Here is a 60,000-nt window from a genome sequence, read left to right on the forward strand (position 1 = left end):
CTTTTACTATGTTTTTATTATGTTAACGACCCTCAGACAAACGAAGCCCCGGGAAAGACCCGAGGCTGCAATATGCGTTCGAAAATCAAGTGCTCGGCGTGTCCTGCATTTCACACCGCTTATCGCAGCTAGCTGCGTTCTTCATCGACCAGCGAACCGAGTGATCCACCGTTTGCAGTTGTACTGCACATTGTGTTTTTATCAATTGTTATCAAAGGCACAAGTTTTTCAACTTAAAGCGCACACACAAGTCAAGTCTTTACGGCATTGCTTACGATCATAGACCGCTCACAATAATTAAGCCTAGCGACAGTCTTTGGGCGCACCCTATGACTATCACTCTGTAGCCCGACTTTGACGCCGATAGCGACAAAGTGCTCACACTTTGACGGTGTGTAGGCATTGCTCAGATTAGACACCTCATGACTTGTCTTGTGTTTTTTGCAGACAAACACCGGTACTAAAGTGTTCATATTCAGTGGTGATCGGTCGCTCTCATACACAACACCTAACAGTTACACTGTTGTTGTTGTTGTTGTGTACCTTGTGATCACCTATGAACGGTTATGTACCGTTTGGGATATGTTTGCCGCTTATCTATCGATTGAGCGACTTTTGCGTTCAACAAATTGCCGTTTGTGTATGAGTTAAACTCTACAACATACGGTAATGATCCTTCCGCAGGTTCACCTACGGAAACCTTGTTACGACTTTTACTTCCTCTAAATGTTCAAGTTTGGGCATCTTTCCGAGCACAGCGCTGCCACTACAAGAGCAGCTGCACCGGCCAGTCCGAAGACCTCACTAAAACATTCAATCGGTAGTAGCGACGGGCGGTGTGTACAAAGGGCAGGGACGTAATCAACGCGAGCTAATGACTCGCGCTTACTGGGAATTCCTCGTTCAAGGGGAATAATTACAATCCCCTATCCCAATCACGAAGAAGGTTCATTGGGTTCCCCACTCTTGACAGAGTAGGTTTTTGAATGCACGCTGATCACTTCAGTGTAGCGCGCGTGCGGCCCCGGACATCTAAGGGCATCACAGACCTGTTATTGCTCTGTTTCGTGCGGTTGAAACACCGCCTGTCCCTCTAAGAAGTGTTGTCGACGTTATAAGTCGGCAATCTATTTAGTAGGCTAGAGTCTCGTTCGTTATCGGAATTAACCAGACAAATCACTCCACCAACTAAGAACGGCCATGCACCACCACCCACTGAATCAAGAAAGAGCTCTCAATCTGTCAATCCTTCCAGTGTCCGGGCCGGGTGAGTTTTCCCGTGTTGAGTCAAATTAAGCCGCAGGCTACCTACTAAAACTAAACTGGTTTTATTTGGTGTTATTTACTGTATTTAAGACAACAAAAAAAATTACAAAACCAATTGTTTAAACAAAACTAATTAGCAATTAATTTGTATATAAATTAATTTTTGTTAATAGTTTAAAATCAAAATTTAATTTTACTTATAGAGTAATCAAATAAAAATTTGTTTATTTCTATTAAATTACATTATATACACACTTTTATATTATAATGTAAATTATTTTTAGTTTTAAATTTAATTATTTCTTTTATATATATATATAATTAAAACATTAGTAAATTATAATAATTGTCAATAATATTTTATTAAAAATTATTTTTGTGTCAAATTTAATATTTATTTTTTTAATTTGTGAAAAAAACAGTTTTAAAGTACATAATGTATAGTAGTTTTTAAAATTATAAAATCTAATATATATATGTGATGTTAAAGTTGCATAATAATATTATTTTTTTTAATATTTTCAAAATTTAATATATTTTTATTTATCATACATTTAATATGAAATATTATATCATTTTTTATCAAAATAAACAACAAATAAATTGTTTGATTATATTATACACACACACATAATGTATTATTACCGTATAATACAGTACTATACAATAATAATTAAATATCATATATTTATAAATTTACTGTAATATTATTTTTTTTTATTAATATAATTATTTAAAAAAATGTAATCTTTATAATTTTGGTACAATAATAATTATAATTAAACATAAATCATCAAATTTTAATACAAATAATTATCAATGATTATCTTATAATATTAATCATCCCTGTTAATAATTAATCACTAAATTATTATACATAAGTATTTAAAAAATATATAATATATATATATATATATATATATATATATATATATATATTTCATATGTGGAGAAAATTGGTTAATTGTATTGTAAATTAGTGTTAATAATTAAAAATATCTAATTTTATCATTTTTTATTAATTAAGTATTATAAATATAAATTATATTCAACATTATAAGCATTATAAACATTATAATTTACATCAATTTTATTTTGTAAACTTTTTTTTTTAACTGCTATGCAATGTTTAGTTAAATATGTTAATTAATTAATTAATAATAAGCACTACATTAGTGACTACTGTTAAAAGATTAAATATTTTCGCATTATTTCCCATAACATTCAACATATATGGGTTAAATAGATAATTATATAAAAAAACACACAATTTAAAGTGTCAATCACTAATCAATAAGCTATAATCACTACCAAAATAAAACATTACTACTATTATTATTTACCGGTTACTACCTATTTGTTTCAATTATATTTACCGTATTTAAACACTTGATGGCTACCATCTACTGAACTCCTGTAACCAATAAGCAAATGTTTGACAAGTTTTGTACGGATCAGTAAATGTTGTCTAATATAATCATCAGTTGTATGAGTAGATCCATTGGGCGATAGACAGACATCGGTCAGATGTGCCAACTGTCCCATAGCTTGGATCGATAACTCAGTGATGGACAGACTGTAACATTTGATATGCTGTAGTCGCGGAAGATTGAGATGAATATTACGAAAAAACTGGTCACTGATTACCCGATATTTGTATAGCCGAAGTGTCAAATGTGTCAAACGGAACAATTGTTTTAGCGAATCGCTGGTCAGTATTAAATGCTGATTGAATCGGTTATAACAATCCAGCGATAATCGTCTCAATTCGGGCGACAATTGTTCATTGATGGACAAAATTATCTGATTTAAGTCAGTCGGCGATCGTTTACATGTATAGCTAAACTCTGTCAGCTGACGACACCGGCGGCCAATTGTTTTGAACAATTCAACGATCTCATTGGTACCGAAATCACCCGGCAATCTAATGGCCAATCGTTTCAATTGTTGCATTTGCGATAAACCCGATATCATTGTCTTGAAGTTGTAGTCATTTTCAAGTTTATTCGCCAACAGATTCATTGATCGCATTTGTTGGCCATAATTGGCCATAAATTTTGTAAATAATTTCATTGAATTGTTATCCAGTTTTAAGGTAAATGATTGGACAGTTTTCGGCAATGAATTGGACTTATTGTCGCCAATTATAACATTCAAATCAAGATTTTCTTCCCGTATATTGATGTCCAATGTCTTTAAATTTGTAAAACTAGCCAAACATTTATGAAACAATTGATGGCTACCATTGATACGTTTGCCGTTAATCGTCAATGACTGTAATTGTTGACCAAATCGTCGCCGAAATAAATCAAATGCTTGACCATAACTATTATCTAAGATATCATTTCTATGATTCAGACTAATTGATGTCAATCGGTAACAGTATTTCCGATTATTTAGTAGATTAAAGTAATCGCCAGTAAATTCATAACCATTTATACTGATTGTTATAATAGTTGGACATAATTTCAAAATCAATTCAAACAAATTCAATGTTTGTTTTCGATTATCAATGGACTTATAGTTATCGCCAAACAATTTCATCAATAGTTTCCTATCAAATATGAGATCAGTTTCCGTATTGAATATCAATGCCGACCACTGTTTGGATACCGATCGCAGTCTTAAGCGGTCATCGATTGGCAGATAAGTTAGCAATAGTTGACACAAATCATCGCCGAAACGATCGAACGAATCCTTCGGTCTTATTATTGCTGTTGTTGTGGTCATTGTCTTCAGTTATCTAACTTTTTATGTCTTTAAATAGTTTTTTTTTTTTTGATTTTTTATTTCGATATTTATTTAATAATTTATTTTTCAATGAATTAAAAACTATCAGAAATAAATTGTTTATTATTATTATTATTATTATATAAAAATTTAAATCAAATTTTAATTACAATCAATACTTACATTAATTTATTTATAATTATTTTTTTGAAAACTGAAAATTATATTTAAGTTTACAATCACTGATCTATCAATACATTAATACAAATATTTATTTAAAACATTATAATAAACAATCAATTAATTAATTTCAAACTATATTTAAAAGTTATACAAAGTTATTGATTGATTTTAACTTTAATTAACTAATAATTAACTAAATAATAATTAATTAATAAATATATCAATACAACCAACAAAAACAACAATAAAAATCAAACAAACATTTCAATTATATTTACAGTTTAAAAGTTTTTATATACAGTATTAATATGTTTTTATATGTTTAATACCTAATAGATGTGTGGCTTATAATTTAACATAACTACAGTATTATAGATAGAGATACCCATTAACTATAGTTTATTTGTATAATATATATATATATATTAATATATATATATTAATATATATATATTAATATATATATATTTAAATATATTTAAATATCTATAATTCATCTATAATTTTATAATTCCTATATTATCGGTGACAACAAAATTAATTAAAATTTCAGGTAATTATTATTTAAGACTATTTTTTTAGATATTACACTAATATAATAACTGTATATATTAATTATTGATAATTTAGTTAATTATCATATTATTATTTTTTATTTTAGTTAATTAGTCAATTAGTAAGTTTTATTAATTAATATTATTAAAAAAAAATAATTCATTTGTAATATATTTTTTGTGTTTTGAATATAAAAAATAAATAATAGATATATTTTTTTTGTTATAAAATTTAATTTGAAATAATAGTAATAATATTAATTAATTAAATTTATTATTAAAGGTTTATAAGGGTTTAATTATTTTGTATTTAAAGTTAAAATATTAATTAATCAATAATTTTATTGACGTATTAATGTATGTAATGTAAATATATCTAATTATTTATATTATATATATAATATTAACTATTATTTGATTATACAGATGATATAGAAATCATATTATTGTTTTTTTATTAATTAATTAATTTTTAATTTATATTTGAAAAATATTTGTATAAGGCGTTGTTCACATATTACGTTCGCAGTTTTTAAAAAATCTAGACCCCCTCCCCCCCTATGTTCGCAATTGTTCGCATGTAATGATATTTAAAAATTACGTTCGCATGTCCTTAACCCCCCCACCATTTAAATAAATATTTTATAAAATTATTTTAACTTTTAAAATAATCAAATAATAAAATAAATTAATATTATTCAAAAGTCATATATTTATTCAAAATTAGTTATTAAACCGTTTATCAAAGGATTAAGTTTACTCAAAATTAATCCCTTAAATTCATTCATTATTTAAATGCGAACGTTCTTATAGACTTTACCCCCCTCCCCCCTCGTTCGCAAATGTTCGCTTTATAATCAGGGTTTTAAGGAAATAAATTAGTGTCATAGCAATGCCCAAAATAGATGCCATAAATGCCTGGCATTTTTGGAGATTTATTTTATTTGTCTGCCATTAATAATTGCTAATAAGTAATTATATTTCATAAAAAGAATTTAATATTTTTAGTGTGTTAATTAAATTTACAATTTATATACTTATTTCCAATGATATTATCATTTAATTAAAGGTAGATAAAAAACAAAAATACAAACATTTATATTGATAAAACAATTTATTATAAATTAATTAATAATTTTTTTTTCAAAAAAAACCCTGATTATAATACAGTATATAATTACTTAAAATATAGTATAATTACTTGAAATTGATTATTACTGGGTAATTGATATTTCAGATAACACTTATAAAGTTCATATAAAAATCATAAATGTCAAACAAAAAAAAAGTGCCTGATATATTAGACAACCGTAATAACTCATAAAAAAGCCAATAATTTTAACTTTCAATCGCCATGGTTACTAAACCCACTACCTAGTTTGCCATGGGCAAATGCGCCCGGTCGGTTACGGTAAGTTTAATAATGTTTAGTCATTAATAATAATTAAAAACAAAGAAAAAATGTTTTTTAAACATTATTAGTTATATTAATTTACTATATTTTCTAATAACATATTCAGTATAATTAATATATGAATAAATATAATTTTATATAATCTATAATCAAAAAAAAAAATTCCTTATAGAAAATGGTCGACTTGTTGGCCAATAAAACATAGGGTTCGGCAAACTTAGCTACCCGTCCAWCGATTAACACTASCACCCGATCCGAGTCTCTCACACTGTTTCTCTCACTGTCTCTCTCTCTCTCTCTCTCTCTCTCTCTYTCTCTCTCTTKTCTCTCTCTTTCTCTCTCTTTCTCTCTCTCTCTCTCTCTCTCTCTCTCTTCTCTCTCTCTTTCTCTCTCTCTTCTCTCTCTCTTTCTCTCTCTTTCTCTCTCTTTCTCTCTCTCTCTCTCTCTCTCTCTCTCTCTCTCTCTCTCTCTCTCTCTCTCTCTCTCTCTCTCTCTCTCTCTCTCTCTCTCTCTCTCTCTCTCTCTTTCTCTCCTTCTCTTTCTCTCCTTCTCTTTCTCTCCTTCTCTCTCTCCTCTCTCTCTCCTTCTCTCTCTCTTTCTCTCTCTCTCTTCTCTCTCTCTCTCTTTCTCTCTCTTTCTCTCCTTCTCTTTCTCTCCTTCTCTCTCTCCTCTCTCTCTCTCCTTCTCTCTCTCTTCTCTCTCTCTTTCTCTCTCTCTCTCTCTCTCTTTCTCTCTCTTTCTCTCCTTCTCTTTCTCTCTCTCTCTCTCTCTCCTCTCTCTCTCTCTCTCTCTCTCTCTCTCTCTGTCTCTCTCTCTCACTCTCTCTCTCTCTCTCTCTCTCTTTCTCTCCTTCTCTTCTCTCTCTCTCTCTCTCTCTCTCTCTCTCTCTCTCTCTCTCTCTCTCTCTCTCTCTCTCCTCTCTCTCTCTTTCTCTCTCTCTCTCTCTCTCTCTCTCTCTCTCTCTCTCTCTCTCTCTCTCTCTCTCTCTCTCTCTCTCTCTCTCTCTCTCTCTTCTTTTTCTCTCTCTCTCTCTCTCTYTCTCTCTSTCTCTCTCTCTCTCTCTCTCTCTCTCTCTCTATGTCTCTCATATTTCTTTACATTTATTGCTGACTAATAATATTTATTTTGCACTTAATATTATCAAAAAAAACAATTTACATTCTTTAAACATTAGTTATTATAAATACAAACTCATTATTAAGTTATAAATTTTTTCAGAATAACTTTAAATATTAATTCAAAAAATAAAAATAGTTAACATTAAAAAAATTTTTATACTAACACTTATATTGTTTTGAGAATCAGTTAAAGTATAAACAATAAAATATTTAATTTTTAGACATTTTTTTTAGTTAGTTATTATCAATATTTTCAATTAAGAATAATAGTTATAATACTATAAAGTTTTTTACTAATTGATTAGTTTTTATATATAAATAAATATTTATTTAAAATATAAAAAATTAATTTGAATATTTGATTTTTAAAAAAATGTTTTATTTTTGGTCATTAATTTTGCCATTTTTAACAGCAGTAATCATTTATCTATATTTGTAAGTATTTGTATTAATTTTTTTTATTATTTTAAATAAAAATATTAACTCTTAAACTTTTTTTTTAAACATTTATATTGATATTATAATTATCAAAATTATACATAACTACAATAATTATTATATATTTAACAACATATACATACATATATACTATATAATATATATATATCTATAATTTAGGTCATGGAAGCGTACGTACAGCTACTGGAGCTCTCGTGGCATACCTGGCCCGACACCCCTGCCTATTGTCGGCAATCTGATGGCAACATTTATTAAGCCCTATGTCTATGAAAGTAGCAAATGGTATACAAAATATGGACCATTAATCGGGTAATTAGTTTTTTTTTGTTGACTAAACATACATATATATAAAACTATACTTTTATATCCATACAATCCATACAATAAACTTTATTATATATATTAATCTATATATATATATATATATATATATATATATATATATATATATATATATGTTTTAGTGTCTATCGTTTCGATAAACCGGAACTACTGATATCCGATCCGGAACTCATCAAACAGGTTATGGTTAAAGATTTCCAATCGTTTCGCAATCGGCGGCCAATTAAACGGCGAATCAACTCACGATTCGGTAAAATGTTGCCCAACTTGCGTGACGACGAGTGGCGCCGTATGCGAAACATACTGAACCCGGTGTTTACTACACGCAAACTGAAACTGATGGTCGGCCTACTGGACGAATGTTGTACAAGATTTATGGATAACCTGGAGAAGACAATCGCCGAAACGGGACCCAAAATCAACATCAAGATAACAATGAAAGACCTGTCGCTGGATATGATATCCAGTGCCGCATTGGGCACTCGTATCGATATCTATAGCAATCCTAACCATCAGTTCCTGCGCAACGTTCACCGTATTATAGCTTTTCCTACTTATCAGATGTGTTTGCTAACACTGTTTCCCACACTATCGGGACTGGTATTCAAAACGATCAAATGGTTTGTCAAAGAGCCGCTACCCGACCAATACTTCTATGATTTTTTGCTAAAGATTATACAAAACAGACAGTCGTCGGGTGTGAGGCGTAACGATTTATTGCAGATACTTTGCGACATCAAAACGGGTAACAATAGTAGTAGTAGTAGTAGTAGTAGTAGTAGTAGTAGTGATACGGCTACTACCGGTGCAGCCGCTGTTTCGGCTAAAGAGCCGAAAGAGTTGGACAGTATTGAAGAATCTGAACGACAACAACATCCAGGGATTTATGGCGACGAATCCTATCTGAAATCCGATACAAATAAGACATTTATAGCTCAGCTAACGGATGAAGAAATTTTTAGCCAATGTTTTGTCTTTTTCTTTGCCGATTTCGATACGTTGGCCTCGACTGTGGCCAACATGTTCTACGAGCTGGCACTACAGCCGGATATTCAGCGCCGACTTCGGGAAGAGTGCCGACAGGCTATACAAGCCGACGGGTCGATTGATTACGAAACACTGATGGCATTGCCCTATTTGGATGCCTGTCTATCGGAAACCATACGCATGTATCCGACCAGCGGTGTCATACCCAGGGAGGCCATGGAAGACGTAGTACTGGGCGACACAGGTATCACTATAACGAAAGGCATGATAGTGGACACACCGGTCTATCCTCTACATCACGATCCGAAATATTTCCCGAATCCATATCGCTATACGCCCGACCGATTTATCGGCGAAAATCGTGACCAAATCAAACCGTACGCCTATCTGCCGTTCGGTGCCGGCCCCCGGCACTGTATCGGTATGCGGTTTGCACTGTTGGAGGCCAAACTCGGTATGACTCGTATACTGCAGCGTTTCGAGTTTTATAGGGTATCCGAGACTACAGTTCCCGTCAAGTTTCGGTCGCATCCCGAGGTCCTAATGACCGAACCGGTGATTATCGGTGTCAAGAAAATTAATTAGACAACAACAAAAAAATTTCAATTATTATTTTATTTTGTTTGATTTTTTAGACTAAATGCACTAAATGTCTGTATATTTATTAATTATACATAATTTAGTTAATTATATAAAAAATATTTTTTAGTTAATTAGTAAAATTAGTAAATTTTTATTAACTAATATAATTCAAAATTATATATTTGTTTTTTAATCTGTTTCAAAATTATATGTTTTTTTTGTGTGTTTTGAAAAATAAAAATTTTAATTCAAATAAATAATATATATTATATATTAATTTAAATTTAAACAATTGCATTTGAAATAATAATAGTAGTAATAATATTAACTAATAAAAAAAAATATTTTATGAAATATTTCAAGGGTTTAATCACTCTAATTGAATATTCAATAAATTTAATTGACGTATTAAATATATAATATGATAATATTAATCAATTTTTTAGGTATTTGAAAAATTTATAAAAATCATTGTAAAACATCATTATATTAAATAAAATAAAAAACTGATGACTTTTATTACTATAAGTTATTTATTTATTTTTTTTGATAAGAATTTCAAAAATTATTGTATTTTTTTTATTTGTTAATATAATATATTAATATTTTAATTATATAAAAGTTTCATAGATTTGATATTACATTAGATTGATATGATTTTTTTATTGTTGCATTTCATATGACTTATTAATTATTGTTTTATGTAAATTATATATATATATATATAAATAATTTGTTTGTTAACATTTTTTTTTTTGATAAAAGTATTTGACTTGTAATTTAATATATTATAAAGTTTTATTAATTGCAATAAAAAAATTGTTAGATTATGCTAATTTGGACATTGATACTTAGTAGTTTATTGAAAAAAATACAATTTTATACTATAAGTATACTATAAAAAAAAAATTATAGAAATTTAATAACAATTTTTTTTATACAAAATATTATATCATTTATACTTTTTTTTATATATCTTAGTTGAAAAAATATTTTATTTTTTAAAATCAAAAACTATCAACTATTTGTTTAGCTATAGAATATATATTTTATTTATTTATTTTTTAAAATTTAACATTTAATTAAATATATATATATATACAGAAAACATGGATATAATTACATTATCCGTAGTGGTTATCATCTTAATTATAATTTATAAGTAAGTTATTATATATATATATTAATAAATATTGTAATTAACTATTTTATGATTAAATAATTTTATTATTATTTAAAAAAACTAATTTAATTTTTATAAATATTAATGCAAAAAAATAATTAATAAATTATATATATATATATATATTGTTGTTTAGATATCTAAATCGCAATTTTAACTATTGGACTAAATATGGTATACGTGGACCCAAACCGTATCCGATTGTCGGAAATATCTATCAATTGCTTCGTATACCACATAATATTCATCAACAGGTTTGGCATAAAAAATATGGCAAAATCTATGGGTTTGTTATGAATTTAATTAATTACTTTATTTAACTATATCTATCACCAAATTTTTTTTTAAAATTTAGAAAATTAATTATAGAATTTTTAATTCATTATTTTATGTTTTTAACTTTAGTCTAGACTCTAGACTCTAGAGTCTAGAGGGTCTCTAACCCTGGAGGTTATTTTTTTGACCCTGATTATTTTTCAGATACTAAAATTTTAAATTATTATTATAATACTATACTAAACTGTATTAGCTTTTTAAATTTTAGCTATTTTAGTATATAAATAGATTTTTTTTTTTAAATATTTTTAGGTATTTACTGTTTTAAATATTTAAAAAATTTATACACAAATTATTTAAATAAAAAAAATCTATTTATTTTTTTAGTATAATTATATGTAAAATATTTGTTTGACCCTGATTATTTTTCAGATACTAAAATTTTAAATTATTATTATAATACTATACTAAACTGTATTAGCTTTTTAGATTTTAGCTATTTTAGTATATAAATAGATTTTTTTTAAAAATATTTTTAGGTATTTACTGTTTTAAATATTAAAAAATTTATACACAAATTATTCAAATAAAAAAAATCTATTTTTTTAATACTTGTAATTATATGTAAAATATTTATTATTTTTTTAAAATCAAATGTTAAAATTATTATTATTTCTTAATTAATTAATTATTTTTAATAAAATATTTTTTTCATTATCTAACAGTATATATATGTCCGATGAACCTATTTTACGTATAAGTGATCCCCAACTGATTAAGACATTGTTTGTCAAAGATTTCGGCCAATTTGTTGACCGCAAACTCTACGGTCCAAACAATCCGATTATATCGAAAAGTCTGGCCGAAGCTTCCGGCGACCAATGGCGCCGTATTCGGTCAATAGTTTCGCCAACGTTTTCGTCGGCCAAAATGAAACTAATGTATCCGATTATCGGCGACTGTGTCCACGATTTTATCGGCCATTTAGATTCAATCATAACCGATACAAACGCCAATACCATTGATGCCCGCGTTATCAATGCCAAGAAAGAGTTCGGTTCGCTGGCCATGGATGTCATCGCGCGGACAGCTTTCGGTATTAAGTGCTATCCGTACGGCAATAGTGGTCCCGAGAATCCGTTTGTTAGCAATGCTCGGGTAATACTGGAGTATACTTTGGCCCGGTTTTTGATTAACGTATTTATGCCCGACTGGGCCTATAAACTGATGTTGGGATCGATTGAGACCCGAATCAAAGGATTTTTCTTTTCGTTTATACGGAATGTTTTGGCCGAAAGGCGGCAATCGATGGTCAGACACAACGATTTTGTACAGTTGCTTATGGATGCCGACAGCGGTTATGGCGATGCCATGGATTATATGGACACTAATCAGTTACAAGGTTTATATATATTAATATATCATATAATCTCAATATATATATATATAACTTATTATTTCATATTTTTTTGAGAAAAACTCAAATTAATACTAAAATTTTCTATAATATTCTATAATTTTTTTTTTCTAGTCTAGACTAGTCTAGTATTTTTTTAATAAATTTTTTAAATATATATATATACAGTATATATATTTTTAAAAATTTTAGTCAAGTATTTTTCCACTATAAATATCATAAAATAGCAAATTTAATTAGAGATGCAAAATTTTTTTATATAGAGGCGGTCAAATGATTTTGCGTTTTGAGTTTTTCATAGATCATATTATATAAAAAATGTAAATAAAAAGACGTTATTTATGACTATTATATATTTATTAGATGAATATTTCAATTATATAAATAATTCTAAAATGAAAATTTTAATATATCGACTAGTAATCGAAATAATCAATTTTCAATATAAACTTACAATACAAACTATAAACAAATTATAAACAATATAAATCATATTACAATAGTGTGATATTATAATTTATATTAAAATTCTATTATTTCGAAAACTAGTCGATATATTAAAATTTTCATTTTAGAATTATTTATATAATTGAAATATTCATCTAATAAATATATAATAGTCATAAATAACGTCTTTTTTATTTAGACTGTTTTATATAATATGATCTATGAAAAACTCAAAACGCAAAATCATTTGACCGCCTCTATATAAAACTTATTATTTCATATTTTTGAGAAATACTCAATTTAATTAAAATTAAATGTCTTGTACTTTTTATAAATTTTTTAAATATATATATATATATTAATGTTAGTCAAGTATTTTTCACTAAAATATCATAAAATAGCAAATTTAATTATAGATTCAAAATATTTTATAAGAGGCGATTCACATATCAAGTTCGCACATTTTAAGAAATCTAGACCCCATCACTCCCCTATGTTTGCAATTGTTTGCATGTAGTTATTTTTTAAAAAATTACGTTCGCATGTCCCTAAACGGTAACCCCCACCCCCCGCCCGCCACTTTAAAAAATAAAATATTTAAATCTAAAGCTCTACCCTCCCATAAAACTCGCTCACAAAAGTTCGTTTTGGCCAACCCCCCCCCCCCCCCACTCCCCTCTAGTGCGAACATAACATGTGAACTACCCCTAATGTATAAATATAATCCTAAACCTAATAATTATTAATTAAATATTAATTTTTATAGTAAATTACTTTTAGATTTTTATAGAGTTTTAATAATAATAATAATAATACTTTTATGCTAATACATAGTAAACAAATTATCAATTTTTTTTATAAAAAAAATATAATAAAATATAGGTTCCGATGAACAGGAAGCTAATCGGCGGACACTGGACTTCAAAGTGGCCAACAAAAAGCTCAGTGAGGACGAGATTGTGGCCCAGGCTATGGTGTTTATGGTGGCCGCCTATGAAACAACATCGACTGCACTGACGTTCACTATCTACGAGTTGGCACTGAATCCGCGGGCCCAACAAAAACTGTACGCTGAGGTCACTGAAGCGTTTAACACCGCCGGCACTGATAGTACGGAAAGGCCGGCCACTGGCCAACAACAACTAGACTACGAGACATGTCTGCAACTGCCCTATTTGGACGCCTGTATATCCGAGTCGTTGAGACTGCACTCACCTAATCAGGGTCTGCAACGAGTGGCCGCTACCGACTATACCATACCCGGTACCGATATTCATCTGCCGCGTGGCCAACACATCGAGATACCCGTGTCGGCCATACACCTGAACGAAGAATACTATACGCACGCCAATAGCTACATACCCGAGCGTTTTATGCCCGACAAGCGTCATCTGATTAAGCCGTATACCTATATGCCCTTTGGTGTCGGTCCCCGTAATTGTATAGCCATGCGATTTGCACTGTTAGAAGTGAAAACATGTCTGGCTTATTTGGTTGATAAATATAAATTTCTACCCGTCCCCGAAACGGATGTTCCCCTGAAATACGATAAAACCTTGACACTGGTACAGCCTAAACGTGTAATTGTTAAATTAGAAAAACGATCAAAAAATTAAATTAATTAATTGTTTTTTGATTATACTAGACTGACCAACCATTTTATTTTTTAGTAAACCTGTATAAAATATATTGAATTTTATTGTATATAAAATATTATAGTCAACTATGTTAACCTGTATTTAAATAACTATATATATACTATAAAATAAGAAAAATTAAGTTTATATATATATTATAATTATATAAAAAGTTGAAATTTAGTTTTTTTTTTATTTTATTTTAGATATGGACAATTTTTAAAAATTATTTATTTTATATAATATTTAAACTGTTTAATAAAAAATACAAGCAATTTAATTTACTAACAAAATTTAATTCATAGTTATTTTATACTTTTATTAATTAGTTTCACATATTTTTTAAAACTGTATATTACATTATACAGGTGGCACCTGTATGGGTGGTCAGTCTAGATTAAACAATGTTTTTATTTTTTTTGGGGGGGGGGGAGAAAAATATTTTTTATTATTATTATTTTATTATCCAATAATTTTTGTTGTTGTTGTTTAGTTTAAAAAAATCTCAATTTAAAAAAAAAAAAAAAATAATTTATWTATTTATATTTAAACTCAAAAAAATAAATAATAATTTTTACGCCACATATTTGATGCCCAATTTAATTGGCGAAACTGTAACGGCTTCGGGATTATTATGATAGACGGGCGGAACAGTTGTGTCGATAAGTCTATAAAACTCATACTTCCGTATCAATCGACACAATACTAGTTTTAGTTGCATTTGTGAGAACCGTTTGGCTATACACTGTCGCGGTCCGATACCGTAGGCCAGATAGGTATAGGGGTTAATATTTGATGATAGGTTTTCTGGCATAAACCTGTCCGGGTCGAACAGTTCAGGTTCCGGGTAATGGCTAGAGTTATGGTGCAATGCATGGACAGGTATGTTGACTATCTGGTTTTTTGGCATCATAATACCGGTGGTGGTGGTGCTACCGGTGCTGCCCAGTACCGTATCTTTGCTGACACTACGGGATAGGCGATAGAATACCGGGTATTTGCGATGAACTTCCAGTAGGAACGCCTCAAGATATACCAGTTTGTCTAAACTGTTGACATCGATGGTATCACTGGCATTGTCATCATCACCACAACCATCGCCACCACCACCAATGGTAGTGTTGATCTCATTGCGTAGCCGGTCCTGGATATCGGGATTCACTGCCAGCTCATACAAACCAAATCCTAGTGCAGTAAACATCGACCGGAAGTTCCAGAACGGGAACGTAAATAACTGCCAAACGTTTTCCTGTTCGGTAAGTCGGTCCTCGTCGGGAATCACGTTGTCGTCGACCACCGACTGTACCAGTGGTTCACCAAAACTGTTATGTTTACGCAAATCCATGAATAGCTGTAGAAAATCGTTACCTCGACTACCGTTACGATCCCGTTGTGTAATCTCGCGGTTCAGGTAATCCAGAAAATATTTGTCGTGTGTGTGGACACACAGTTTGATAGCTCGGGATATTTTTTCGGTTAGTTTCGGGAATAGTGTTACTATCAGATACATGGGTAGCAGACATTGGGTTAGCCGACGGGTACCTTCGGTAAACTCGGGCGATACTCGGGTACCGAACACAGTCCAGGCCATAGTGTCCAGAATCAGGACACGTAGGGACTGTTCGATATCAATCTCGTTGTCTTTATCGGTGATTCGCTTATTCCATGTTTCAATCAGTTTATCGCAACAGTCGTTGATTTTCGGGACAATTTTCAGTTCATTTTTCAGTGTAAATACCCGTTTGTAGTTGCGATGCATACGTTCCCAATCCCGTCCCGTTAGTGCCGGCAGTATGTATGAGAAACTACTTCTAACGTCTATGGCTGGCGGACGTCGGTCGGCAAATGAGCCGAATCGGGTGTCAAGTATTTGTTTGATTAGTTCCGGATCGCTGACCATCAGCTCCGGGTCGCTGTTTCGGTAGATTCTGATAAATAACAATATTATTATTATTATTAAGTTTTTTTGTTTGTTTGATGTTATGCTTAATTTGATTATATAAATAAAAAAATTATTTATTTATTTTCAAATAAGTATATTTAGTGACTATAATGTAAATATATAACTAAAATATATGTATATATAAATTATCAAAAGTTAAATCTATAGTGAGTTAGTGAGTCAAGAGAGAGACAGAGAGAGAGACAGAGAGAGACAGAGAGAGACAGAGAGAGAGACAGAGAGAGAGAGACAGAGAGAGAGAGASAGAGAGAKAGAGAGAGAGAGAGACAGAGAGAGACAGAGAGAGACAGAGAGAGACAGAGAGAGACAGAGAGAGACAGAGAGAGACAGAGAGAGACAGAGAGAGAGAGAGAGAGAGACAGAGAGAGACAGAGAGAGAGAGAGAGAGAGAGAGACAGAGAGAGACAGAGAGAGACAGAGAGAGACAGAGAGAGACAGAGAGAGAGAGAGACAGAGAGAGACAGAGAGAGACAGAGAGAGACAGAGAGAGACAGAGAGAGACAGAGAGAGACAGAGAGAGACAGAGAGAGACAGAGAGAGACAGAGAGAGACAGAGAGAGACAGAGAGAGACAGAGAGAGACAGAGAGAGACAGAGAGAGAGACAGAGAGAGACAGAGAGAGAGAGAGAGACAGAGAGAGAGAGAGAGAGAGAGAGAGACAGAGAGAGAGAGAGAGAGAGTTTTAGACAGAGAGAKAGACAGAGAGAGAGAGAGAAATATAAATGTATATTAATATTTCAATTATATACTATACCTGTATATATATTGTTATATATAAATATTAATAATAATAAAATATAATAATGTATTATATATTGTATAATATTTAATAATATAATACACACCCGAATACCGTTCCATACTTTCGGCACCAATCACTGTCCAATTTAGTCAATGGCTTCAAATATGTGGCCAAAATATTGCCAAATATAGGTATGGGCTCAGGACCATCAATGCCACGATTTTTCCAATAGGATAGCGAACCGGATAGTAAACATTTTCTACAATAAACAAACAAACAAAAAATTAATTCAAATTAATAAACATGGTCAATTTAAAAAAAATCATTAAAACTATAATAAATAGTATAAACTTATTTATAAACTAAAATATCTAAAAAATATTTATATTTACTTTAATATAAATAGAGAAACAAATGTAATTATTATATAAACAATTAAAATTAACATGTTAGTTTTTTTTAATATTGAATTTCAATTCAATTTTAAAATTTAAAAAAATGTAATAAACTTATAATAATAAAAAACTTATTTTTCAAAATTTTTAGGATAGCTTATTAAAATATATATAACATTAAAATAAACAAACAAACAAAAAATTAAATTATTTTGTATATATATCATACATATCAATGTATATTAAAATACACTTATTATCCTATAAGACAAATAAAACTTAAAATATTTAAAGTATTATTATTATTATTATTAAACATGACAATTAATTTTTTGTTGTTGTTGCTATACTAAAAAAATTAAATGTAATGTAATATAATTTTTAGGATAGCTTATTAAAATATATATATAACATTAAAATATTATTAAATATGTCAATAAAAATATCATTTTATTATTTAATGTGTTATTTATTTTTTTAAATACAGTTAGATTTAGCCATTTTAAAAAACTAGATTTATGTCAATCAATAATTTTAAAAATTAAAAATCTTAATAATTATAATTATATATAACTTATTAATCTATTAACAAAATAACAATTTCATTAAAAAAATATAAAAAAAACTTCAAAATACTAATATTAAATGTAAAAAAATAATAATTTTTTTTTTGAAGGAATTAGATAATTAAAATTCTTAACAAAAAAAATATGTATTTTTTATAAAACTATTTTTTTAGTCATTATATATTATGATTAGGCAAAAAAATTTTTTTTTTTATTATACACTATTGTATTTATTGAATTTTAGCATTTTATTTTGATTATTATTTAAAAATTAACAACTAATACATGTATTTAATTTAGAATTTAGAAATATTTTTAAAGTATTGATTTAATAAAAACTTTTTTAATAAGACTATCCAAAAAAAAAAAATAAAAATAAAATAACAAAAATGTTTATATATTTATTTTTCGTAACTATATTACTATCAATTGTTAGTTGGATTTATTGGTATTTATATTTTAATTTTATTTATTTTTTTGTATTATATTTAAAAAAAGACTAATAAAAAATATTTTAATTAATTAATTTTGTTGTCGGTATGTATGTATGTATAGGTCATGGCTCAAAACCTACAGCTACTGGTGCTCACTTGGCGTAACCGGACCGACACCGTTACCATTCTATGGCAATCTATTGAACTATTTTCCCAAACCATTACATATTAAGACACTGGAGTGGTCAGAAAAATATGGACCAATTTTCGGGTACATAACTAAACTTAATTAACTAGTTTTAACATAATAACTATAATAATAATAATAATAATTTTCAATAGAGTTTACCGATACGATCGGCCGGAACTGATGCTAAGCGATGCCGAACTGGTCAAAGAGGTAATGATAGCCAAGTTTAACGCCTTCCGCAATAGACGGCCACTCGGCGGCCAATACAAGAAAGTGCTGACCGAAGGTCTGCTTAATCTACGGGACGACGAGTGGCGCCAAATGCGAGCCATACTGTCGCCGGCATTCACTACAAACCGTTTGCGTCAATGGCTACCAGTGCTCAACCAGTGTTGCGACGATTTTCTGGATCGATCGCTGAAGCCGATGGCCGACCAGTCTATGGACGTACCGTTGAACGATGTGGCCAGAGATGTGGCACTGGATATGATTATGCGTACGGCGTTCAGTAAGCGTGTGGACGGTCTGTACGATACGCCGAAAGCCCGGTTCGCCACAACAGCCTATCGGGTACCGCAGGTCAACATTGTCCGGCAGYTGCTTACGGCAGTGGCGCCCAGTTTGGCGCCCAAATTGTTTGTCGTTAAACAATATTTGCTGGTAATAGACATACTAGTATACTGTATATAATTGATTCAATACAAAAAAAAATTAAATTGTTTTATAATCTAATTTTTTTTTAAGGCACTGGTAGGCAAAGTACCCGACTTTTATTTTGCACACGTATTTACCGAAATCATACAGGAGCGTATGGCCAGCCAGAAACAGTGTACCGATTTGCTACAAGTGCTGATTGATTGGCGAGAAAATACAAACACCGATAATAAACTTAGCGACGATAGTATGTCATCATCGGCGACGACGTCCAGGGTTTCGGCGCCAACCGGTGTTGTTGGCCGTCGGCTAACCTTCGAGGAGATCTATAGCCAGTGTTTTGTCTTTTTTTTCGGCAATATTGTCTCCCAGACATCAAACATTGCGTTCATACTGTACGAGTTGGCCGTAAATACCAAAGTACAGGATAGGCTCAGACGGGAAACACGCAAATTGATTGCTAATAATCATAAGGACGTGGACTACGAAGCACTGGTCAAACACCGATATCTGGACGCCTGTATAGCCGAAGCATTGCGCAAATACTGTGTRTCGGCCATATCGCGTGTGGCCACCGAAGACACCCAATTAGGCGATCGGGCCATCGAAAAGGGTACCGTAATTGATATACAACTCTACGCTATGCATCACAACGAACACTATTTCCCGGATCCCGACCGTTACAATCCCGACCGGTTTCTCGTCGATGATCTGGTCAAACCCTATACATACCTGGCCTTTGGTGCCGGTCCGCGCAATTGTATTGCCCAACGGGTGGCACTGTTGCAGATCAAAGTACTGATCGTACGAGTGGTACAAACCTATCGATTGGTTCGGGTTTCCAGGACTACGGTTCCCGTTGTTATGAAGTCTAATCTCGAAGAACTTCATACGGAAGAGTTGTTTATAGGTTTAGAAAAAATATAAATAACTTTTTTTTTATTTTAATTATTATTATTTAATTTCATTGCATAATAAAGTTATGTTTATTTTTAAAAAAAAAAATAAGTTTATCAATTGAATTAAATAATTATTTTATCTATTGATAATTTATTAGTTATTTAGCTAGGTTAAATATTAATGCAATGTAAATATAAATTGTTTTATTTGTAAAAAAAAAATTTAAAAAAAATTAAATATCTGTTTAATGTAATCTTTTTTTTTTTTGAATTTATTAACTAAAAAAAAATTTGAAGTTTATTTTACACATTATAGTATTTTATAAATAACTGTTTTTAAGTATCTGAATTCTATATGTCCTACCGTCCGTCAGTCCGTCATTTGATTGAATTTTGTTGAAAGTTTGACTTTTCATATTTGAATTTAGCATCAAAAATAAGGTATAGGGGATTAGCATTAAAATTTTGATATCTTTTCGGGAACATAGAGAAAATGGCGGCCAAAGTACAAAAAATTGAAAATAATATTTATAGTATAAATTTGAATAAAACATCAAAAATAAGATATAGGGGATTAATATAAAAAATATCTTTAAGAACATATATAAAATGGCGGGCAAAGTAAAAAAAATTTTAATTTAATGTTTAATTGTTAGATTTGAATTAAGCATCGAAAATAAGTTAGCATAGAATTGAATTAGCATACAAATTTTTATATCTTAAAGAAGATAGAAAAAATGAAGGTTGAATTAATACTTTTTAAATTCAAGTTAAATTTAGAGTAAATATAATAATTTATTTGAATTATTTTATACCCTGCTTGACTAAAGTTAAGTTTAATTTGTCATACTAAATCATTTGATATCCCATATTACTAAAGTTGAGCTTATTTTGTCATACTGTATCATTTGTTACCCAACATGACTAAATTTGAGTTTATTTTGTCATACTGTATCATTTGATACCTCACATGACTACTAATTTTTATAAGTTACGATATAACTGTTATTACTACAAACTAATGGTTATCAAAATATTTATGATATTCAAGTTTATTTTATGGAAATGATTTCGAGCATTTTCAACTGGTTAACTCTGATTAGGAGTTCGTATGGAAATGCTTTCTAGCATTCTCAACTGGTTATATATAAATATATATTTAAAATTACGTTATTTATTTTTCAATAAATTTTTTGTAAAAAATAAATAATTAAAACTTAGTTATAAACAATTTGGTAAAAATTTTTAATTTTTTCTTATAATTATAAATATACATATAGTATCCTAATTATAGTTTTTATTAAAAAAATACAGTACATTAAAAATTATTTTTTTTTTAAATTTATTAATACTAAAAATATATATAGTTTTAACTATAGTATAGTTACATACATATACACACAGTTTGTACATAAAATTATTAAAAATATTATTAAAAAAATTTTTAAATAATTAAAAAAACATTATATGAGAGAAAATTATTTATTAAATTTTTTTTTATTTTAAAAAAATAATTATAAATTAAATTTATTTTTTCAAGTTTGCCTGATATGACAGTACAAAATAGGCCAGAATTCTGGCCACTATTGTATAGACAATCATAACTATTAGATCAATATAAAAGTCATCTTCGGTGACACCGAAACCTTGTAAGACAAGCGACGGATTACTTTTGTAATAACTGTCCGACAAGTGTTCAAACTTTGCGGTAATGTTGTCCATAACACCCGAATCGTGTATACAACCCATAACCGAGACTATATCGTTGCCGAAAGTTTGTTTCAGATCTGTTAATGTAATTTCTTTCACTGGTTCGCACCTATCGAAACCATATATGGTTAGTATCAGGGTTTCGAAACCCAGTCTAAAATAGGACAGGTATGTAAACGGACGTATAATTTCCGGTAGACTATTAATCCTGACCAACAGGCCGGTAAACAGGACTAACGGTATCTGAAATATGGCTCCGGTTATGGCCGCAGCGTTTACATTGTTGACAAACGATGCGCCGACAATGAAGCCGATACTGTCGGCCAGCAATGCAATTATCAATACTATAGCCACAAAATACAGGTATCGCCAGAGCACCAGTAGCTGAGCAGTTATCAGATAGGATAGGATACCGAATATCAGTGGGAAAACAATATTGGGCAACAAATTGACAATCATTTTGGCCACAAAATACGACCCGACACTATACCAGCCGTTGAAATATTCTTTAACAAATACGCCCACTTCCAGGGGTAGGGTCAATATGGTTGGCATTATGGTACTGAACGATACAAATACCAGTGCAAAAAATAGGAAACCAAAGTTAAGCATCGATGATTTTTTCGGATCAGCTAACAATAGTTGATCAAAATTCTGGACCATTTCCAGTATTTGGGATGTATTTTGTTTGGAACAGCCGTCGGACGTACCGATACTGGCATTATAGTACAGTAACGATATCAAGGCCAGTATGGCTACACTCGAGATAGTCCTGAGCCAGTAGTCGGTCGGATCTCTGAACGATATCAGTAGCGATCGCTTGAATAGTATCCATGTTTTCGACAGTTCCCGACTTTTTTTCTGTTTCCTGGATTTTCGGCCAATTTTCGTAATCTTGACACTCGTATCGATCAGATAGTCGTTGAGTTTTTGTTTTTTCTGTTCGTCGGCCAGTTTGTTGATAATATCGACGCCGTGATCACCGCTGGCTATTTCGGTTATATAATCGGCCGGATTGTGATATTGGGGACACTGTAGATCGAAACTATTGAGATAATCCAGTAGTTTACTGGACGGCCCGTTGTATATACATTTGCCTTCCAGTGATAGTATGTATAAGTGATCGAAACACGAGAGGATACGGGCGGTCGGCTGATGTATGGACGCAGCGATGGCTATCGGTTCTTCATTGCGCGACAATTTGCGTAATAGGGTTACACATTGTAGACATGAGACCGAATCCAGACCACTGGTCGGCTCGTCTAACATGAGTATCGACGGCGAAGATATCAGTTCAAGTGCTATTGACAATCGTTTTTGTTGTCCGCCACTAAAAAAATCGGTAAAAATTCGGTTTTTTAGTTTATATAACAAATTAGATCTAAAAATGTCATCAAAAAAACCATACCTGCATTGGCCGACCCTAACGTTTGAGCAGTTTTCAAGACCCAGATTATAGATCAAAGTACGGACCAAATTATGATGATATGTACTGTCGGGTAGTCTTATTAGTAGATCTTCATCGGGAAATGTCGTAGCATTATATACGTTGTCGTTGTCGTCGATGAGACGAACTTTTACTAAACTATTCATCTGATAGTTCTTCAGTTTTGATGCAAACAATAGGGTTTCTTCGACAGTCAAATGTGGTACCAGTGCTTCGTTCTGTGAATTGTAGGCTAGTTTGACATTTTTGGTCGAACCGTTGACAATGATATCGCCGGTTACGCCGATACGCCGCCGACCGGCCAGACATTCGATGAACGTTGTCTTACCGGCACCGCTCGGACCGATGATAGCCGTCAGTTGACCCGAACAGATACGGCCGCTTAAGTCGCGTAATAATTTTGTCTGAGTTTTTTCCCAGAATTTTAATCTATGGGAATAACTGGCGATAGTATAGGACAGTTGACTCCATATCAGTTCAAAACCTTTATTAGGCTTTCCGTTTGCGGACACTTTTATCGATCGGGTGATCACTTTAACTTCGGTTAGTAGACTACCGTTTGTTTCATTTGATTTCAATAGTTTAGTGGACTGTTGTTGTTGATGGCTGTCCAACACAGACATGTTAGACATAGTTGTCTTTTTAACCAAACAAACAAAAAAATAAGTTTAAAATAAGTTTAAAAATAATGTCCAATAATGTTAATACACTTTACAAAAATTATTATATAATAATTTTTAAGTTTCAACAAACAAACAAACGAGAAAAATGTTATCAAATTATTTAAATAAATTAAATAATAATTAAAAAAATCATTAAAATGGATGAATGAGATAAACTTGAAAATTAAAAAAATTATTTCTTAAGGATAAAACTTTTCAAATAATACTCTAATTTAACATTATATTGATATTAACTGTAGTATTGAAATATACATATAGTATAGTATACTGTAATAAAATAAATTACAAATTATCCTAAAAAAAAAAAATGTTTTATGTGTTTCAATAGTCGATGGGATAGTAAAGTCGATGGGATTATGTTATTAAATAAAAATTATTATAATTATTATTATTATTATTATTGAAATATGATGTCTAAACTTGACATCAATTTTTAGTAGTAGTCATATGTATTTTAAAACAGTTAGTTAGTGAATCACAAACAACTTGATTGCATTAATAATAATAATTAATTTAAATTAAATTAAAATTAAAAACTCCTGTTTTGACATCACTTTTTGATCGGGTTTTCAGTAATATTATTATTATTATTATTATAGATACGACTCCTTCGGTTCGGATCTCCGGAATGTCTTTGCCATTCATCCACAGAGTTTTCCTTCACTTTCTGTTTCTTTTTATTTCTCTCTTTCTTTTGATTTTTTTTTTAAATTTTTGCTTTCAATTTAAGTGTATGTAATAATGCAAGAGTGGTAAGAGAGTGGCGATCATTGGATTAGCATAACTTGTTTGACACAAACCTGATGGTCGACCTTCACATCCAAAAGCAACCACTTGTCGATCGTATCGATTAATGACTTTTCTCTCTCTCTTCTCTCTCTCTCTCTCTCTTTCTCTCTCTCTCTCTCTCTCTCTCTCTCTCTCTCTCTCTCTATCTATCTMTCTCTCWCTCACTCACTCACTCACTCACTCACTCACTCACTCACTCACTCACTCTCTCACTCACTCTCTCTCTCACTCACTCACTCACTCACTCACTCACTCACTCACTCACTCACTCACTCACTCACTCTCTCTCTCTTTCTCTTTCTCTTTCTCTTTCTCTTTCTCTTTCTCTCTCTCTMTCTCTCTCTCTCTCTCTCTCTCTCTCTCTCTCTCTCTCTCTCTCTCTCTCTMTCTCTCTCTCTCTCTCTCTCTCTCTCTCTCTCTCTCTCTCTCTCTCTCTCTCTCTCTCTAATCAAATACCTAACTACAGTGTGTGTGTGTGTATATATATGTCCACTTATTTATTTTAAATATATCTTTTATATTTACAGTAAATACTGTATATATTACTGTATATATATATTCAGTGAGTATTTTAAGTGATGCTTTCAAAACAAGTCTGCAATCATTTCAAAAAATCAAATAAATCATTAGTAATATTCCCTTGAAATTATCAATTTGTTTATAAATATTTCAATTAATTTTTAAAAATTTCTAATTTATATAAATAATATATCAATATAGTCTATATATATATATATATATATATATATATATATATATATATATATATATATATATACTGGTATATACTTGTATATATTGTTTGTATATAATATACTGTATATATATATGTATATACTATATAAATATATTTAGCTATATATATAAATTTATAATTGAATTTGTACTGAATTTTACAATACAGTACTTATAAATACAATATAGTTTTTATGTACTTATATATATAAAAATTTTAATATTAATTTAAATAATAAATTAAAACTATTATACAGTATATTACAGTAATAAGTAATGTAAAAAATTCACGACAAATTCAATTCAATTTGTTTTTAAGTATTCAAATATTTATTTATTTATTTTTTTTGCATCGCGTTGTTAAAGTTAATTTATAATTTTAGTTTTAGATAAAACTAATAATAATAATAATATATAATAATTATAAAAAAATATTAAAAAAATACAAATAATAATAATGAAAGTCCGGTTTTACTATAATTACTGTCACAATTGAGTCACTGTCTTGTCTTTTAATATGTCTTTTAAAAATAAAACTTTTTTTTTAAAAACTAATAATAATAATAATAATAATAACTCCAAGGTTGGCCATCCTATCAATAATCAATCATTAAAAATTTACAGCACTGTTATTATTAAATTACAATTATTATTATTATTTAAAAATTTCTATTTTTAAGTACATATATAGAGTACATAATTTCAAGTTTTCAATTTAATACAGTAATCAATACTAAAACAGTTTTTAAAAAATAATATATTAGTTTTCACTATTAAAAAAACATTTAACAATAAAATTTATTGTATAATTTCATAATAATAATAATAATAATGATTAGGTGTTTAATATTTTATATAATGAACTGTATATAACAATTACATTATATTATACAATGAAAATAAAAATCCTATTTTATTTTAAAATAAAAATATTGATATATAGTTTTGTTACGTAATATAAATACTATATTATTATTTATTATTTTATATAATACTACAATATAATAAATATATTTTTAATAGTATCAAAAATATTTAAATACATAAAAAAAATTGTTATTATCTATATATATATATATATTAAATGCAATCAATAAAATATAATACAATAATATATAAAAATGTATTAACATATTAAAACATTAGTTTCAATTTATACCATTTTTGAAAAAAATAATAATTGAAGATAACATATATGATAATTAATTATATAATTACCGTAAATCGCCGGAACAGAGAACATGTCCTAAAATCGATTTTGGACAATTACTCAGTATCTATGGTCCTATGTAACGAGAAAATAGGACCTCCCGGTCCTATGTACTCGAAAATAGGACCCCCGGTCCTATTAAATGAATAAAACATATATATTTAAAACATTTATTAAAAATTAAGACAAAATTTAGGATAATTAATTAAATAATTAAAAAAACTGAAATATTATATAAAATTAATAAAACCGGTTATTAATACAATGGAAAAGTTATATAAGAAAGTTTTGAATTTATATTTGACTCGTTTTTGCCAATAAAATCCATCACATTTTGATGACCTGCTGTTTGAAGTAAATCTTTAAAAAATTGTTGTTTGACACCACTTCTGATCATATCTTTGACAGATTTAAACGCTGTTTTGTTTGCCAACCGATTGTCGGAAAAATTAATTAGACATAAGTCTATGCAATGGATGGCTAATAATATGTTGAGTTTTACTTTATCGGTACTCTCGGTAAACTCAAAATAAATACCATGATGAAAATAATAGGGAAATTTTGTTGGCATTGATTCGGGAAAATTGAACACCAATTTCGTGAATAAATTGGGAACAACCGGTTGAACGCTTGATTTACCAATTAATACCCGATTTCGATGTCCAACATATGCGCACAGTTTGTTAAATGTAATTCTGTTTCGGCTTTCAGTCTTTCCTTTATAAACATTTAATTTGATACCATTTGGTAGTAAATACTCCCTTAAAGAGAGACAATCACCAAAAAAAAGTTTTTTTACTCTAGAAGTGTATCCAAACAAATCAGTGGCAACTTTGACGATATCTTCATCTTTGATGTGAGCAAACAGCGGATTCAATGTAGAGCTGAGTAAACCTAGAGTTACTTTATATGTGGTAACAGATGAACCCATTGGTGCCATAGAATCGGTGTTGTGTTTCATCTGTGCTTTCAAGAGATCTAACTCTACTTCAACAATATGTAGTTTTTCTGCTGCGATTGCGTAACAGTTATGATTGTCGGGATTGCCAACCGGTTCTTTACATTGAATACACAAAAACAATGGACATGTAGTCAAATGTGTCAATCGATTGATAAGCGAAAATGTTTGGCCACATCCATAGTCACAGAAAACTTCAAGAGTTTCTATCAACTGTTCCAACGATAGATTAGGTATTCCTATCTCTTGTTCGAGCATTTCTTCAGCTGTTAGGAACCACTCAGTTACTACCGGTTGTCGACAAGTAGGACAAGTTTTTCAATGGCAAGTCTGGAACCACTGTTTGTGACATTCATAACATCCTATGTGTCCACACTTAAGAATACATGGATGAGTTGCAACTTCAAGACATATAGGACATCGAGCTATTGATGCTTGAAATTGGTTCACAAAGTTTATAGTTAACCGAGAAAAAACTTTCGGGACATTCATTGTCCCAATTATCTGATCCAACAACCGGTTACTAATACTTATACTAAACAAACAATGCATTCAACAGTTAGTACAGTATTATCAATGTATTATACAGTACAGTACAATAATTAAAATTGCATCAAGTTTAATTTAATTTTTAAAAAGCTTATAACTACATTATTAACTAAAGGTCATATAATAATACTGTATATTATGTGAGTTAAGCCTTTTATAAATGTTTTTAATTTGAATGTAAACTAACTATACATAAATAACAGTATATTTAGCTTAAATTCAAATAAAAAACATTTATAAAAGGCTTAACTAACATAATATATAGTATTATAAAATGGCTTTTAGTTAATAATGGAGTTATATGATTTTAAAAATGTATTTTATAAAAAAATATATGTAAGTTTTATAAAACTTTTAATTCAAATTAATTTATTAAAATGTATTTTTAAACTGGTAAATTTAATAATAATTAAATTTATAATTTTATAATTATAAATATATTAACCGTATATCCAATATCATACCAGTTACAGTATTATAACATTTATACCCTAATAATTTTTTTAAATCTAGGTTTAAAACTAGATAAAAAATTAATTATTCACATACACATTGTATATTACCTATAATATATAACCGGATCAATTTTGAACACCAATTCAATCAAAATAACAGTTTTTTAAAAATAAATATTACCGGTAAACAAGTTTATTGAAAAATATATTTTTTATAATCCCGGTACTTCCGAATTTTAATTAGATGTAATCAAATAGTTTCTCATTGTCCTCATCAAGACTACCAACCGGTTGATTACTGGCCTCATATTCTTCATCAGTATTACCACAATGTTCTTCAATATCTATTGATGGATCGTTGATATTATATTCTTCAACAAATGTTTGATTTATAACTGCTTTCAATTTTGAGTTTAATAAATCATCATTTCTTATACGGCCTATATTGCACTCAATAAAACTTTTAATAATATATTTGTTATCCAATTGATCCCATCCTTCCTTACACCACTCGGCTATCAAATCATAAGACGGTTTTCTTATATTACCTTTCGGGGTAAAGTCTTCCGGTAACTTTTCCCGTCTCATCCATTCCTTCCATTTATTTGATATAAATGTTTTCACCGGTTTGTTCCACGAAACGTCTGCTGGTTGTATTAGAGGTGTCATTCCTCCCGGTATTATCAATACTTTTGTATCACAATTCATAGAATAATATTCTTTAACTTCCTCTCCTCTGTGACCCATTGCTGCATCCATTACCAACAAATTTCGATGACAACCGGTTTTATTGTTGTGGATGTTTTCAAAAAACCCCCGGGTCTTTTTTTAAACACTTCATCAACCCATTTAATCATTAATTCTCTGTTAATAGATCCAGATTCAGATACCATAATATGAATACCATCTAAGTTTTTGCAAACTTCCGGTATTTTTTTAAGATTTTTAAAAATTATAGTTGGTTTTAATTTACGACCGGTATTGTCGGCACACAATAACAAAGTGTATCGGGTTTTTTCATTACCAGTTGTCACAACTTTGACTGTTTTTTCACCGGTTTGATTATATGTATGATTACCGGGCATATCAAACCACATCGGGACCTCATCAAGATTAAAAATAATGCCATTAACCGGTTGTATATTATCTCTCCAATTGTCTACAGAAATAAAAAAATTTTCTGCTAATTCTTTGGCATTTTTTGGTACTTTTTGTCCAACAGATGTGTTGGTTCTATAAGATATTCTATTTCTCTTCAGAAACCGGGTCATCCAACCACTACTTGCCGTAAATTTATCTCTAATCGTGAGCCCATTTCGTACCATTTCATTGTATTTCAAAAGTGCTATAGTTTTTATGTCTTCAGCACTAACTGCCAAATCGTTAGCTCTTTGTTCCCGAAGATATTTCAACGCTGCTTCGTCTACCTCTGGATACTGCGGTTTCATTTGTTTCGGTAATTGTCTTCTACTCTCTGTTTGAATATTTTTATCTTTCACTTGATGTCTGAGTTGTTGTTCCTGTTCTTTCCAACGAATTATATTAGTTCTTGGGATTAGAGTTTCTTTCGATGTCTTTCTTATAGACCAACAATTATTTTTCATTTTGTCTAATATATCAATTTTTCGCGACAAACAATACGAACGCTTGTTTTTTTTACTGCCAATAGAAGTACCGATTGATGTTTCGGGTTTACCGGTTGACGATTCGGGTTTACCGATTGACGATTCGGGTATATCAGTTGACGATTCGGGTATATCAGTTGACGATTCGGTTTTACCGATTGACGATTCGGGTATATCAGTTGACGATTCGGGTTTACCGGTTGATATACAGTCGGTGTTATGCGAAGATAAGGTTTTGTGAGAAATGGTAGGGATTTCATTATCTGTCACTATCGTACAGGTTGTTGTTTTTTTGACGGCATTACCGATATTTTGGTGTTTATTAGTTACCACTAATGGTTTACACTCTTCAGTGTCATCTGACATATCACTCAAGTCTTGAAATTTATAAGACATTGTTATTACCAATTATTTTTGTTTGTTGAACAACAAAAAAGTTTGTTAACACATTGCTTAACAAATAAGCTTTTAATGTATTATATTAAAACAGGAAATGATTTTTTTAAATTTTATTTATAAAAAATATTAATAGATGTCAATATAACAAATACTTCCTGTAAATCATAAGTGGTCCTAAGTTAGTTAACTTAAAAAACAACCGGTTACCATGTCCTATGATCTCAGATCATAGGACATCTTTCACTTTATAGGACAGTGTCTTCTGTTCCGGCGATTTACGGTATATCAACACTAAACACACACTTCCCGTCAAATTATAATATAATATAACAAATATACTAAAAAAAATTTCAATGTATTTACTTTTAAATTATTATTATTATTATTAGTTTTAGATATAAAAAAAAATTATTTGCATTTCTTAATAAAAATTTAATTATTATTTCATGAATAATCATTCAAGTATTTTTTAAAAAAACAAACATTGCAATAAATATTTTTTTTATATATATAATTATTTATTTAATAATTATTAAAAAAACTAAATAGTTAAAAATTAATCATGTTAAATTACGAAATTTAATAATTTAAGTTAAAATAATAATTTTAAAAAAAGTTTATATTGTCTATAATAGTTAATCAATTATTATTATAATTATTTATATTCAATATGTAAATATATAAACTTATTATAACAAAAATAATAATTTTATTATTAAATAATTTACATTAGATAGTGGGAAAAAACAATTGTATAATATTACAGTTTCACTTAAATAAAACTGAGCATGCACATATTATTTATTTTTTTTGAAAATTTTATTGTTTTTCTAATATTTAATTTATAAATTTAATAATAATATAATAAATTATAATAAATATTTTTGACCATGGAAATTCACTAATAAGATTGTCAACAATAATAATTAAAAATATTTTTAAAAATTTAAAAACAACAGTAGTTTTCAGTTTGAAAAGGGGAATGTCTACTACTAGAACTACTAGGGTTGGAAAAATACAAGGTTTTTTAAATTTTGACTTTGTATACTGTACAATGTACTATAATGTATTATACAAATTTTTAAAACTAATATATATTATATTTTTTTTTAAAAAAATAACTTTAAAAATATTTAGTAAAAGTATAATTGCTAGAAAATGTATTATTATTATTATTATTATTATTATTATTACAATCGTTATTTCTAAGTTATAAAAATCAAATAATTTAAAATAAAAAATATTAATAATATTAAATCTATATTTATTATTATAAAACATGATTTACATTTAATTATATCAATGCTTTTAGCTTATAGATGGCGCTAATTTGTTTTTGTAAGCCAAATTGGTCATGTATTATACTGTTTAATACGATTTGTATTATATATTGTATTCAGGGTTAAGCAAGGTTTTGGATTTTAGGGGGGGGTAGACCGGGGTAAAATTTACAAAATTCTCAAAAAATCTTGGGGGGGGGGTATTGGGTGGGGTAAGATTTTTATTGCATTTTTAAACGGCAATTTTTTCAAAAATCCAAAATCAAGGGGGGGGGTCTAGAGAAAATTCCCTAAAAATTCCTTAAGTTCCCGAATATTCCCATGTAAATTCAATAAAATTCCCACAAGTTCCCGTATAAATTCCCGGGAAAATAGGTAAAATTTCCAAAAATATAAAAAAAAACTTAAAAAACTTAAAAATTAACAAAAATTTAAATTTTAACAAAAAATAAATATTTTTTAAAAAAATTTTTTAAAATTAATAAAAACTTAAATTTTAACAAAAAAAATAAAATAATGTATTTAAGATTTAAAAATAGTTGATAAAAGCATTAATGATACACTATGAGTTATTTTTAGTATTTTAATAATTTTTAACTTTTAACATAATTAATTTTTTAAACAATACTTAATGTTTATAGTTTGTTATATATTTTTATTTTTATACAAATACTGACTGAATACTACTTATTTAACTCAAATTTCGTTAAAGTTTAATTATATTAAGTACAAAATTGAAAATATTTTTAAATTTTTTATTTAAAATTTAAAAATTATTAATAAAAACATAAGTATTTATTGTTTTATTAACTTCTTAAACTTATATTTAAATTGTAATATGATTACTCTTTTCAACAAATAGGTAATTTTTAATTTTTTAGTTTATTTTAATTAAAATAATGTTATTTTTTGATGACTTTTAACGTTATTTTAACTATTTTTAATCAATAATTAGATTTTTATAAATATTAAAAACATAAAAACACTTACTAAAATAGTATCAACTAAAATTAAAATTTTTATAAATTTCAAAAAAATTTTCGGCGCCTTCGGCGCCGAAATTTTAGGGGGGGGGGTCATTTCTCCTCGTTTTTAAGCGACAATTTTTTCAATTTGGTCAAAAAGTCTGGGGGGGGTAAAATCCCAATTTCTCGATCTTAGGGGGGGGTATTTTGGCCTTACCCCCCCCTACCCCCCCCCCCCTTACTTAACCCTGATTGTATTGTATGACATTTTTGTATCTGCCAACACTGATTATTACTACTACTACTACTACATTATATTATAAAGTATTATACAATTTATATGAACACGTAATACAAACAGTAATAGTGTACTGTATATCTAAACTAAAATAAGTTATAAATAAATGAGGAAATTCAATGTACATGTATAATATTATTAGCAATTATTATTATTATTACACAAAAAACATACTATACATACAGTACATACATACATAACAGTCCTATTTTAACCATTAATTAATTAATTACACACACATTGAACAACGCAACTATAATTTTTATTTAATAATAATATTATAATTGTCGAGAGGATATAAAATAGTAAAATTTTTTATATTATTATTATTTATAAAATAATAATTAGTATTATTATAATAATTGCATTTAAATTATTTGAATAATCAAATTTTTCTAAGATTGTAAGTATAATTAAAATTAAAAATTTATATATAAATATATAAATTTATTCAATTTATTCAATACTTATATAGTATATATAAATAGTATATTAAACAATGAAAAAAATTAATTTTTTTTTTAAGTATATACTTACTTATTGTTTATATGCACTTCAATATATTGTATAATAATAAAAAGTCAATATTATTAATGTAATAAAAAAATAACATTAATTTTTACAATAATATTTACTATACATGTATATTATTTTACACACACATAAACAAAAAATATAAAATTTGATGAAATAATTTAAATACAAAAAACAATAGCAACACTACACTACACTAACAATAATATTAATATATCATTTTGTTTCAAAATTAATATTTATATAAAATTTTTTAAACAAATCCATATTATTATATATTGACTAAAATAATAATAATATTATAAACATTATTACAGTTAAAAACATTATTATTATTATTAATATTATTAATATTGACAGGTGCAGTACATTTTGTGCAAATTATAATATATATAAAAAATTATATATAATATATATATTATTTATTTACAGTATTAGGAAAACGCCTCAATATAAATATCAAGTGTTACTTAAATTTTTTTTTTTATATATATAGTGAGGAATCGTTTACATTTAAAATTAGAAATTAATAAATTAAAAAAATAATATATTGTTTTTTAAATTTTATAATTAATAAAAAAACTGTAATATATATATAAATAAATTTATACAAAAAAATACCTAAACTATATGCTATAATAATAATGTATATAACTATATAATGTTAGATAAATAAATAAATGTTAAAAATACAAATAATAAACATATAAATAATTTTTATATTATTAGAAACTGTTTTATTTTTTAAAAATAATTATATAATAAATATTAGTATATATTATACTATCATATATTTAATATGAAACTTCAATTAAATCAAATTATACTAAAATATCAATAATAAAAAAAGTGTAAAAATTAATGTTTTATTTCACAACATATACTCAGTACACATACATATTCAACAACAAAAAATATATTGCAATTTAATAGATGTTTAATTATATATATATATATATATATATATATATATATTATTTGATACTTTAAGTTAATTTTTTTCCAAATGTTTAATATATAAAAAATTTATATATTTTATTAAATAATAAATGAGTCATATATTGAATGTCATGTTTGAGGATAATATTGAATATTAAAATAAATATTATTATAATATTATTTGTATTTTTTTTCTCTAAGTTATTAAAATAAAACTCACATTTTATGTAATGACTGATTGACTTTCAATTATATTTTTACCATTTTTTTTTATTTTGAAGGATAATTGTTTTATTACATTATTAAAAAAATTATTGTTTTATTTAATAACTTGAAATTTAATGTTTATATATCGTGACAAAAATTTTTAAATAGTTTTTTAAATAAATAAATAAATATTTATTTATTTCATAAATACAGTGTAATTTAAGTACAAAAAAAAATATTATGGTATTTATATTTTATCGATTTATTAGCAATAAAATAAAGCTAACATTTAAAAAAAATAAATAAAATTTATTTCAATTAAAATAAATTTAATGGAAAGTTGCAAACAAAAAATTTCCAAAATTATATTAATAAATATTAAAAATAAATAATTTGTAACAAAATTATTGATATTTAGTTTTTCAAATCAACAAATAAACAAATCAGTCAAATGAAAAAAAAAATTATATAATATTTTATTTAAACCTTATATTTTTAGTTAACATTATTGTGTATAATAGATATAAAGTAAAACTAAAAAATTTATAATAATTAATAAAACAAAATGATATAATTAAAAAAAAAATCGATCAACAATTTATAATTATAAAATTTATTATTAAATTAATATAATAAATTTATAATAATAATAATAATTTTAGTATTATTTAATAAATTAATTTAATAATATATATATATATAATTTACTTATGTTGCAAATATGCTCAGGGACGTTTGAAAGTTGAGATTTATTATTATTATTTTTTAATAAAAATTTAATTACATAAAAAACAATCAGGGTTAAGCAAGGTTATTTTAGATTTAGTTTAATATTTTAATTAATTTGATGAGTTTTAAACGTTATTTTTTAAGTTTATTTTACTTATTTTACTAATCAATAATTAGATTCATGGAAATTATAAAAAAAAACATAAAAAACACTTTACTATAAAAATAGTATCAACTAAAATTAAAATTTTTATAAATTTTTAAAAATTAGAGGGGGTATTTTGGCCTTACCCCACCCCTACCCCCCTTTACTTAACCCTGAATACACTTTTAGCTAAATAAAAATTTATTTTTGTTGTATATACATATTAACAATAGTTTATAATCATTATTACATATATAATCAATTAATATTATGAACAAAAAAAACATATAATTTATGTTAAATTTTTTTAATTTTTACTATTGATTTTTAAAAAATGTTTTTAAATAAATTTTATAAAAATAAATCAGTTTTTTGTTTTGTTGTAAATTTCTACACATAATTAGCTTATTTTGTATATCATATTATACAGTAATATACTGTATATATATATATATATATATATATATATATTATGAAACAATGTTTGAAAATATTATACATATATATATTAAAACAAAATTCTAATAAATCATTTAAAAATACTAAAAAAATACATAAAAAAAATTTTATTAAAAAAATCCTCAATTATATGTTACACAATAGACATGTGTTTTTTAAAAAAACAATAATAATAACGATACCCAATCACACCCACACACCCACCCAATCAATCAATCAATGTCTTGAAACTGATTGTTAGTTCAAGACTGGTATCAATGCTGAGCTCTTGTGGCGTAAAGTCAAACAATTAAGAAAAAACCGAGTTGACAATGCTAGATAGCATTATCAGAAACAAACTTCATAAAAAGTCCTAAAAAATTATGTTATGCATCTTAATATAATTATTTATAATGAAAAAAATATAACTTATTATAATAAAAAATTTTATTTTATTTTAAACACATTAATATTTATTATAATATAGATATAATATAGTAAGTTGTGTAATTGGCAATAAAATCTGTTTTAATTCATACCATATTTTTAATTTTTTTTGTTTCGTAAATTAAAACTATTTTCTGATAATTTTCTTGAACTTAGGTTAGTTCTACAAATTAAGTAAGTACCATATTAAATGTAGACGCAATATTTATTAATATATATTTTGAGTTAATTTTAATTTATATAATATAATTGTTTAGTCATATGTATGTATAACTAATAAAAATTAATTAATATAGACTATTGTTGACTGATTTATAGACAATTTATAAGTTTTTAATTTTTAAAAAGTGCATTTACCCAATTATATATCGAATTACAAGTGTCATTAATTTTTTAGTCCTTATTAGACTAAACATTATTTGAAAATTAAAATATTTTTTTTATTACTGTTAAAAAGTTATATTTTTAGATTTTTTTTAGTTTTCCGCCATTTTGATCATGTTCCTGAGGATATAGGTAATTTTTGATTCAACATTTCAATACAATATATATCGTTCTCTAACCGAATCTGAAGTTAGATTTTCAAATTTTTCAAAAAAACTACTTACAGACAGACAGACAGAAAGACACTCAGTATAGATTTCAGTAAACAAAATTTTTTCAAAGTTTTATTTTGTACATTATTTTATTTTATTTTTTACTTATTATTTACAAAAAAAAAATATTATTATTTTAATTAATCTATAATATTATTATATAAAAGATTATCATTAAAATTATTATTAAAGTATTTAAAACAAAAATTATTTAATTTTTATCTGACTGTAAATATATTAAACAATTTTTTATAAGTACTAAATAATTATCGATAAATATTTTTTTTTAAATATTTAGTTTTTTTTATTAATGTAATAATAATAGACATTAAAATAATATATATTATCTTTAAAATATAAATAATAAACATTACAACTAGTTTTTAATTAAAAAAAAAATAATAAACAAAATTTTTTAACTAGGCAACATTTAATTTTTTTAATTTTTTAAAATTTTACATAGCCGGTATTTTTTAAACACTTAATTATATAGTATTAGGAAATTATAATTTTAGTTTTTTTTTTAACATTTCTATGAAAATTATTTATTAATTTTAATTTTTTATTAAATAATTTATTAAATAATTTATTATTAATATATACTGTATTTCTCTAAAAAATATAGTTTTTTTTCAAGAACTTAACCTTTAAATTAAAAATTTGAAATTTTAATTTTAAAAATTTTTTATTTAATTAAAATAGGGTCATTGTTTTTTAATTAACAACAAGTCAATATTAAAATTATTAAAATTTATTATTATTATTATTTATTAATTAAATAAATATATTATATAATTTACATTTTAATCTTATATTAATACATAATATATGATTAGATTTTTTTAAAAAAAAAATTAAACATAATTTTAATGTGACATTAAGTTTAAATATATTTATTAAATTATATAATTTATTATTAAGTTGTTTTTAATTAATACCACCAATGGTTATTAAAATTAATTTATGAGATTAGTTGACATTTTTTTTTTAAAAAACATAGTGAATATTATTATTTATTTTTTGAGCAAATTTTATGAATTTTATTTTATTTTTTGGATTTTTTTTTCAATAAAAAATATTTATTTGTCAAACAATTTTGTCAAAAAATATTATTAATAGATTATAACAATCGATAGATTATAAAAAAAATTATAAAATAAATCAGATATTTAAAAATCAGAATAAATAGTGTATTTAAAGTATATTTTTTTATTTAATTTAATTAATTATTATTTTATATAAATGTTTAGTACATGTAGTTATTGTGAAATATTATAAATAATTATAATTATTTCATTGTGTTTAGTTAGGTTAGTTTTATTTGATTCTACAATTATAATTTATAAATATATTATAATTTTTGCAAATTTATAATTTATATATACATATCATACTTAACTAATTTGTATATTATTAATATTATATTTTTTTTTAAAAACATGTATTATATTTTTTATAATTACTTATACTGTATTAGTATTATGATATTATTATACTAACAATCATATAATTATAATTATCATTAAGCAATAAGTTTTATAAAAAATTTATTTTTTAAAAAAAATATATTGCGTGACTATTAATATGACATACAATATATATATATAAATAACATATATTTAAAAAACTAAATAATAAAATAGTTTGTGAGAAAAACTATGTGTCTATTAATTTGTAAAATTAAAAATTTATTATTATATTATGTATAAAATTAGTAAAAAAAAATAATTATATATATAATACTATGTATTTTGATTTAACGGAATTGTTTATTAACTAATAATTAGTCACATTTTAAACGAATTAAAAATATATTAATATTATTATTAAATATTATGTGATTTTTATGTTTTTTTTAAACACATATATTATTATTATTTTTAAAAAAATAAATAAAATGCTTTAGAATTTTAACTAATGTTATTCAATATTTTTTTTAATTGTTATTTTATTATTATTATTATTAATATAATTTCATAGTATATTTTATGAATTTTATTTTTTTTAAAAATATATTGTGACTATAATATTAATATATAAATAATTTATGAATTTTAAATTATAATATTTCTATCACTCATTAGACTATTGAATATTTTTAAGTTTTTATTTAAAGTTATTTAAATAGACAAAATAAATGTAAATAAAATAATTTTGACAATAATTTAAAAATATATATATTTAACATAATTAGCATATTTATTAATTTTATATAATTTGATAATTTAAAACAAACATTATTATCATTATTATTATTTTAAATAATCTAAATATTAATTAAAATAATAATTTATTGATTTTTAGCTAATTTTTTCTGATGACATAAAATATATACATATACATACAGTAATAATTTGCATATAAAATAAAATGTATTGATTTTGTTTGTTTTATTTGCACCACATATTTATTATTATTATTATTAATTCAACAATTAATTAATCCAACAAACAGTTTATGACTACTACTAATGTCAAGTTATATAATATGCCAAAATTGATATTAACATTGTATTACTTGAAGAAAACAAAAATTTTATTTTCAAAATTATTTGACATCATTTAAAATTCATTTATATTTATATTTTATTTTTGAGAGAAAAAAAAGGAAGAAACAAAAAATATATATTAATATATATATATATATATATATATACAGCATATAATTGTGTGTTAAATTTTTTTGATGTTGATATATATGAATTAAAAACAATTATTAATGAATTTTTATAATTTAAATAATTTTTTTGAGTTTTTTTGAAAATACAGGAAGAATTTTGTTGTTTTATATTTTTCAAACATAAAAAAAGAGTCGGATATATAGCTATCGCTATACTATTTGGGCATTAAATGGGAATATTATATATATATATATATATATTATACATATATATATATACAGTATATATATATATTACATATATATATATAAAGTAAACCAAAACAAGTTCAGCGGCAATGTGTAAGCAATAACAACAACACATTTGTATTATATGTAGTTTTTTTTAAAAAATATATATTACATAAGTGTATCATAATTTTAATTTTTTTATAATTTCACTATACATTTGGACGAGAAAAATGCCATATTATAAGTCAATTTGTTAGCTAAAGATCTCTCTCTCTCTCTCTCTCTCTCTCTCTCTCTCTCTCTCTCTCTCTCTTTATCTCCCCATATATTTTTGTTGTTGTTGTGGGCACCTGTATCCGGAAATTTATTAAATAACACACGACTCTCTCTCTCTCTCTCTCTCTCTCTCTCTCTCTCTCTCTCTATCTATCTATCTCACAAATATGCCGTCCCCATAGATAACATTTTTTTTAAATAAATAAATACCTGTATATGATAACTAACCTTATATATACAGTATATATACTGTATATATATCATATATATATGATAGTCCTACTAACATTGTATATGGAAAATAAAATTTAAAATAAAAATAATATTATATAATCTATGAACTCAACTTTGATTATTCAAAAAAATAAATTGATTACATGTTTTACAACAACAACAAAAAAATGATTTATAATAAATTAATTATTTTTTTATAAACTCATTTTTCTTAAACACTAATTGTCAGTAATGATTATTTTATAATAGTTTTATTATATTATATTATTATTAATTACTAATTTCAACTAATTTTTTTTGTTGAAAATAAATTTACATTATTTAAGCATAATTTATATATATTGAAAAAATTATTACTTAAAGCTTATTATTTTTTTTTGTTAGTTAGTAATTGTTATTAATTTAATTGGAAAAATATGTTTACTATATTTACATTATTTTTTTTAACTCTATTAGATTATCATAATAATATTTTTTTTATATATAAAAATATAATAACATTTTGTGGTTACATATTATTATAAGATATAAAATTATAAAATTTTTATTATCAATATAATCTTTATTGCTAATCATATATAATCATATATATTGCTAATCATATATATATATATAAATATATTTGTTGTTTTAATTTAAATAATTAATCAATTATTTATTTAAGGGTTTTTCATTTATTTTAAATAAAAAATAAGTTATATTTAAGGATTTTTAAGCATTAAGTTGAATAAAATTCAAATTATTTATTATATAATTATGACTATATATATACATTTAACATATAATATACTGTAATTATAATAATAAATTAGCTTTCAAAATTAATGTATAGTAATATATTTTTTAAAAAAATATTACAATAATTCAATAATTAAAAAATTAAAAAATTAAAAAAAATTATTAATGTTTCCTCTATTATGATATCATATTATTTTTAAAAAAATTTAATATTTAAATATTACAAGCAATGCAAAAATCTAATTATTAAAATTTTAAAAATATATATATATATTTTTATTAAATTGCTAATTGTTTATAAGGGCTAAGCCTCAATTTTTTTTAAATATATATATATATATATAATAACTTATTAAAAAAATATTTTTGATACCTCGGAAACAATAAAACATAATTTACATAATGTTTATTATTTAATATAATATAAAATGTTATCATTGTTTATATCAATTTATACTATACTCACAAATTGTTTTTTTTATTTAATAGTTTCATTTAGTTGTTATTTTAAAAAAAATAATTGTTGTTTTCAAATGAGAGGAAATCTAATTGTTTTTTTTTTGTATAAATAAATTGTATCATTTAATATAATAATATTTAATATGTTTTTAAATTCAATTAATTGATGTTTTTTTCTGTATTAAATTTCTGGACATATTTAACAAATATTTTTTAATATGAAAATATATACATTAATATTTAGCAACAATAAAAAAAACATTTAACAATATATTAATATTATTTATAGAAATAGCAATATAAAATTAATCTTTAATTTCAATATAATTTTATTATAAGTAATGTATTATAAATTGTATTGTAGTTTAAAATTAATTTTTTTTTTAAATAATAGTTTTTTTACGACATTATTCTAGACTGTCTTAATATATCTTTTTGTTTTAAAAATAATAATTGAAATAATATTTTCTAAGTTTAGTTATATTATAATAATAATATAACTTATATTATATATAACATTAATGTATAACTAAATCAGTATTTTTATAACATATGTATAAAGAGAGATATAATTATTTTTTTTTGTTTTTTAATTGATTGTGAAAATAGCTAATATATATATATAAATATTAAAATTTTTTTAATCCCTTTTTTATTAGTATCACATTTAAAAATAAAATATATTTTCATTGATAATATACGTTATGCTTTTTATGGTAATATATATGTTGTTTTTTAGGTGACATCCAGTTAAGGCGTTCATCTAAATTGGTGAGAATGATGAGAGGAGGGTGAGATGAGGGGTGGGGGCGGGGGGTAATACACTTCATATGTTATTGATATATATACAGTATATAATATATATTTATATATATATAATAATGATTTTGTGATAATCTTTTTAAAAATAATAATATGTAGGTGTTTAATTAATTTAGATTATATTAATAGTTAGTTTTATATTTATTTTTAGTGTTTTAATAATATTACTTTAATTAGCATAAACTAATTAATTAATTAATTAATAAACATATTAAAAACTAGAACCAGGACCTAGGTAATAATTTTTGTTGTTGTTTAGTTTACATTTTATTAGTTATAATTAATTACAATAACCAAATAATATACGATTAAATAGTTTAATACTGGATAACAATATATATATTTATTTATATTTCTAATATATATATCTATAAATAATTTTTATAATGTTTTATAACCTGTTAAAATATTTTACAATATATATATATATTATATATATGCTAAATAAAATTTTAAAAGCATTTTTTTTGTTTATTAGTTTTATGTATATTTACTTTTGATTATAATAGTAATAATAATAATCATCAAAATGTATAAATTATTTTTATTTTTTTGAAATATATTACTAAAATCTCAGTAAAACTGTCAAAAGTGACATTATTTAACTATTTATTATTTTATTTGAGTTTTTAATTTATTCAATTGTTTTTTTTTGATTTCGATAATAATGATTATGATGAATTATTTTTAAAACAATGTTTTAACAAACAAACAAAATTCAAATTCAATTTTTTAATCAATATATTATTATAGTATTAATTTTTGAAAAAAAATCTATTATTAGCATCTATTGTTTTTTTTATAAGTGAAAAAATATATTGATGTCTTTTTATTATTTTATTAGTTTAAATTAAATTGCAAAACAAGTTATCAGTTTTTATTATTATTATTATTATTATTAAATATTTTAAAATACTATAATTTTTGTAAAACTTTTCATTTCAATTATTATTTATAACAACAACTATAATACAGTATATTTTTTTACTATTAGTTATTAAAATTATTATTTATAACAAATTATGTTATTTTCAATCTATATTTAAATTATTTTTTTAAACATTATATTATAATCTATATTATAATTTATATAACTGTGCTAGTTGCAAATAATATTTGGACAGGTAGGTACTACAGGAAATAAATTATGATATTTACAAAAAAAATAACAATAAATTTTTTTATAAAAATAATATTTACTACTTAATGAAATTGAATAATTTAGTAAATAAATTATTATTATTATTATTTTTTGAAAAAAATTATGACCCACTATAATTTTGTAAAAAAAAAATTTTTTTTTTAAAGTTATTCATAACATATTTTTTTCTATTTTTAACAATATTAAGTCATTGTGTAATTAATTTAAAAAAAAAATTTTTTTTTTTAAATACTTTTATAACTATTGAATAAAATTCATTATCAAACTTATTATAAACTTCAATATGAACTTCAATAACATAAAAATAATTTAATATATAGTTAATTAAATTATAATATTATTTTTATTTTTTTTTTAATATTATAGTTTTAATTAGCATTAATTAAATGTTAGACTTAATAATTTATATCAATATATATATGAAATAAACTAAAACTAGTAAATATTTTTTTTTTAATTATAATAAATTTTTTATTAACAAATATATATATATATATTTAATATAGCTTTCAAATAAAACTTTATTTTAGTTAAGTTACTAATAATAATTCTAAAAATAAAAATTAAATTAAAAACAATTCAAAACTTTTAGAAATTTATATGTATATATATATATAAGTTAATAGTTTTACAATGATTTTTCTAATTAAGTAAATTTGAAACTTATATTTTTTTGATGACATTATTTTTTAAAAATGAGAAAATGATAAGTAATTTTTTGGCTAAAATTATATTTATGTATAATCATTGTCCCCAACAAAACACTGAAACTTTGTTATATATATATATTATATAATAAATTTTAGCCAAAAAACATCAAACATTTTAATGTTTTGCTTATTGTAATTCCCTAATGAACTAGTTTTTTAAAGTGACCCCTCACACCATCACACACACACACACACACACACACACACACACACACACACACACACACACACACACACACACACACACACACACACACACACACACACACACACATACACACACACATACACACACATATACACAAACACACACACATACACACACATACATACACACATACATACACACATACATACACACACATACATACACACATACATACACACATACATACACACATACATACACACATACATACACACATACATACACACATACATACACACATACATACACACATACATACACACATACATACACACATACATACACACATACATACACACATACATACACACATACATACACACATACATACACACCAAACTTTTTTGTTTATTGTTGTACTGTATTACACAATTTTTTGTAAGAGGAGAGAGCACATGGATTTTACACACACACATACCTGTGCTTAAGTCTAGATATACAGTGTATATATATAATAATTTGCTATATCTTTATATCAAGTATTTATACGGTATATACAGTATATATATGTATAAAGTATTCACTTCTAGTTTTGTTGTGGCCGTCAGTCTGTTTCCGGATAAGTGTTGGTTTTTTCAGAGAGAGAGAGAGAGAGAGAGAGAGAGAGAGAAAGAGAGAGAGAAAGAGAGAGAGAGAGAGAGAGAGAGAGAAAGAGAGAGAGAGAGAGAGATTTGCTTTCAAAAAACAGGGGTTTATATAGATATATATATATTAAACGATAACTTTATTTAGTGACCCAAATATTTTCTGCTTCTCATATAAGACACTAGTTTTCAATAGTTTTGCAAACATTTTCAATTTAGTTTGCATTCAATTTGCATCCACTTTCACTTTACATTATATTTTTTTTTATAATAATAAAAAAAAATTTCAATTTTCTATTTGTTGTGTGTTTTCTATATATTTTCTATATATTTTTAAAAGTGTCATTTGAAATCATAAATAAATAATATTAAATATGAATCTATTTGTAAGTTATCTACATTAATAAATTTATTAAATAATTTTAAGTTTTTTTTTAAATATATAAGTTTTTTTAATTATAATTTTTTTTAATTTTGTTATAATCATTACTACAAAAAACCAATACATCTATAGCTAGTACTATGTTTGCTGATTGTCTCAGTGTTTGCCAACGATGAATACGGTGGTGGCGGTGGTGGAGACGGTGGCTACGAGAGTCACCATCAATCGGTCAAAGCACCGGCATTTGTGTTGCCAATACCCGAAATCGGACTATCCTTCGATAAGATACCGTTGTTTCTACCGTTGCCGAAAATTGTTTTGCGCAAAAATCCGACACTGATATCCAAACCGCTTGTTTTGCCGCTGTCTCACGGTTTCGATAGTCACGGTTTCGGCGGTTTCGGCGGTTTCGGTGACCTGTTTGGCGGTGGTGGTGGTGGTCACGGAAAGGGATTCAGTATCAGTTTCGGTAAGGGTGGACACGGAGGCGGATCGCATGGATGGTAGTTATTGGTAGCTATATTATAGGATGCGCTGTTAGATATTTGTTGTGCCATTATATCCACACATTTTTTTTTGTTTTGTTTATCCATTACTATCCTATAAATTTAGTTTTCAATCAATATTTAAGTAAGTTTTATGTTATTTATTTTTTTAAGTTTGTTTTTAATATTTTTTTTAGAAAAATATTTTAATTAATTAAATCATTTTTTTTTCAGTTTTCATTTTAGCAATTATACGAATCTCATTCACTATATATATGTATAAATATATAGTATATTACGGTATAAAATAATTAATTTATCCATTTATTTAAATCTCATATATATTTATATATCGTAATTATATTATTATTATTTTTTATTATAAAAAAATGATGTTAAAATGTTTTTATTTATATTTAAATATTATTATTATTATTTAAAGTTATATTAAAATTGATAATTGATGTATTGTATTTAAAAAAATGAAAAAATTTATAAATAAAATTAGATAAAATAGATTATTTTTTTTAAATAAAATTAATTATGTGTTTATTTTCTATAATCATAATATATAAATTATAATAATAATAATTTTAATTTATATATTTATAAAAAAAATTCAATAAAGATATAAGATAAATTTTTATAAATGTTTATATAAAATTGTTGACACATTGCTGATTAAATTTTTAAAAAATTTAAAAAAAAAACATTTTTGGATTAACCGATAGTTTTTAAAACTATAAACTCATTTTAAATATTATAAAAAATTATATAATTGATAAAATAAATGTAGAAAAATTACGGTTTAATTTATTTTGATTATTTAATGGGATAATTTAGTTTTTTTAAAAATTAAAGTTTTTTTAAAATTTATTATTTAAGCGATAAACTAAAACTTTTTATTATTATTATTATTATTATTTATTTAAAATTTCTACACTTATCTAGAATAATAAATATAGTTAAAAATGATTTTTATATATTTTTTTATTATACTATAAATTAATTTCAACAACAAAAAAAACTATTTTTAATTATCGACGCTATATTGTTATTCAAAAAAAACTATTTGATAATAAATTATTTAATTTATTTATTATTTTTTTGAATAAAATATTTTAAATATACTGATTATTTAAAAAAAACTATATAATAATATTATAATAAAATAAAATAATATATTATTATTTAATTTATATATAACTATAAAAACGTCGCTCTATTTAATTGTCTGACACTTTCATTGATAAAATCCAGTGATAAATGTTTTTATTTATTTTTTTATAGTCATACTATAAATTTGTATTAAAAACAGTATATAAATTATATACAGTATATAACTGCTAAAATAAAATGTTTTAAAATTATTATTTATTTATATCACATTATAAGTTTTAAAACAAAATTATTTTAATTATTAAAAAAAATTTAAATTTTTAATATATATATACTGTGTGTATATATATATATATATATTTGATTAAATAAACATAAAAACATTATTTAAATAAATTCTAATTAAATAAAAAATATTTTACATAATATTAATATTTTAAATAAATTTTATGAAAACTATTATTATTATTATTTATATAATTTACTATAATACAAAATAAATCAAAAAATATTATTATTAAGATATTAAATATATATTTTTTAATATTAACATTTAAATACAATATATATATATATATATAAATAATATACAACTATATTAAAGTATATTAAATTAAATTATTAGCTATTGTGTTAAAACTTGATGTGTGCCGTCCGTAAAATCAATTTCATAGACTTTAAAACTATATATTTTAATTTTGCTAACATTTTTATTATTTATTATATTACTAATACTATTATTATTATTATTATTATTATTATTATTATTATTATTATTATTCAAATTAAATACTAAACTATTATCTTTTCTATCAATTTGTTCGTCCATTTTATGTAAAATTTCATTTAAACTATTAAATGAATTTGATTTTACAATTTGATTGTCTGTATTATTATTATTATTATTATTAGATGTTTCAGTGATAATAAAACTATTATTATTATTATTATTATTAGTAATATTAGTTTGACTTTCAATATCTATAATATGTTTTCTACTTTGATTTGTTTGATCAAAGTTTTTATGCCAATTGGTTTTCAATTCATTGATTGATTGATTTGTTATGTCATTGAAATTATCTGATTTTATTGCATTGTTTTCCGATATATTATTATTATTATTATTGTTAACCAGTTTTTCATCAATTGTTGAATTAGTTTCCAAATATTTTGTATCATTCAATGCTTTTACTTGTTTTGTTATCAGTTTATTTTGATTTACATTTGCTTTTTTTGTATCTAATATATAGAAATAAATTTTAATTTTAATATATATTATTATCAATATATACTAATATATATTATGCTAATATGATTTAAACTTAAATTATAATTTCCAAATTTATTTTTTTATCTAAAAATATACAACTTATAATATATTACTTATATACATTTAAAAATATATATACTATATATATATATATATATATATTACTTAATTTAATATATGCTATAGATTTAAATCAATTAATATAATATAAATAAAATTATTAAAAATAGATATTAAAAAATTATAATTATAATATAAAGCATAAATAATAATTAATAATAATAATACCATTGTTTAAAAACTGTGTTTTAAGTATTTTATCAAATTTTTGACGAATCCTTTTTGCATTAATATTTTGACTAACATTTTGTTTGGATACTATATATTAAAAAAAATATAAATTAAAAAAAATAAATTAAATATTAAATAATATTATTATTTTTAAATAAAAAAATATTATATAATTATTAGATGGCAAACATTGGCTAATATAATGTTTGTAAAAACTATTTATTTAATGAAAATTTTTTTTTTTAAAAAGGATTAGTAAATAGCCTAAAAATTTTTTTATAATTAATAATTGATTAGTTTTATTATTAATTGATTAATTAATTAATATACAGTATATATATAATAATATTAGTGTTACCATCTAATTGATCCAATGATGATGTCTCTGATTTTACTCTTGAAAGCAATTTTGTTAATGAATCCAATAGTTGTGATCTCATCTGTCTTTTAGTTAGATTGAAATTATTATCACTTTTTCTATCATCGATTGATTGATTAATTGCGATAACTTTTTGCTGATTATGTAAACTACTATCGGCTACTACTGGCCATTGATTTTTTATTTTCCTATTATTTGATAATAGCTTATCTTTAACAGCAAATTGGTGTCCACTTAGTTGCTGTTGTTGTTGTTGTTGCTGATGATGATAATCACTATCGGAAACAATTGGCTTAATTGACCACTTTTTTCTAGTAGTTGTTATTATCTGCTGCTTAGTTGTCGATGACTTTGCGGTTAGTTTGCTATTAACCGGTGATTGTTGTTGTCTTTGCCGAGTAGTATTGGTGTTGTTGTCTTCAAGTTTTTTATTTGCTGTTTGTTGTCCCATATTATCGTCTAACATATTATGTGAACCATTATTATTATCATCCATTATAATCCAATCGGGTTTCGCGGTTATCGATATTATCCAATCGGGTATTACTACTGATGATGATGTCGTGGTCGTCATCGTCGGGTAATTATAATTATATATAGAAGATAATGGATTACTAGTTGCTGTTGTTGTCGAAGTAGATATAGAAGTAAGTGGTAAACCATTAGTTGTCTCATTTGTATTATTAGGAATCAATTGGTGATAATCCATGATTATCCAATCCGATTGATGATTGTCTGGATGATGATGATGATGATTGTCCACAAGTTTTAACTTAGGTTTCAATTGTTGTTTAGCTGTTGTTATTTGTCTTAACTTTTTTGTTGTCAACGATCTCTTCAGTCTTCTTCTAGATATACTTATTAGACTATTATTTGCAGTATAGCTGTTGAGTAGTGAAGTAGTAGGAGGTGGTGGAGGATCGGGAGGAAGTGATGGTGAGGTAGTAGCAGTAATAGTAGGACTGCTGCTGGACTTGACCTGGACTACAACCAGGGGGTCATTTGGGGGTTGTTTTAGTTGAATTGTTTGAGACTTACATTTATTTATTGGACATAACTGGACAATCATTAGTAAATATATTTGACATAATAATAGATATAAATTCATTGTCTTTATTATAACACAAATTTTTTTTTGTTGGTTTAATAAATACCTAATTATAAAAATAAAACTTTTATTTTAGGATTGTTTCTATTGTTTGTTTCAATCAATTTTATTTGTTTCATTTTATTTTATTATTATTATTATTTTTTACTAATTTTTTTTTAACTTATCAATTAGTCAAAAAATAAAAATGTAAACAAATTATAATTTTAATTAAATTGCAGTACATATTAATTATTATTATTATTTTTTAATTAAAACTTATTAATTTTTTTATATATAAATAATTTTTAACTCCTCTCTCTCTCTCTCTCTCTCTCTCTCTCTCTCTCTCTCTCTCTCTCTCTCTTTCCTTACATAAAATATGAAAGTTGTTTTTTTCATTACAAATAATGTTTCAAAATTATTAAATTTTTAAAAAATATATACAAAATTTGTTTTTATAATACAAACATTATATACTATAAAATTTATATATATTTTTATATAATTTATATATCAATATAATACTTAGCATTTAAATATCAAATTAGATGTTTTTTTTTTCAAAAAAAAAATGTTTTAAAAATGTATTTATAAATATAATACTAATCCTATTAATAACGTATCAGTAGTTATATAATAAACTAATGGATATTACAGTTACAGGTAATCGGTTTAATATTAACAATAATAATAATAATCTGTAAAAAAATAAGATATTTTATACATAAATGTTAAAAAAATAATATAATTGTAATAAAAATAATTGTATAATATAAATATTATTATAAAACATTCAATTTATTTTATTCAATTTTAATGTATATATATTTTTTTGTTAATATGTATTAATATATATATATATATGTTTATAAACTTATATAATATATAAATATATTAATTAATGATAATTAATTTTTAACAACAAAAAAAATAATCAATAAGTTTCATAACTATTAATACAAAATATATTTTTGTTTTGGATGAATGATATTTATAATTAAAAAAAACAAACAAACATATGATTCAATTAATACAATCTTTAAATATAACAATTATTAACTAATTAATTAATTAATTAATTAATTAATTAATTAATAGTTGCAATAAAGTTGCCATTAGATTGTGTCACCACTAAAGTACCGATGATAATGATAATCATTGATTGATTTTAAACTATAAGTTGACCACATTTTTGTTGGTTGATTTGGTGGCCAAATGTTTGACTTTAATCTTTTCGGGTATTATATCTTTGAGAAAATCTAACCGCCGATTATGGGACACAACTGTAGCCAAATCTTTATAGTTTAGTTCACGTCTTAGGACTGTATTCTTCGACTTCTTTGTCTTCATCTTTGTTTCGTACGATGTCTTCAGCAGTAATGTTATCAATAGTTTCTGTTTTAACCAAAAAAAAAAAAGTTTTAATTAATAATGAAATCAAAGACAACAACAACAACAACAAACAGCCGAATGTGCGGTCAATTGGATGGCCTGCGGACTAATGGCCGATACGTCGGGCGACGACCGCATGATTGTCTTTACACGACTTAATGGTAACGATTGGTATCGTTTGGCCGCCGATGAAGACGTCGACGTCGAGGACAATGAATCGGACATCACTTCCGGGTCACTAAAAAAAACAATTAATTAATTTAATTAATTATCAAATAATAACCGTTTAATATATAATAACCGGTATTTTAATACACAATTACTGTACAAAAAATTTTTAGATATAAATTATATTAAGGGGCGGTTCACATAATACGTTCGCAAATCTAGACCCCCCCCTCACCCATCCCTTTGTTTGCATGTAGTCATTATATGAAAAAAAATTACGTTCACATATGTCCATAACAGCGCTAAACCCCCCCCCCCATCACCACTAAAATAATACTATATTTTCTAAAAAATGCGAACGTTTTTAAGTTTACTACCCATCCCCCTCCCCCTTGTTTGCAAAAAATCGCTTTTTGCCGACCCCCTCCCCCTCCCTCAACTGCGCGAACGTAATATGTGAACTACTCCTTACAGTATATACTGTATATTAATAATATAAAACATTACATCAATTATGTTATTAAAGTACTGTATTTATAACACAAATATAATAATAATAATAAAATAATAATAATTTTTATTTAATGATAATTATTGAAAAATTTAAAGACAATAACAACAAAATTATTAAAACAACGTTAATATAAAAAAACTAAATTTTTTATATTAAAAATTTTTTTTAAACATATAATAAAAATTAAAAATTATTTTAGTTTTATAAATATTTTAACCCAAAATAGCCTAAAATTATAGCGATATTTATGTATCACTTTTAGTACACAAATATATATTATTTGTTTATTAAATAATAATAAAACAAAAATTATTAATAAATATAATAATAATTATTTATATATTTTTTTTTTTGACACCAATTACTACCCGATTATTATTGTCCCGATAAGGTCGCGGACACACACATATACATACCGGCGGTATTAATACCTATCTATTAAAAAAATCAACGGTTAGGACACCACCAGCGGCGGTCATCATCGTCAACAACACCGCAAAGTTTTTTTTACGGGTCAACCAATCGGGTGACCTGAGAGTTGCGGTCACACACAGACAATGGCACACAATATGAGGCTAATGATGACGATGACGACGACCAGGAATCAGATCCAAACAGGTTAGACAATGTCAAGACATCAATGGTCTGAATTCAATATCTGTTTGGTCTTTCAGTGATCGCCAGACATCAGTCACCGCAACAACAGATCCGATACCAGAGCTCACAGACTACTACACCGCCGCCGCCGCCGCCACCACCGCCTCCGCAAAAGGTATATCCTTGATATCACCCATTGATTATGTCTTACAATATATATATTGATGTTATATATGACCTCCGCAGACAAAGTTCGGACCACTTGCCGATTCTGACCGAATATTTACAAATCTTTACGGAAGACACGACTGGAGACTGTCGGGTGCACTCAAAAGGGTATTATTATTAGTATTATTGGTGGTCATCAACGGTGACCTCATCTGATGATGATATACCCTATAATCTCTTGTATCTGTTTTTTTTTACAATCAAAAGGGCGATTGGTATAAGACTAAGGAGATCCTACTGAAAGGTCACGAATGGATTATCAACGAAATGAAAGCCTCCGGTTTGCGGGGCAGAGGCGGTGCCGGCTTTCCTACTGGTCTTAAATGGAGTTTTATGCTCAAACCGCCCGATGGACGGCCAAAATATCTGGTAGTTAACGCCGATGAAGGCGAACCGGGCACCTGCAAGGACAGGGAGATTATGCGTCACGATCCGCATAAGCTGATCGAGGGATGTCTGGTGGCCGGTCGGGCTATGGGAGCGATGGCCGCTTACATCTATATTAGGGGCGAATTTTATAACGAAGCGTCCAATTTGCAGATAGCCATACGCGAGGCCTACGAAGCCGGACTTATTGGCCGCAATGCCTGCAATTCGGGCTACGATTTCGATATCTACGTTCACAGGGGTGCCGGCGCTTATATTTGCGGCGAAGAGACGGCACTGATCGAGTCCATTGAAGGCAAACAAGGAAAGCCGCGTCTGAAGCCACCGTTTCCGGCCGATATCGGTGTGTTCGGCTGTCCGACAACCGTCAACAATGTCGAATCGATAGCCGTTGCGCCGACTATTTGTCGTCGGGGCGGTGCCTGGTTTGTGTCGTTCGGTCGCACCCGTAACAGTGGTACCAAATTGTTCAATATATCGGGTCACGTGAACAATCCGTGTACGGTTGAGGAGGAAATGTCGATACCGTTGAGAGAGCTAATTGATAGACATTGCGGTGGCATTGTTGGCGGTTGGGATAACCTGTTGGGCATTATTCCCGGCGGTTCGTCGACGCCGATTATACCGAAAAAAGTTTGCGAAGAAGTACTAATGGATTTCGATTCGCTGGTCGCCGCCCAGTCTGGACTGGGAACGGCAGCACTGATTGTTATGAATAAACAGACCGATGTGGTCAGGGCTATAGCTAGACTTCTGACGTTTTATAAGCACGAAAGTTGCGGACAAGTGAGTAACCGTACCGTACCGTACCATAAAAATTACCGATTTTTTTACCGATACTTGTTTTCTAATATTTATATATAGTGTACCCCATGTCGGGAAGGGGTCGGTTGGCTCAATAAAATTATGTGGCGTTTCGTTGAGGGCAATGCCAAACCCCAAGAGATTGATATGATTTACGAGATGAGCAAACAAATAGAGGGACACACCATATGTGCGTTGGGCGACGCCGCCGCCTGGCCTGTCCAGGTATAGTAGCTATTGATTGATTGATTGTATTACCGTAAATATGACTGTATATACAGTATATACCCCGTATGGTTATCACATGTATTGTTTTCACATATATTTTTTTTTAAATAATCAATTTTATAGGGACTTATTAGACATTTTAGACCCGAAGTTGAAGCCCGTATTAAGGCTTATCAAGAAAAAAATCAACAACAAAATGACCGACAAGTGGCCGCCCGTCGGGCCGTACAGTGATTGCAGTGAAAAATCCAAATTCAATGCTTATTTTAGTTTATTAATTTAATTTTTAGACTTTATTAATTAATTATTATTATTGAATTATTATATTTAAATAAAAATTTATAGTGTGGTAATTATAATTATATATAATTATAAAAAAATAAAATTATTGTTGTTATTAATAAACTTACCGTAAAAATAATTGTTGAAACACTCAATGAAAAAAATAAATAAATAAATTACACGATTGCTATCAATGCTAAATGTTATGCTATGTTAATAATAATAATAATAATAATTGCCTATACTGTATATGTGATAATTAATGTTTGTTAGTTTTTTTTTTAGGTACAGTATTATATAGCAACAAATATTCATAATAATAATAATAATATAATTATTAATACTATTAATTAGCGAAAAAATAATGTTTTGTAAACATCGAGAGAGACAAACAAACAAACAATCATTGAATGTGTTGTTTATTGTTAAGAAAAAATAAATAGTAATACATATATAGTAGTAGTAGTAGTTAAGGCATAGTTAGCATTGATAACTGCTTTTATATATATATATATATACTGTTTAAAGTACACTAAAAAAATTATACAGAATATTGCATAATATAGTTTTGAATTGCATTGAAAAAAGCATTGAATTGAATGATTCAATGATTTGGAGGATACAAATGGATAGTCATATTATACATAATGGGATATAAGTTTTTCTCTCAATAATATTTTCAAAAACGTTCAAAAAATTGATTTTAATTACTAAACAACAAACAAACATGTATTTAGTATTTTTGGTAATTGTTTGTTATAGTTATAAATATTTTTTTTTTGAAAAATAAATAAAAATAATATATATGCATATTTGCAATCAATGTAGATATGATTAGATCGTGTAATTAAATATATATAATATATACTGTATATTAATTATACAATAATTTTTGTTTTAGATTTTAGATTGAATATGAAATTATATTAAATTATTATACGGGTCTAGAGTACAAATAAATAAACGGTTTGGTTTTTATATTATTATTATTATAATATTCAGATAACTAACGTATCATATAAATATGATTACATAATAATTATATTATAAAATTTACGATTATGATTACGGTTTCGGTTTGGGCTAAATAAAATGGGGGGGGGAAATATGTCTATTTAATAGTAACCAACATAACTATAACACAAAAAAAAAACAATACACAGACACACAAAAAAAATTGTCTAAAAAATTGTCTAAAAAAATTGTCTAAAAATTTTGTTTGTTTGAAAAATAACTATTTAACAAAATAATTTTTTTTTTTTTTTAAATATTTAAGTAATAATTTACAAATGCAAACTTTAAAAAAATAATAATATCATTTAAATATGCATTGATATGCATAATTTATTATGACAATATTACTATTAATAAATTATTATTATTATTATTATACATTTACAATAGATTTGTATGAAAAACTTTAACTATTATACAAACTAAATAAATAGACACTTGTCTAACATTTTTATTTTTTTTATTATGTATAATACATGACATGTATATATATATATAATGTAAGTTTAAGTAATATTTATCAATGTGTGTGTATTTTTTTTTAAAAAAATAATTAGGATTTTCTAAAATATTATTTAGGGAAGTAAATTATTTCAATCAAATAAAAATAAAAATGCATCAAAAATTTTCCAGGAAATTTCCCTGTTAAACATGTATTATTAACACAATAAACAGTGGTGTGAAAGTTCATGAAAATTACTAATAATTATTTAACATACAAACAAAAATTTAAATGATTTTTATAATAATTAAAAAAAATACAAAATAATAAAAACCAATCAATTTATAAGCATTTTAATGAAAATATTCCTATATATTCCTATAGTAATTGTTTGCTATTTAAAAAAACAATTATTTTAGTTGAAAATTATTTATAATTTTATTGTTTTTTTCAGGATAGAATTGTACTAGATGAAATATTTTTATATATATATAAAAATAACATCTAACCAGGAAAGTTGCGAAATATAGTAATTATTTTTAGTGATAAAGAGTGAGAGAGAGAGAGAGAGAGAGAGATTTCATGAAAAACTACTTTTATTGAGTAATAATACTGTACTCTACTGTATAGTGAATATACAGTACACTATATATATATATTACTACTGTATTGTACTTATATTATACACACATACATACTGTACATACATACACTTACACACACACACACACACACACACACACACACACACACACACACACACACACACACACACACACACATACATACACATACATACACATACATACACATACATACACATACATACACATACATACACATACATACACATACACATACACATACACATACACACACACACACACACACACACACACACACACACACACACACACACACACACACACTGTGTCTATAAAGTAAATGTATTGAAAAATTTTTGCTACAGTACTATACCATTGATTTCATATTATCATTTTGATTGCTCAACACTTATATATATACAGTGGAAATGTGGAAACACATTGTTGGGAGAGAGAGAGAGAGAGAGAGAGAGAGAGAGAGAGAGAGAGAGAGAGAGAGACTGGCTGTAAATTTTTTGTTATTATGAAATCTTGTTATTTTTGTGAATAAATATATATATATATATATATATATCGCAAATAGTAGTCAAACAAGTGTTACGCAAACCAAACACACGACTAAGGCGTCTACCATTTACCGCACAAACGCACAGATATTACCTATTTATGACTACACCCTTAAACACAACTACTACTACTACTACTACTACACATACATACACTTATATAACCTAACCAGTAGTGTATAAGGCCATACCCGACATATATCCAGCCAGACATTCATATATATATATAATTTTGTTATCTAACAATTTAATACCGATCCTCTATACACACACACATATATATATTTATTAATGATGAAAAATTTTTTTTATCAATTTATTTACACAAAAAAAATTGCAATTTAACCACCAAGTACAATTTTTAAAAAAAAATATTTAATTAACCCATTTATATAATACTGTATTAAATACCCGAATACCCGATTATATTCATCATGGATACCATACGTGTGGTACATATTGCTATACACTGTTGATAGTACACATACATATATACACTAGATATGTGTGCTAACACACACACACACACACACACATACATACAGTTCCGGGTCTAACCCAAACTATTTTGCATACATTCAAAACTAACTAAACAAATAAAAAACATAATTAATTAAAAATTTCGATAATAACTAAATAAATATTTTAAAAAAAACTTTAGTTATTTTGTCGACTGAAAATCGACAGTCGATATATCTTATCACTAGTTTTTTTTAACGTAAGCACCGGTAGTTTTGTGTAATAAACCAACCCATCATCACATATATACTGTATTTTACATTATCTATTGTTGAGAGAGAGAGAGAGAGAGAGAGGAATGGTGTCAATCCATAGTATACTATACTATATGTATTGAGTGCAGTGTTGGCAGAGACAAAATGTATGTATAATACAAAGCGTATTTTTACAGTATAATACAATGTAAAAATTACAATGACAATTTTTGCTTACAACAAAAAATTTAGCGCCACCTAGTAACAAAAATACTAAGATTCACAAACAAACACATGTTTTGTAATAATAATTATATTTTTATATTTTGAAAAAAATTTAAAAAAAAATATTAAAAATTCGCAATTTAATTCTGGTATTGAAATATATTAATAATAAAACAAAAAATAATTAATATTAATTTTTAATAGTTTTAGAAAATTGAATTTTCAGATAATTGAAATTATGTAGTTATAATAATTTTAATAATTAAAAATAAAAAAATAATAATAAATATTTTAATCAATGTACAATTTTTTTTTTACTTATAATTGTAAAATACATCCCAGTACCATTGTATTTTACTGTAATTTACAAAGCTAAAAAAAAATTACAAATAGCTTGAATATTTTTTTACCAACCCTGGTTATTTGAGTGTATACACAGTCATATATATATACGTAGAGCACACGTATGTAGGGATCGGGGCGTTTCAACCCTAATGTATAGTATTAGAGACAACACATACACTCAATAATAGAGAGGTATTGCCACACAAAACATATATACAAACACATAGAGAAAATACATAACAATTTTTTTTTGTAACTCAAATGAGTGTCAAAAATATAAAAATAAAAACTAAATTATTATAATTATTACTGAAAAATGATATCATTTTTTAGGCAATCAATTGATGTTTGCATATATATATATATATAAGTGATTATAGTATTTATTAATAGACAGACACACACATATAACTCATCCATTGATGATTTAAAAATTGACTGTCCATTTGAATACCAGTGCCCTAAACACTACCGATCCATACATATACTGGTCATACCTTTTTTTTACTATTAATACTAATTCAATAGTCATAATCAACTAAACAAACAATACATCCAATGGTAAGTGTTATTAGATTTTTTCAAAACTTTTTTTTAATTTAATTTAAATTTAATTTAATTTGTCTTAAAGTGTGTCATATTATTGCATACATTGCATACAAACAAACAATTTTTTGTTGAGTGTTTAGCCATTGATTTGAAAACAATTTTAATTTTTTAAACAATTTAATTGATTTTGAACACCAAATGTCCGATACTTTTCCCGATATTTCCGGTCATATCATTGTTGACACCATTTGATTGATTGAATAATAATTATTATGATAATGAAAGTCAATGACCCCCTCCTTATAG

The 60,000-nt window shown here is 25.6% G+C and overlaps 8 protein-coding genes and 1 non-coding gene across 10 annotated transcripts; 5 read left to right on the forward strand and 4 right to left on the reverse strand.

Annotated features, from left to right (window-relative positions):
- Positions 1–26: 26 nt before the first annotated feature.
- On the reverse strand, positions 27–180 carry LOC128959152 (5.8S ribosomal RNA). Its single transcript, XR_008484578.1, has one exon. It is a non-coding gene; the product is annotated as a 5.8S ribosomal RNA (ribosomal RNA).
- A 7,458-nt stretch (positions 181–7,638) lies between these two features.
- On the forward strand, positions 7,639–9,638 carry LOC128959095 (cytochrome P450 3A7-like). Its single transcript, XM_054305037.1, has 3 exons — positions 7,639–7,700; positions 7,884–8,033; positions 8,189–9,638. The coding sequence occupies exons 1-3, from the start codon at positions 7,639–7,641 to the stop codon at positions 9,636–9,638; spliced, it is 1,662 nt and encodes a 553-aa protein (XP_054161012.1).
- Positions 9,639–10,744: 1,106 nt separating this feature from the next.
- LOC128959096 (cytochrome P450 3A4-like) lies at positions 10,745–14,556 on the forward strand (the record flags this gene model as incomplete). The annotated part of the gene is made up of 4 exons (XM_054305039.1): positions 10,745–10,797; positions 10,955–11,104; positions 11,820–12,496; positions 13,841–14,556. Coding segments are annotated over exons 1-4 (1,596 nt in total), but the record flags the coding sequence as incomplete, so codon positions are not given.
- A 613-nt stretch (positions 14,557–15,169) lies between these two features.
- Positions 15,170–17,741, reverse strand: LOC128959097 (cytochrome P450 3A41-like). Its single transcript, XM_054305040.1, has 3 exons — positions 17,693–17,741; positions 17,404–17,559; positions 15,170–16,523 (listed from the first exon to the last, which is right to left on the reverse strand). The coding sequence occupies exon 3, from the start codon at positions 16,493–16,495 to the stop codon at positions 15,170–15,172; it is 1,326 nt and encodes a 441-aa protein (XP_054161015.1). The 5' UTR covers positions 16,496–16,523; positions 17,404–17,559; positions 17,693–17,741.
- A 1,086-nt stretch (positions 17,742–18,827) lies between these two features.
- Positions 18,828–20,466, forward strand: LOC128959098 (cytochrome P450 3A18-like). The gene is made up of 3 exons (XM_054305041.1): positions 18,828–18,966; positions 19,038–19,545; positions 19,630–20,466. The coding sequence occupies exons 2-3, from the start codon at positions 19,066–19,068 to the stop codon at positions 20,464–20,466; spliced, it is 1,317 nt and encodes a 438-aa protein (XP_054161016.1). The 5' UTR covers positions 18,828–18,966; positions 19,038–19,065.
- A 1,499-nt stretch (positions 20,467–21,965) lies between these two features.
- LOC128959099 (ATP-binding cassette subfamily G member 4-like) lies at positions 21,966–24,264 on the reverse strand. Its single transcript, XM_054305042.1, has 2 exons — positions 23,557–24,264; positions 21,966–23,478 (listed from the first exon to the last, which is right to left on the reverse strand). The coding sequence occupies exons 1-2, from the start codon at positions 24,225–24,227 to the stop codon at positions 21,966–21,968; spliced, it is 2,184 nt and encodes a 727-aa protein (XP_054161017.1). The 5' UTR covers positions 24,228–24,264.
- Positions 24,265–45,993: 21,729 nt separating this feature from the next.
- Positions 45,994–46,508, forward strand: LOC128959100 (uncharacterized). The gene is made up of 2 exons (XM_054305043.1): positions 45,994–46,005; positions 46,134–46,508. Exons 1-2 carry the CDS (start codon positions 45,994–45,996, stop codon positions 46,506–46,508), a joined length of 387 nt encoding a protein of 128 aa, XP_054161018.1.
- Positions 46,509–51,737: 5,229 nt separating this feature from the next.
- On the reverse strand, positions 51,738–52,366 carry LOC128959132 (chromatin accessibility complex protein 1-like). 2 transcript variants are annotated; one of them, XM_054305073.1, is made up of 3 exons: positions 52,329–52,366; positions 52,100–52,265; positions 51,738–52,030 (listed from the first exon to the last, which is right to left on the reverse strand). In XM_054305073.1, exons 2-3 carry the CDS (start codon positions 52,250–52,252, stop codon positions 51,809–51,811), a joined length of 375 nt encoding a protein of 124 aa, XP_054161048.1. In that variant the 5' UTR covers positions 52,253–52,265; positions 52,329–52,366; the 3' UTR covers positions 51,738–51,808. The 2 variants fall into 2 exon arrangements, with proteins under 2 accessions (XP_054161048.1, XP_054161049.1); XM_054305074.1 differs by lacking the exon at positions 52,329–52,366 and having other exon boundaries at positions 52,100–52,310.
- Positions 52,367–53,055: 689 nt separating this feature from the next.
- On the forward strand, positions 53,056–55,297 carry LOC128959128 (NADH dehydrogenase [ubiquinone] flavoprotein 1, mitochondrial-like). Its single transcript, XM_054305068.1, has 6 exons — positions 53,056–53,327; positions 53,384–53,481; positions 53,553–53,642; positions 53,742–54,707; positions 54,786–54,950; positions 55,077–55,297. The coding sequence occupies exons 1-6, from the start codon at positions 53,267–53,269 to the stop codon at positions 55,185–55,187; spliced, it is 1,491 nt and encodes a 496-aa protein (XP_054161043.1). The 5' UTR covers positions 53,056–53,266; the 3' UTR covers positions 55,188–55,297.
- The last annotated feature ends 4,703 nt before the right edge of the window (positions 55,298–60,000 follow it).

Source organism: Oppia nitens, unplaced genomic scaffold, assembly GCF_028296485.1.
Source record: "Oppia nitens isolate AA-2021 unplaced genomic scaffold, nextdenovo-longstitch-racon4-pilon3 scaffold41_pilon_pilon_pilon, whole genome shotgun sequence".
Lineage (NCBI taxonomy): Eukaryota > Metazoa > Arthropoda > Arachnida > Sarcoptiformes > Oppiidae > Oppia > Oppia nitens.

What these genes read in the sequence shown, in the direction of transcription:
- LOC128959128 (XM_054305068.1), top strand. Translation starts at nt 53,267, where the DNA reads ATGGCACACAATATGAGGCTAATGATGACGATGACGACGACCAGGAAT. An exon ending in CACCACCGCCTCCGCAAAAG is followed by an intron (nt 53,482 to 53,552) that starts GTATATCCTTGA and finishes TGACCTCCGCAG; the next exon opens with ACAAAGTTCGGACCACTTGC. An exon ending in TGTCGGGTGCACTCAAAAGG is followed by an intron (nt 53,643 to 53,741) that starts GTATTATTATTA and finishes TACAATCAAAAG; the next exon opens with GGCGATTGGTATAAGACTAA.
- LOC128959099 (XM_054305042.1), bottom strand. Translation starts at nt 24,227, where the DNA reads ATGTCTAACATGTCTGTGTTGGACAGCCATCAACAACAACAGTCCACT. An exon ending in GTTAGGGTCGGCCAATGCAG is followed by an intron (nt 23,479 to 23,556) that starts GTATGGTTTTTT and finishes CGATTTTTTTAG; the next exon opens with TGGCGGACAACAAAAACGAT.
- LOC128959097 (XM_054305040.1), bottom strand. Translation starts at nt 16,495, where the DNA reads ATGGTCAGCGATCCGGAACTAATCAAACAAATACTTGACACCCGATTC.
- LOC128959132 (XM_054305073.1), bottom strand. Translation starts at nt 52,252, where the DNA reads ATGTCCGATTCATTGTCCTCGACGTCGACGTCTTCATCGGCGGCCAAA. An exon ending in AATTGACCGCACATTCGGCT is followed by an intron (nt 52,031 to 52,099) that starts GTTTGTTGTTGT and finishes TGGTTAAAACAG; the next exon opens with AAACTATTGATAACATTACT.
- LOC128959095 (XM_054305037.1), top strand. Translation starts at nt 7,639, where the DNA reads ATGTTTTATTTTTGGTCATTAATTTTGCCATTTTTAACAGCAGTAATC. An exon ending in GTAATCATTTATCTATATTT is followed by an intron (nt 7,701 to 7,883) that starts GTAAGTATTTGT and finishes TCTATAATTTAG; the next exon opens with GTCATGGAAGCGTACGTACA. An exon ending in AAATATGGACCATTAATCGG is followed by an intron (nt 8,034 to 8,188) that starts GTAATTAGTTTT and finishes TATATGTTTTAG; the next exon opens with TGTCTATCGTTTCGATAAAC.